The 72089-nt window shown below is 39.9% G+C and overlaps 1 protein-coding gene across 2 annotated transcripts; it reads left to right on the forward strand.

Annotated features, from left to right (window-relative positions):
* Positions 1 to 18688: 18688 nt before the first annotated feature.
* LOC131242470 (autophagy-related protein 2) lies at positions 18689 to 55020 on the forward strand. 2 transcript variants are annotated; one of them, XR_009169643.1, is made up of 8 exons: positions 18689 to 19072; positions 20847 to 21931; positions 23488 to 23636; positions 40673 to 40962; positions 41065 to 44409; positions 44524 to 44636; positions 46546 to 46659; positions 54913 to 55020. XR_009169643.1 is itself a non-coding variant. In XM_058241121.1 (7 exons), exons 1-7 carry the CDS (start codon positions 18869 to 18871, stop codon positions 46235 to 46237), a joined length of 5436 nt encoding a protein of 1811 aa, XP_058097104.1. In that variant the 5' UTR covers positions 18690 to 18868; the 3' UTR covers position 46238. The 2 variants fall into 2 exon arrangements, 1 of the variants encoding a protein (XP_058097104.1); XM_058241121.1 differs by lacking the exons at positions 46546 to 46659; positions 54913 to 55020 and adding an exon at positions 45988 to 46238 and having other exon boundaries at positions 18690 to 19072.
* The last annotated feature ends 17069 nt before the right edge of the window (positions 55021 to 72089 follow it).

Here is a 72089-nt window from a genome sequence, read left to right on the forward strand (position 1 = left end):
CGGGTGGGCCACACTCATTTCTAGCAAACTTATTGGACGGCGGGGTTAGTTCCCACAAAAAATGAGTTGTTCTTGATTTTTATTTTATTTTTTAACAACAATCTAGTGGTTAAGATCAGATTAATCTCAGTGCACAGTCAATAGTTGATGTTGGTTAGATTTAGATTAGTTAATAATTAAACACGTGGTCTTAAGTATATGAGTTGAGAGAGTGCATTATAAATAAACTTATATATATATTCTATCAAAATCATGTAATCATTAATGACATTAATTAATAGTTCACACTAAGCAAAACGATCATATATCAACGGTCACAATTTACATGAGCCGATAGATGCATGTGTGCATGGGTGTGTGGATGTATGCATGGGTCTATGTGTGTATACTCCAATGAAGGCAATTGTACATACATGTATGTATACGCACGTGTACCAAAATTCTGGGTCATTACAGGGTGGACATCAAAGGCAGGTCCCACATAATGTATGGCTCGATCTAATGTGGCCTCGCATAGACTTTTCACATCAAGTGGGCCCCACATGATAGATGGTCCACAGTAAATGTGGGACCCGCATGATGGATGGTAAACATAAAAGGTTGGCTCATCACGATGAACAACCTATATTGAACGTGGGGCCCCCCATAATGTATGGTTCACATCAAAAGTGGGCCCTACACAATGTACGGCCCGCATCAAAGTGTGGCCCAGCATGACAAAACATTCGCATCAAGTGGGCCCCATTTAATGGGCGGTCACATCAAAGGCGGGACCTATGTGATGGATGATGGGCATTGAAGGTGGCCCCACGTGATGGATGGTTGACATCAAAGGTGGGCCCACATGATGAATGGCCCATATTGAAGGTGGGACCCCACACAAGAATGGTCCACATCAAGGTGGGCCCACATAATGGATGAATTAGGCTTCGCATGATGGATGACCCACATGAAAATGTAACCCCTCATATCCAAAGTGGGCCACATGATGGATGATCCACAGAAGGTGCGCCCCACAAGATGAATGGTGGATATCAAAAGTGGGCACCACATGGTGGACAACCCACTTCAAAGGCAATGCTCATAGTATGGACATATCAAACGTGGACTCCATGTGATAGGTAATGGGTAGTGGACATTGAGGGGCTCCACATAAAAGACAATGGACATTGATAGTAGGCCCCACATAATAGATGACTTATATTACGGTGAGACCCTAACGATGAATGGTCCCCATTCAAGATGGACCTTTCATGATAGACGACCCACTTTGAAGGTTTGGCTTACACAGCTATTCACATCCAATATCAAATACAATGGATGGCTCAAATGTCTTAAAATATGAATATGTATATCACCGTTCAGTCTTTTACCATTTGGGGCACAATTCATCCATACATTATGAGATCCACCCAAACAACCATTTGGATTGATACGATGACGGAGGTTTTGTAATTTTTTAAAATAATATTAGCTACTTCTACAAAAAGCTCTAATTTAAAAGTTTTGCAAAGTATACTTATTTGAAATAATAGCTTTTTTTAATTTTAAAAAATAATTACTAATTATATGATTTAAAATAAGAAATATAACAAAAAGAGCTTATTATCATAAGTCTGATTGAAAAAACTAGCAGCAATGCCAAACGAGCACTCAATACATTTTTAGAAAGCTGAAGGTATGCATTCTGCATTCAGAAATCAAAATGGAGCACTCTCAAAAGAAAAATGCTCCGCCGATGAAGGGTGGGCCATCTAAGAATCAAGGCCGTGTACAATATATTTGTACGGTCTCTTAACTTCTTTTATGGTTGAGCCCAACACGTACATTCTCTGGTCCAAACCAAGGCTGGTCGGGACACAATTACACAGGAACTGACATCTTAACACGTGTTGTTGAGTTGACAGTACTCCTGCGGCCTACCCAACGATCAAATCAACCAGCTTTAGGTGCAAAGAACTTAAACGGCCAGGGCCATCTTATAAACTGCTTGGACATGACATTGTGGTACGTGGGATATATATCTAATGCCATCAGCCAACAGTAGAAAAAGTGTCCACGGTTAGGATTCAATGAGCCCAATGCATGAATGGTTCGGATTCACACCCTACACTGCCACGTGGCGAAAAGGGGCACAATCACGTCATATACATGTTGCACGAGGAATGGTAAATGTAGTCGCTCGTGTGGATTGGAAGGTAGGACATGGCAGCACAATGACGGAAACGAACTGATGTATGATATCTGGACATTCATGAAGTAGGGCCCTCTGTGAGAGTTTCCGTGTAAGAAAATCAGGCTATTTATAGTGAAGCAGTTTGCATGCTTAAGTGAATGTGGACCGTCTTTTATTTCTAACTATGAAAAATTTTGCATATACATCTTCCCCTGATGAGTTGATCAATCTCGTTCTCGGGTCAGACCAATTTGTGTCCCACCTCATCAATGGCTTAGATCTTTCCACACATGCTAGTAGCACAACTTTACAATCTCGGGTTGCATGCCTAACAGTGGAGTGTGTGTACTAACATTCTAACAAGCTAACTCAAAAAATAAATTAAAATTTTTTTTTAAAAAAATGCCATCCATCCATTTTTCCACATCATCCTAAAATAGATGGACGGTGTGGATACAGAATACATACATCAAGGTGGCCCCACAGAAAGGGCCGTCTTGGGTGAGTCCGGGGTCTCACCTTATCCGATTGCTTGGCATTCTATGTTAAGAAAAAACATTACGTGCGGTAGAAAAGTAAAGATTCCTTGCACGAAAGGGCGAATAGTTTTTTTTTTTTTTGATTTTTCATTATGGGTCTTACGCATCGCAGGTCCAACGCATTGGATGCAATCAGCATCCCTTTGGATTTTTGTCTTTGTTTTTATTCTTTCAAAGAGACTAAAGGAAACTATACCAAATGATAAAAGTACCCTTGTTTGAGGAGTTTGTTTTGTATAATTATTACCCATGGCAGGGATTGTTCCCTGATACCGTGGGATAAGCTTAATTCCCAGCTTTGTTTGTAATCCATGGTACATTGAAAGGATATACCCACCATCATTCGAAACTATTGAGAATAACACATGTGTTATATCTAAACCGTTCATATGTTTTGTAACCTCATTTTATGGCTTGGGCCTAAAAATGAGGTAGATCTAAAACTTATGTGGCCCCAAAGAAGTTTTCAATGATAAGTATTCAATCCCCGTTGCTTTCTATGGTTGGGTCCACTTGACCTTTAGATCTACCTGATTTTTTGGCCCATGCTCTAAAATGATCTCAAAAAATGGGTGGACGGTGTGGATATAACCCACACATCATGGTGGGACCTACACAACTTGCTAACATTAAGTGAAATTGGCACCGGACCAATACGATTCTTTCTACCCTACTTCCAAGCTTTTCCACTCTTCCCAAACATGGAGGGGAATTGGCACACGACCAGATGCAATTCCATCCCACCTAAGCCCATCTAATCCAGCCGGCCAAACAGGCCCTAAAGGAAACTATACCAAATGATAAAAGTACCCTTGTTTGGGGAGTTTGTTTTGTATGCATGTCAGACATTGTTATTATAAAATGTCATTTGGCCCACCTAACAAAGTTAGATAAGTAAAATGAATGGGTAATATTGTCATCATGAGCACTACACCATATACAGTAATAGACAACCATTTAAAAATCTACAAATTCATGTGGTGGGCCATATCGTGGTTGGATCAATTTGATTTGTGGGGTGTCTTATTTTCACAGTGGAGAGACTATTTTGTACAGGTGTGGATGACATTCATGCACTAGTGAGCCCACGTATTTGCAAATAGCTGCATATGAGATAGGGGTAAAATGATCAAAGATAAGGGAATTGGTTGATGGTAGGAAGGATGGGCGACCAGTCTTTACACGGAGGTGCAGTATATTTAATTATTTAATTATCCAAAAGAAAGGGGGGCGTTTCCAATTATCAGAAACGTGAGGGCTGCTGTTGGTAGTTGTGCGTTTAAAAATGTGATTTTTGGTACATGACCCATCTACGATCGGCCAGCTGGTGTCTGTAGTTGTGCGTTTAAAAATGTGATTTTCGGTACATGACCTATCCACGATCGGCCATGCGTATAGATCGGTTCTGATTTGACTTGCATGAGATGTATGGAGGTAGTACAAAAACCACTCGTAGGTCAACTGATAGTGGCCAGAGTACAGAGACACTTTGTATACACAATCATAATTCATATCCGCTCAATTGATGGCTAACAGATGAGCACCAAATACAAAAATCAGCTATGGATCAGATACAATGGAAAAAAGGTCCATTTATCATATGATTAGGATAGTCGAATCAAATCAATTTTGATTAACTACCAAACTAAACAGTGGGCCCCGGATGATGCCTCGATCATTACACTAGTTGCCACTGGTAGGGTACACCGTAGAAGATCCATAGACATGGAATTGCCCGACAGAGTTGTACACGAACCAAGATGGTTTAAAAAGCTCGCTCAACTTGACTCGATGTAATTTGGTTTAACTCGGCCTGAAAATAACTCAAGGTGAGCCGAGTGTCATATGACCTAGCTCATTTGAAAGTAAGCCAGGAGTTGAGTAGAGCGGAGCTTGACTTAGCTCGGCTCGACTCGAAGGTTGATTCCATACTTAGTTAAGCTTGGTTGGCCCGAGCTCAGCTTGGCTTAAACACACACACACACACACACATGCATGTGTGATAGATCAAGCTCATGTGAACTTCCCTTGAGGTCGAGCTGTGTGGGCCCCATCGTGATGTGTGTCAAACATCAATATCGTGCATTTGATGGGTCCCCTTTAAATTATGGGATATCCCAAAAATCAACTATATACATAACTAAGGTGGGCCATACCATCGATAATCATGTGAAGACATGCCTAAAACATATAAAATCACTTGGTGGGGCCCACCTAAAATTTAGATGCATCTGAAACTTGGTTTGACCCCTCATCCAAGTGGGACGCACATAATGGATGGGTTGGATTTGTGAAACACATCTCGGTGGGCCCAACAAATGATTATGAATGTTTTAATGGAGGGTAACCCCTCTCAACTTTTGTTTGTGGTGTGGCTCACACAAGTCAGGGATTGACTTGATTTTTAAGCTCTATGCCCACCATGGAATGGTGCATCTGACCAATGGGGTAGATGTTCGACATGCATCACAGTGGGCCCCACACAACTCGACCTCATGGGAAGTTCCCATGAGCTAGACCGCATAGAAATGCTTCCTATGTGTGTGTGTGTGTGTGTGTGTGTGTGTGTGTATAAATTTTAAAACCAAAAGCTTTTACTCTACTCGTTTATTTATTTACATTTTCCTTTATAAACCCAACTCATATGCTCGTTTAAGCTCCTCTCTCTCTCTCTCCCCTATTCAGTCACCCGCCTGTGCTCGACTCAGCATCTCAATCGCATGACCTGCACCCACCATACTCACTTTTTTTTCTCTCAACAGCAATGTACCTCAAAATCTAATTTTTTATTTTTTATATAATTGTTTGAAAATATAATGAATCTAAAATCCCAAAATTGAGATTTTGGATTTTCAAATTATGACTGCAGATTAAAAGGTTTGGGGTCAGGTCGAGTTGGGGTTAGGGCTGAGAGCTATAATGGTAAGTTGAGGAGGAGCTCGAGCTCGAGCTCAAGGAGAGCACGAATGAGTCAAGCCAAGCTTCAATGGTAAGCTCGAGAGCGAGCTTAAGCTTAAGGAGAGCACAAACGAGTCAAGCCAAGCTTGGCCCATCTCTACTCGGCTTAGCTTGATGTACAACCCTATTGCCTACACGGGTTTTTAAGACAATGGACTCAAGGTATGACGTATCTACGGCTTTAACCTCCCTTTTATAAAACTCAGTTTATTTGGCCTTAGTGGCACTTTTTACTTTTTTTTTTAAAGGACAAAAATGTCTATTTACTAGTTACTCCCTCATATGACAATAGCTTACCTCGATGAAAGAGCTTTTTGAAAGGAGGGATTGTGTGTCCCACTAAAACATGAATGGGCTCACCTCTTGATCGATATGAACCATTCATTTTAAATAAATAGTAGTGAATCATAAAAGAGTGATTTTTCGTTTTCGAAGTAAAATTCTTTATGGCCCGTGGTGGTACGAGTTGGATTTGATTTAGAACAAGCTAGTGGACCCTGCGTAAGATGTGGGATGGGTTCTTGTGGTGGGGCCCTTGACATAGGAATGTTATTTGACTGTTTTTTTATTTTCTTCTTCATTTTTTTTTTTTCACGAGAGGGGACCCTTTGGTCGTTAGGACCGTTGCCACCTCAATGGGACCCACTCCGACAAGCTTCTGGCATCATTCCCTCCATTATGGTGAGCTTCTAAGTGTTTTTTTATATAAAAATTTATGATCACACTCTCCAATGTAGAGACTACGACGACTAGATGTAGATTTAGGTTAGGATAATATTGACTTTTATGTGCTGCTTTTGTTTTGTTTTATTTTTTGTATCGATTGTGGAAGTTTGTAAAAGAGAGAGGGGTGCGCTGGTTTCCTTTTTAGATTTTTTTTTGGGTATGAATGATGGGAGTTTGTGAAATAGAGAATAGTGTAGCGATCCCCTTTATATGTTTTTTATTGGGTATTAATGTTGAGAGTTTGTGAAAATGATTAATTTGTAATGGATGAATATTGCAATACATGAAATTTGAAATGAAATAATGTTATAATTAATGAATGCAAATGTTATAATGGATGATTGTTGCAATGGATGAATTTTGTAATAAAAGAATGTTGAAATTGAATGATGTTGTAAATGGATAAATATTGAGATGAAAGAATATTGTAATTGATAAATTTTGTATTGTGGATTGACGATATTCACCATGGAACATTGATATTTATCATGGATAGTCAATATTCATTGTGGATCGTAGATATTCACTATGAGTTAGTTGTTGATCCTATGAAATCGACTATAATCCCTCGTTACATATTCAATTAGGATGATATTGTACTCGTTGGAAAGATAATTTGATGAACTTAAAATGATTTTGGAACTGTGTTATTTCGACACCATTTGATTGCCCAAATGTGGGTCAACAGTTCAAAATGGTAAGAATCACATATATTCACTATGGGTCATTGATCCCATGAAAACATCATAGCTCTCTCATTATATGTCTGATTTATGTGATCTTGTACTTGTTGAAAAGATAATTATATAACTTTCAAATGTTATTGGAATCATTTCATTTGGACACCATTTGATTACCCAAAAGTGAGTCTAAAGTTTATTATGGCAAGAATCACAGATATTCACTATGGGTCGTTGATCCCACGAAACCTATAGTTAACTCCTTCGCTACATGTATAATTTAGGTGATCTTATATTCATTGGAAATATAATTCGATTAGGATGATATTGTACTCGTTGGAAAGATAATTTGATGAACTTAAAATGACTTTGGAACTGTGTTATTTCGACACCATTTGATTGCCCAAATGTGGGTCAACAGTTCAAAATGGTAAGAATCACATATATTCACTATGGGTCATTGATCCCATGAAAACATCATAGCTCCCTCATTATATGTCTGATTTATGTGATCTTGTACTTGTTGAAAAGATAATTATATAACTTTCAAATGTCATTGGAATCATCTCATTTGAACACCATTTGATTACCCAAAAGTAGGTCTAAAGTTTATCATGGCAAGGATCACAGATATTCACTATGGGTCGTTGATCCTACGAAACCTATAGTTAACTCCTTCGCTACATGTATAATTTAGGTGATCTTGTATTCATTGAAAATATAATTTGATAATATTTTAAATGGCTTTAGAATAATCTCATTTGAACATCGTTTGATTAATAAAAGAGGGCCTTAAGTTCATAATGGAAAGGATTGTAGATATTCACCACAAGTCACTAATCCCACATAAATGGTTATAACTCCCTCATTACATGTCCAATTTAGGTGGTCTTGTACTCTCCAGGAAGATAAAATGATTAAATATCAAATGAATTTAGAATCACCTCATTTAGACGTATAATGAGGGAGTTATGACCATTTATGTGGGATTGATGACCTACACTAAGTGAACTTTGGGCCCACTTTTATGAGGGAGTTCTATTTACCTTCTCTTTAAGTATAGTTTAAAACTCCCTCGGTGATCCACGCCATGATGAACTTTGGGCCCACTTTTAGATAATCAAGTAATATCTAAATTAGATTATTCCAAATCCATTTGAAAGTTCATTAAATTATCTCTTGTTAACAAACATAAAATCACTTGAATCGAACATGTAACGAGGGAGTTTTTACTATTTTTGTGGGATCAATGACCTGTAGTGAATACTTGTTATCTTTGCCATTATGAACACTAGGCCCACTTTTTATACATTCAAATAATGTATAAATGAGATAATTTCAAAGTTCATTAAATTATCTTTCCAATAAATATATGATCGCCTGAATCAAACGTGTAACGAATGAGTTATGACAATTTTCCAATATGAACTTTGGGACCACTTTTTTGGGCAATCAAATGGTGTACAAATTAGATGTTTCCAAAGTTATTTAAAAGTTCATCAAATTATTTATTCGACGAGTACAATATCACCCCAATCGAACATGTAAGGAGGAAGTTATGATCATTTTTGTGGGATTGACGAATATTTGTGATTCATGTCATGATGAATATTGGGCCCACTTTTAGGTAATCAAATTATGTCCAAATGATATTATTTCAAAGACTCTTGAAAGTTTATCAAATTATCTTTTCAATAATTAAACGATCATCACAATTAGATATGTCAGGAGGGAGTTATGGCCGTTTTCATGGGATCAATAACTTATATTAAATATTTGTAATCCAAGGTGAATACCGGTAACCCACGGTGATTATCGGTGATCCACAGTGAATATTTGGGATCCTCGACGAATATTAGTGATATGCAGTGAGCATCGGTGATCCATATTGAATATTGACAATTTCAATACAACATTCTTTCATATCAAAATTCATTCATTACAATATTGTTTCATTTTAGCATTATTCCACTACAATATTCTTCCATCATAACATTCATACACTACGACAGTCGTTTATTATAACATTTATCAATTTCAACATTCATCACATTCATCCATTATAATATTTTTTAATTCAAAATTCATCTATTACATCATTATTCTATCATAAAATATATCTATTTTAAAATCTCCCACCATTTATAAAAGAAATAATAATCATAAAAGAATAATTATAAAAGGAACCATCCCACCCTCCCCCATTGAGAAACTCCGATCATTGATGCCCACTAAAAAAATAAAAACAATAGACAAAAGCTATTATTATCATAATATAAATCTACTTGTGATTATCATAGCTTTTATGTCGAATAATGTAGCTAAAGATCTTTAAAAAAAAAGGAAGCTAGAAGCTTGCTAGAATGAAGGGAATGATGTCTAATGCACACTGGAAGTTCGTTGTAGTGGGTCCTATAGACGTGATAACAGTCCTAATGGACAAATGTCCCCTCTCGTGAAAAAAAAAAGGAAGAAGAAGGAAACGGCCAAATGCCCTTCCTGCGACAAGGGCCCCACCATAAGAACTCATCCCACATCTTATGTGACGCCCACTAGCTTGTCGTGAAGCAAATCTAACCCGTCCACCTGAGATGAATTTTAATTTCGTGTCATTGGCTTAAAATTGAAGGAAAATATAATAATAAATGGACTATATCGGAGGAAACAATTCAGAAATAACACACAACTTTGATGCCACTATGGGCTATAGAGAGCTTCTCTTCAAAAACTAAAAAGCATCATTATGTGATTCACGACCGTCCGATTAAAATGAACGGCTCAAATCAGCTAAGGGGGTGGACCCATTCATTGTTCAGTAGGTGCACAATTTTCCATTTTAAAAAGACATTTTTCCTTCCAATACAAGAGCCCACCATACGAATGAGCAGTTGGCATGAGAGTATTTTTGTCTTTCAAGAAAGCAGAAAGTATCCTAAAGGCAAAAAAGAACTCGAGTTACGATAGGGGAGGTTAACATCAAGATGAGGGCAATTTCAGATAGCATAGTCTTTGTTTCTATCAAACCTAAGGTTAGCCACTAGAAGTAACAAATGCAGAAAAACCAACCCCTCACTCACAGGAGTGGAGGCTAAAGCTCAAACCACATTATACCATGACGTCATTGCCCTAGAAAAACCATGTATAAAAAAACCGGGAGCTTATTAGGCGTTACTCAGGTAATACGTTAGTGGGTGTTGCTCTCGCTGTGGGGTCCACCTTGATCTATGTATTGCATACCCACCATCCATTTTGGCAATTCAGTTTATGATATAACCTAAAAATTTATAATATAATCTAAAAAATGAAGCAGATTTAAATACCAAGTGAACCCACCATAAGAAAGTTATTGGGTGCCACAAAAGTAGGGGTGTACATTGAGTCGAGCTGGCCTCAGCTCGACTCGGCTTGGCCATTAGTTGACCCCAACTCGAACTTGGCTCGGCCACTAGCTGACCCCAGCTCAAACTCGACTCGGCCACTAGCTGACCCTAGCTTGAACTCGACTTGGCTGAGTCCTCGAGCCTGATTGGCCAGCTCGGCTCGGTTTAGTCAGCAGCTTAGGCCAGTTCGAGCCGAGTTTGTTTGTGCAACATTTTCACAAATACAGGGACTGCACCTTCAAAATCTCACTGTATGTAAAACAGCAGCAGTGGTTTCACAGGTATTTTATCAAACACCTTCTAAGCAACAAAAAAAATCAAGAAAAAAAATGGTATTTGTTTCATATACATACCTTCATTGCCACCGGCCACACTTTGTTGAGTCATTTCATTAACACTTGGTGAGCACTATCAATATCAAAGTAACCGAATTATCGAACTGGTTTGATCCGAGTTGAGCCGGGGCCAGCTCGAGCTCGCCTCAAACTCATTCTAGAGCTCAAAAAATCTGCTCGGCTCAGCTCCACCGTGGCTTCATAGCTTTTTCGAGTTAAGTCGAGCGAGCTAACCAAGCTAGTTGGATCAAGCTTATATTCGCATGGTCCCTTCATCTAGGTCTGTGTGAATTTGTCAACAAGTTGGGTGACAAATAAGCATGACGGTGGGCCCTGGAGATATTCAACGGTAGGCATTTAATGGCCACCGTTTCCTTTGTCCGGTCTGCATGAGATTTGGATCTGATTCATTTTCGGAACCCTACTCTAAGATGAGGTGAAAAAACTGATGGACGGCATGGATAAACAACATACAAGAAAAGTTGACCCCACGGCCAGGGAAACACCCGCTAATTTCTTACCTGGGGAACAACTGATCTGCTCCCGAGCAACAGATACCGTTCGTTGACCTCTGCTTGACTACAGACAAACCAGCTATGTCACGATGGACGCAGGCTGCGTAAGACACCCTGTTACACGGAACCTCTAGTAGAAAAGATGTAGTATTTGCGGAGATGTCTATTGTTACATCCACTCAGTTCATCAGTTTCTCCCTGTTATACAAGGACGTGACTCCAAAAACGAGTCACATCTAAAATTCAGGTAGGACACATCAGAGGAAAACGGGAGGATTAATTGAACGCCTACCATTGAAATGCTATTGAGGCAGGCCCACCGTGGTGTTTTATGTTACCTGACTCATTCATTAGGTTATTTCCATATGGATGCAAGAAAAAGCACACATTTTGGCCTGATCCACAACTTAAGTGGGCCTAAGCTTTCAATCCCCACTATTTGCGTGTGGGTGGCCACACTGTCCATCCATTTGTCATGTCGTTTTCAGATATAGGTCTAAAAGCGGGAAACGGATTGGCTACTCCGCCTACACCAGCCAATGGCTGGTGGTCGGTGCTATGTGGGCCCCACCATGATGTTTGTGTTTCATCCATGCTGTCCATCTATTTTTATAGATCATTTTACGTTATGAGTCCAAAAATGAGGTATATCCAAATCTCAAGTGGACCACATTACAGGAAATAGTGTTGAATGAGGGTCGACCATTAAAAACATTTTGGGGGCCATAAAAGTTTTGGATCAAGCTGATCTTTGTTTTTTCTCTTCATCTGGGACTGTATGACCTAATCAACAGATTGGATGTCAAATAAACAGTATAGTGGGCCTTAGGAGGATTTTAATGGTTGATATCCAATTGCTATTGTTTTCATGTGGTGTGGTCCACCTGAGATTTATATTCTTCTCATTTTTGGGATCAAGCCTATCTTTAAAAATGGATGAAACACATACATCATGGTGGGGCTCACAGAGCACCGACCACCAGCCACGGAGTTGGTGGAAGTGGGAGTAGCCAATCCGCTCCCCCTAAAAGCGAGGGAAATCCAAGGCACAGGTGGACCACACCATCAGAAGTAAGGTTAACAATAACACCTACAGTTTAAACTTTCCTAAAGCTTACTACGAGAAACTATACATATCAACCTGGTTCGGTACTTTTGTAATCCCAAGTTTTCAAGTGATTGTGCTTAATTGCCAATGTATAGTTCAAGCCTTGCGTCTGCTTCATTTTTGGGCTTAGACTGAAAATCAGACACAATTGCTTCCTACTCTTGCTAGGGTGGACTCAATGTTGGCCGGAGCTATGTGGAGTTACTGTAATACATATGTTTTAACTACACTGTCTATATATATATATAGTTTTATAAAAAAATACCATAGGCATTAAATTCCCACTGTTTTTTATAATATGGTAAACTTGAGCTTTCTATTTACCTTCTCTTTAAGTATAGTTTAAAATAATTTTATATATATATATATATATATATATATATATATATATATATATAAACTATACTTAAAGAGAAGGTAAATAGAAAGCTCAAGTTTACCGCATTATAAAAAACAGTGGGAATTTAATGCCTATGATATTTTTTTATAAAGCTAATATTCGTGTTTCCCTTCAATCATGTTTGTGACCTCGTGAGTAAATTAGATCACAAATAAACATCGCGGTGGGCTCAAAAATGTTTCAATGGTTTCATCATTATCACACTAACTTATTGTTGTGTGACACACTTGAACCTTAGATTGGCTTCTTTTTCGGGCTCATGCCTTAAAATAACATGTTAAAATGGATGTATGAAACATATACATCATGGTGGGCCCATGGAGCCCTACCCGAGGGGTAGGATGCAATCTGCTACCCTTAAAATAATATGACACAACCGATTAATGGTGTAGATAAAATCTATACATCATAGCATCATGGAAGAATCTAATCAATCCATCAAATCAAACAGTGCACAATTCAATTTTAGCCACGGAACTTCAAGAAGCAAAGGTCCATCTCATCACAGATCTGTGGAGCTGGCATGCATCGAGCTCCTGCCCAGCTTGGGACCCATCACAAATATATCATACGGCACAAGCAACGCTACTACAACTTATATTGGTGCCGTACCATCTTTTTTCCGCCAACGTTCCATGAAAACTGTAGGTCCCACGTTGCCACAGCTGCATCTCAATTCAAACCGTTCATTTTGACTCTAATGGTGTGGTCTACCCGATAACAAGTAGAATGGCATGCCTTTTGTTCCACGTGATCTTCTTGGTGGGGCCTACAGTTTTAACGTTACTGATTTCGAACACGTGGCATGTTGGTGGGAGATGGTAAGGTACCGTACCTCCCAATCCAATCCACTGCTTTACCCCAAAATCCTCCCGGGGGGGAGGTTTGATACATTACATCCCCAAGTACTGTAGTATGATATATTTAGGACTTTAGTTATCGTATCGGGTCTGATAATGAAACTCGTCTTAGGATACTTTCATTTGACTATTAATCTTTTTCATTGCGTATGGACCGTATGCTTAACCCTTGTGCTGTGGTTGCGTTGTGGGCCATTGACTAGGAAGACTTGGATTCCAGTATTAAACACTTTATAAAGCAGCCGCCTTCATCATTCCAGTATTAAACACTTCGTAAAGCAGCCGCCTTCATCATTCCATGTGGGCCTGGACTGCCTGGTGCGCGCTGCTTCCACCAGGACCTGGTTCGAGACGGACAATCCAGGTAGGGGGTCTATGGATCCTACAATGAGGTATGTGTTTTATTCAGGCTGTCCATCCATTTGTACTAATCATTTTAGAGTATGAGCCCCAAAAGGAGGTAGATTGGAGGCTTATGCCGACCACGCTATAGGAAATAATAGGGAGCGAACACCTACCATTGAAAACTTCTTGGGACCCACATGTTTTGTATCATGTTAATAGTTGTCTTCCCTTCACTTAGTACATGTGACCCCACGAATAGACTAGATGGCAAATAAACATCACGTTGGGCATAAAAAGGTTTCATCATTAGGTGTCATTTGTCACTAGTGCTTCTTATTGTGCGGTCCACTTTAGCCTTTGATCTACCTCCTTTTTGGGCAATGCTCTAAAATGACCTACTGAGATTTAGCTAGGTCCCAGTGGGGTAGTACCCAATACACATATTTGCCCGGGAGCCAACACCACCTACATAGAGGGATTTGATTAGACCGCATGCCATGGGGTTAAGATCAACAACTTTCCCTTCTCACAGTAGCAAGAAGCCCAATTAAATCCCTCACATTCCAACATCACTTGGTTAACAGATGTTGATTAGCAGTGAGGATTTCATCGTCCTCAATGGTATGTAGAGTTGTGCTTGGGCCTTTTTAAAGTTTTTTTAGTTGAGCGTGTACTCCGCCCAGCTTTAATAGTGCATAGACCATCAATCAAATCTTGCCATGTCACCACATCGCTGAGGATGTTGAGGGCCTCACTGCTTACTCTACCTCCCGAGGTGGGCTGGGGTCATTCCAACAATAGTAAATGAAGGTAAACAGGTGTAATTGAGAGTAAATTAATGTAAATAGTAATTGAGATGTGTCTGAATTGGAGTAAATGCATGTAGATGAAATGAGAGTAAATGTGCATATAAATGAAACCCTTTGTAAGAGAGGATTTAAAAGTAAACAAGGGTGGAATGACTTTTTGAGGTCCAATAGAGAGCTGCACTTGTGAGCAAAGGTGCCACGATGCACATGTCTATCACACCTGTTATAACAATGATACTTAAAAACAATCCAATGGATAGGCTACAACACTAAAATTATACCAAGAGCATAATCTAAACCATCCAAATGATGGGCATATAAATGGATAGTTAAAAAAGTTGGCAAATTGCTTATTTGTGATCCCTACATTTGTAGCTTACTTGATGCTTGATGTTTCTTAATTTTTTGCTAGAGCATATATTTCAACAAACTTATTACGGTCAGTCTATTAAATATCACACATATACACTAAGTTTGGAATATTAAAGCTGATTTTGGATGTCGTATATATTAGTGAATAAATTGAAAATTTTAAATGCATTCAAATTCCTCTTATTTACTCTCATCTAAACAAAATATTTTTAGATTCCATATGTATTTCATTTACTTTTATCAAAGCACAACTATATAAGCCATTTACTACATATTCATTTGCCTTTAATTACATTTCTCATTTACCTCCAATTATAAGCTCCCCAACGAGCACTTGAAGGTAATCAGAAGCTAGGTAGGGCCCACATGATGTTTGTAAGAAATTCAACTTATCCATCCATTTTGCCTCATTTTATGCCATAAGCAAGAAAGAAAAGATAAGCAAATCCAAAACTAAAGTGGGCCACACAACAAAAAATGTGAGGAGGGAAATGACAACCATTAAAACCTTTACGGGTCCACCATATTGTTTATATGCCATCCAATCGTTCATAAGGTCATTCTCATTGGGAAGAATAAAAAACACAAAAATATTAATCTCGTCCGAAACTCATGTTGCCCCACAAATGTTTTAATGGTGAGCATTCAATCCCCACTATTTTTTATAGTGTGCTCCACTTGAGTTTTAGATCTACTTCATTTTTTGGCCTATTACTTAAAATGAGCCAGCCAAGTGGATGCATGGGGTGGATTTCTCACAAATGTCATGGTGGGTCCCACCTAGTTTTATGCAATTGGATCTAGTGGTGGGGAGTTGGTCGGCAATTCACATATCGTCGTGTTAGGGTTACCATGAATTCCATTACATATCATCAGATCAACAGATCCACCTGGTGATGTAACTTTGTGCGACTGGGTGCTCGATGGGCCCCACTATGACATTTGTGAGAATTATGCCCTGTCAATTAGGTTTTTTTTTTTTTTTTTTCGAATCATGTTAGGATGCAGGCCTAAATATGAGGTGGATCCAAAACTCAAGTGGGCCATGCGACAAGAAGACAATGGGGATTGAGTGTCCATTGTTGAAACATTCACTAGGCTATTGAAATTTTAGATCGGGTTAATATTCTTGTGCTTGAGTTCCTGAAAGTGAGAATGACCTTATGAACGATATAGATGGCAACATCACGATAGACCTTGAGGAGGTTTCAATGATAAACATTTTCCTGCCCACATTTTCTTGTCATACTACCCACTTAAAGTTTTGGATCGATCTCATTTTTTTGCCTGTCTTAGCATGTGATGGAAAAAATTGTATGGACACGATGGATTCCTCCTGAACATCACTACAATTCTCACCTAACTATCGCATGAAGATCTTACGTAAGGTTGTCATAGGCAATTCATGTCCTTCAGCGGCTACTGCCCCAATGCATCCATTACAATAGATTCGGATGTCGTCTAACAAACCTCGATTGTATTTTTACGATAAAAACAAAGTTTTTTTTTAAAATATTTTTACTGAGTAAATAAGTATATTGATTATTATAACTTTTCATAAAAAGAGTGCAAAGCTAGTTGGTAAGAGAATGAATATTCGCTTCTTCAACTAGGGTTTAATTCTCATTAAGGACAATTTCGCACCGCCTGCGCGACATGTGTTGTAAAATTGTTTGGGTGCTTTATGGTGCAACTTGAATTGAACTAAGGTGTCCCCTAGAGTATTATTAACCTTAGTGTTGATTGGGAGTGGCTATGACATGGTTGTACAGTGACACCTATGCCACGTGGTACTCATGTGGATAATATTTAGGATGATTATAACACATGGCTATAGCTTTATACCATTTGATAACTGTTTTTCTATAAAAAAAGGTACATAAATAAATGGACAAAGGGTCATATTCATTCATAAAAGAATATCGTTTGTTGTAAATAGCTGTAGATGTCTTGAAAAAACACATAAGTATCTCTTTAGGAAGAACTCAGTTACTATAAACCGTAGATACCATAACCCGTAAAAAATATATTCTCTTAATTTTCCAAATAAACCATTAATTATACAGTACTCTCGAATATAACTTATTGCTTTGTTTTTCCTGCACATTAAGTATATTGGTATCAAAACTAGATATTTGTTTAATACTTAAATGTATAATTTTTTGTATTGGAATTTAGATTGAGAATTCATTATATCATGAAGGCAAATTGCATATTTCTTTTATTTGTATTTTATAAAATTACTAGACAAAGGACAACAAATCGGTCTTCAAAAATTGACTATTCAAGTAAAACTTTGAATTCCATGAATTTGATTGTCTCGTCATTTTTTCCTCGTCTCCTATTATATGCTAGATTAAATCTTTTCCAACAACATGCATTTTGCCTGCTACCATTACTTAGAGGCCATTAATTAGATGACATCACTAGCAATTCGGAGTCTGAGCTATTTATCATTGGCAGCATGGAAGAAAGGACAACAAGGTGTATAATCCCAAGTCATGCCACGTGACGCGAAAAGATAGCTAATCATGCTTGTTTTTTAGGCCGGTGCCTCAGCTTATTATAAAAACTCTATATGCTGCACCATGATGTATTTGCTTTTTGCCTGTGGTTCATTTATTTTGACAGTTCATATGCGGGTACATACAAAATTCAAGTGGACCACATCATTGGAAAACAACAGGAATGTTTGCCCCTGAAAACTTAAAGTCACGCAACATTGATGATGAAAAATACAAATATCAACTTTATACAAAACTTCAACCGGGCCTAAGAAAGTTTTCAACGGTAGGTGTTCAATACCTACTATTTCCTACGATGTTGTACACTTGAAGGTTGGATCTGCCTTACTTTTGAGCTGATCGCCTAAAATAAGCTTTCAAAATGGATGGACGGCATGGATGAAACGTATTCACCATGATGGAGCCTACACTTGACTTTTCCACCAGCTACCAGTCCGCTGCAAAAATTGCTTAAATCTTAGCCGTGAAACATTGCGCGACAAAAACAAAAACACCGTACAATAGCACAGTACTCTCTACAGTGTCCGCGCGAGACACGCTTTCCATCTTTTCATTCCCACGTAAATGAAACGGCTAACGAAGAAGTGGGAGACATTTCTGGCAATCACCCCACAAACGTAAAAGAGTCACACATGTGAAAGATCCTAGCCGCTCATCAAGCTCTCCCACGTAATATCAAGTAACATATCTAGAAGAAAAGAGTCCAATCTCGTCACCAGCGGGCCAAACGTGCACAAAAGTGGGCCAATGGTCAATTTCACCCAACCGTTGAATTGTTATGCACTTTTGCATCCAACTGATGCTAACATCTAAATCTATTTTGTGACAGAATCTTCAAAGCGGGGATCGGCTGATGAACGGTTCAGATCTATCACAGGTGGGCCCAGTTGCTAAGTCGAGGAGAGAGTGTAGTGCACTTTAGCAGCTCCCACGCAAAACAGTCCGGTTGGATGCGTATGCGAAACAAACTCCTCCCTTTCCCTTCTGCTTCTCAAATCATGTCATCTGTTTCCTCTCTGCCATCCCTTCCTTCTTCGATGGGAGCTTCGAAAAACCTTAGAAACCTGGTTCGGAAACGATCTCCAAACCCTGATTTCAAATCCTAATCCTAGAATTCGGGATTTTGCAGGCCCTGGGGCCATGTTTCGGTGGAACATCGCCAGGTCGGCGGAGGCGATGTTCTCCAGGTGGGCTATCAAGCGCGTATGCAAATTCCTGTTGAAGAAGAAGCTGGGGAAGTTCATACTCGGAGATATTGATCTTGAACAGCTCGACGTCCAGCTTGGCAACGGCACCATCCAGCTCACGGACCTCGCCCTCAACGTCGATTATCTCAACCAGAAGGTAGGCTCCGCAGCATCTACAGCCATCCTCATCCGAATCTCCGTTTGGGATGGTTTATCTTGGTGTTTGGGATTTTGTGAGAATTTTAGCGAATTTCACCAGGGGAGATTTTTTTTTTTTTTTTTCGAAAATTTAATGATTATTCTGGAATTAGAGGAATGCATGTATGACAGAACGTAGAATTTGAAATAAGGAAGACAAGAATGAGAGTTGGATATTAGTTAGATTGGCCTGAATTGCAGCTACATGCGTGTCTTGAGATATGATATTATGTCCCCTAATTTGTGGAAGTTTCATGATGCGTGGTCCACGAGTGTATGATGATGGGAACTGTTGATTAATTTCCGGTCTTTAGTTGGATGGTGGCGATGATCTAACGGCCTTGTTTTTATTATTATTACTATTTTTGAGCATGGCCCATCAAAAATGAAGCAATAATAATCATCATTATATACAAGTGCTATGCGTGCAGTAGAGATCTTTTGGTGCGCTCTTCATAGAACTCCACAAAGTGTTAGCTTCTGTCACCCGTCAAGCACGTCCCAAAAGCCAGGTGGATTCTGTTTTGAACCATGATGATATAATTGACACTAGAGGCTGGTGTTTCTGGACCATTGAATCATGGCTGTAAATACCAATTTCGGAGTGTGACTCTCCTGGGGACTTAAACTACCACAAGACGTTCTGGCCTACATGTGACTGTTTTTTGGACGGTGAATTGTTTCTTTCTGGCCTACATGTGACTGTTTTTTGGACGGTGAATTGTTTCTTTCTCCATCAGGGTATCGGATGATATATAGAATGACAATCCAGATGGGTTTATTTCAATGAAGTAGAATTGAAGTGGCATGGTGGAAGTTGAAGAATTTTATGGAGGGTCCACTCCTGAGGTTGACTCTATAAAGTATTAAAGTTATTACCTGGGTGATAATCATCTTTCCGAATTGTGGTGAATTGGCATTTGCTTTTGCCGAGATCAATGCTCGAGCTTTTGAGTTAGAACAATTTGTCTGGCCATGTTGGTAGAGAAGACCTTCTGATGCAGGACAATTAACCACTTGTTCTAAAAGCTCTAATTGATAGAGCATAGTGAATTAATCCCTTTATCTCATTAGCCCAGGCCCCACATCGCATGGGTTAGGACCTTGGCCAAACCCTTTTCATGGTCCCCATTTCACATGGGTTCTGCTTCACAAGAGCCACCCGCTTCACATGGATGGGGCCCGCCTCACACAAGCCACTCGCCTCACACAGGCTGCCCACCCCGAGTGTGCCCTTGGATCCCACAGGCAACCCGACTCCGAGCCCAGTGTGAAAATGCCCTTGCATTACCTTGCCGACACCTTGGCCAAAGAAGGTGCTAGTGGGTCTCTCTCTCTCTCTCTCTCTCTCTCTAAGGGAATATCCTCGCATCCACAACTTTGATGCATCCATTGTCCTCATAATGTACTTTATGTTTGTTAGAAAAAAACCATTCCCCACCCGTCTTTCTTTTGTCCCCCTCCCCCTTTCCTCCCCGTTTCCCATGCTGTTTGTCTTCTCCTGGAAATCCATTTACTCGATTGAGTTGGAAACTTAAAGAGAGACTAATTCTGTTATTTAAGCATGGCTCTATATCTTTCATCTCCTGTTTTCAAATGGACCTAGTATTATTGTTTATCTACTGACAATTAAGGTCATTATATTCCAACAGATTTTGTGGCATATTCTCTAGCTTCTTTTTAACCACAATTTCTGAAACTAAACAGCTTATAACTATTTCTTTATTTTCCAGTTAGGAGAGACACCAGTCACCGTGAAAGAGGGATCCATTGGCTCCATACTAGCTATAATTCCTTGGAAGGTTAGTAATTGTCAGATTGAAGTGGACGAACTTGAGCTTGTTCTTGCTCCTTGTGCAGGGAGCGATTTACAAGCAGACACAGATAAACTTATTTCGGGTCAAGATGGTAAACAATCTGTGAGGGGCAGTTTAGAAAAGGTAGAGTCTGAAGCGTTTCATGGCAGTGATGGATCCATTTCTCTGGATGTTCACGAAGGAGTCAAGACAATTGCCAAGATGGTTAAATGGTTGCTAACAAGCTTCAATGTAAAAATTAAAAATCTGATTGTTGCTTTTGATCCCTGTTTGGAGAAGGATGATAAGCAATTGGATTCTCATCGAATTCTGGTTCTCCGTATTTCGGAAACAGAATATGGAACGTGTGTGTCTGAAGATTCTAGCACAATTTCTGATTCAAGAGATGACAACTTTCTAGGGATGACTAGATTAACGAACTTTGTTAAGTTCCAAGGAGCAATACTTGAGCTTCTTCAAACCAATTGTGATGGTAATCAGTCACCGATTTCAAGTGCTTCGGGAACAACCTTCAGTGATAGATATACTGGAAGCTCACCTTCAGGTACTACAACTCCAGTTTTGAACGGGGAAATTGGTGGGTTCTCAGGGATGCTGAAATTGAGTATACCTTGGAAAAAAGGTTCTTTGGACATTCGCAAGGTGGATGCAGATCTTACTATCAATCCTGTGGTATTAAGGCTTCAGCCCAGCACCATAAATTGGATCATATTCTCATGGGAATATCTCAAGCATGTGGGTATTGATGGAAGAAGTGATATGCATCACCAAGCTACGGAGTCTGTCTGCCTTAATTCTGCATCTTGCTACCATTCTTTTACCTTGGATTCTGATGTAACAGTGACATCAAGCAGTGAGAAATTGACAGCAGGCATATGTTCTCTCAGTCAGGAAACAACGGTAGATGCTTCATTGCCAGGCCCACATGTGATCTCTAACTGGGTGCCACTATTGATCAGCAAAAACCATGGAGCTGAGGCAGAAACAGAATACTCTGCAAGGTTCGTTTCTTGTTCTATGCTTTACTTCATCAATCTATGCGCCTGGGATCAACTCTGTTTCTGTAATTACCAAAACCCTCAAGGGAGTGAAGTTCTATGGGACCAACTCCTGCTGGTTATTCTTGTGCAGGTTTTGATCTGCCTGAGCAAATCTCACCTAAACACATAATAAGAAATAAAAATACATGCAGTTTCTATTGTAGTTGTATTATGGCTTACTTTCTTTGTACCATAGTAGATCACAACAGGTTCATGAGCTGGCCTCTCTTGTGATTCAAACCCTTGAAATATATCCCTTTCTTTAAGGAAGGGAGGATTTATTAGAAGAGAAATAGAAGAGATTACAATAGAGGGAGGGAATTCCCAATCAACAAAGATTGGAGATGGGATCCTTACCTTGCCAAGCCATCAACTATATCATTTCCTTCCCTAGCGGAATGCATGAAAGAAGCCATTAGATACCCTTTCATTTCCCTAATCTCTTCCATCCATCTTGCCAATCTTTGGGGTTAATCATCCGTAGATTAGGCCCATTTGATACTTTAAAAGACATGCAGACTGGATGGGAAAGAAAATAAGAGGAAAAGAATGGATTTTTTTGCATGCCCCACACGGTTCAAAGGTTGATTTTAATAAGGTTCTCTCTGCAAGAGATGCTTTCTCCCAAAACTCATACACTTTATTTTTTAATTCCAATTTTCCTTGCCGTAAGGCATGTACAAAGAAATATATAATAACTCAATCGTTCTAAATTAAGAAAAGAACTAGAAATGTAAGAATTAGAAATATCATGTATATGTGGTCTTAAATCTCTGATTTCCTTTTATTCTCCCCTATTTATCTATTTCCTATCATATTTCGATCTTCCAAGATATTAATAGATCTTATTAAAGATTCACCAAGATATTAATGTATCCTATTAAAGATCATCTAAGACACAAATATCTAAGAATAGAAAACCATTTATGACATAAATCCCTTGAAAGTATCCCTTGAGAACGTTTATTAAATAAAGACTTCAAAGAATCAAAGCTAGGATCACACAAACGATCCGTGTCTCTTGAAAATCTCTAAGAACAACTCAACATATGAGGCCCATTGGATGGGCCGTAGGACTTGCAAATTGGGCTTTTGGGGCCCAAATCTTCATAAAGTCAAACAGAGCCACAAACTCCTCATCTCGACCCTGACAGGGCCTGTGATAGCATGCCAAACCTTGCCTTGATTATCCTGAATGTTTCCCTATCCCTGCCGGCCTCCAATTTTCTCTAGAACTATCACCAATATTAAGCTTCTACATACCATTAAGCCATATTCTGATTTGAAAATTGAAGTTTCAATATCCGGCATGTATGGTTTCTGCTGATTTTATTGGTCAGGCCTTGAGGAATTTAGGGTGTTCACTATTTACATCACCTATGAAAGGAAAGAAAGCTTTGACTTTTTTTGAAAGTGATCAAAGAATGCCTATTTTTTCAAATCTTCATATCGTCAATGACTTCTCCTGAACCTGTAGAAGGTTTCTGTTCAACGCATTGAACTGTTTTCTTTTGCAGCATTGATCAATTTTTTGAATGCTTTGATGGAATGAGGAGTTCCCAAGCAGCTTTAGCCAACACTGGTATATGGAACTGGAGCTGTTCCGTTTTCAGTGCAATAACAGCTGCATCCAGCTTGGCTTCTGGGTCTGTGCATATCCCATCTGGTAAGTACTTATTATTGTTTGTATTCATTCTTCCCGTATGCTGTAAGTATTACTAATTGAATTATATCAGTTGCATACATCATCAATTGCCTCTGTTGTTTTTGGCCCTAGCTGTACACATTTCTCTTTCATTTATATACTTATGGTACCTTTGGACTACTGAATTGTGTCCCTCTACGATCAGTTAGCTCATGTGTACTTTTTTCTTCATTTTGTTGAAAGATAACTGGAATTTTATTAAAAAGAAAACCAAAAACAAATTACAAACAAACCGAGCCAAGCCGCAGAGATAGTGGCCCAGCTGATCGCAAGAAAAAGAAGATTACAACCCTTCAAGTTTATCAATTGTGGAGGCCCACTCTATAATTAACAGCCTCACCCTTTGGGAAATAGCCTCTGCCAACTTGCTCTCATTATGCAAGCATCTACCATTTCTTTCTTCCCACATGGACCACCATGCAGCGAGTAAGGACATTCTCCATATCAGTGTCCTTTGTTTACCCAAATTCACTCCGTGCCAAGCTTTTAAGAGATTGCCTGCTGTTGAAGGAAAAGACCACAATACTCTGAATTGAGACAAAATATCTGTCCAAATCAGATTAACGAAATGACAGTGAACATATAAGTGGTCCACTGTTTCCTTGTTTCCCATGCAGCAAAGGCAAATATTCGGAATAATCGTCACTCTCTTTCGATTTTTGAAGGTTATCCACTGTCAATACCTTCTTTTTGCCCACTAACCAACCAAATGCCTTAATCTTGGGGGGAACCTGATAATGCTGAACATGCTTTGTCAGCGCCTCCTCTCCGGATGCAGGATCCTTGCTAAGAAAAGCATAGAAAGACCGGACCGAGAAAACACTTGACTTGTCAAGTCTCCAAAGCATACTATCCGAGGATGAAGGATCCCGGCGACAAATATGAATACGATTCAAGAGAGCCACAAATTCCTCAACCTCCTTATCCTGAAGGTATCTTCTACAAGGTGGTTCCCAAACTACCTCTCCCCCAACTAAGGAGAAACCCTCGGAAACAACAATGGATGGATTCGGAGGAAGGCGATAAATCCGAGGGAAGTCAACTTTCAACGGAGCATCTCCCTCCCAAACCTCTTCTCAAAAATGAATTCTCTCACCGTTTCCAAGAGAAAATCCGACTCCTTCAAGAAACGCCGACTTTATGGATATCACACCTTTCCATGAGGCTGACGATTTATAAATGGAGTATCTAGTCCATTACCCTTCCTCCGAACATCCATACTTTTGATAATCTTATTCCAAAGCGCCTCGTCCTCCTTCCCAAGCCTCCAAAGGCACTCACCTTGCCAAATTCATATTTTTGAGGTCTTTTATGCCAGCCCCACCGTCTTGGAAAGGCTTGCAAACCTCGTTCTAACCAACGTGGTGAAATTTCTTTTTGTCTTCCATCCTGTGCCATAGGAAGTCACGTCGCAACTTCTCAAGCCTTGTCAAAACCAAAGCTGGACATTTAAATGCTGACATGAAGTAAAGTGGGTGATTCGAAAGAGTCGCCTTGGTAAAAGTGTTGCGATCGCCAAGAGAGAGATACCTGCTTTTCCATCTAGTTAAGTACATCTTGAACTTATCAATCACCTTATCGCAATTCGCATGGATATTTTGGGGGCTTACCTATACAAGGAGGAAGGCCCACAAAAGAGATCAGAAGTACACCTGCCACACACCCAAAGGTCTCCTCTTCCTCTATATGCACCCCGAACATCTTACTTTTTGACATATTGACCTTTAACTCCTCTTCCTCTATATGCACCCCGAACATCTTACTTTTTGACATATTGACCTTAAGACCTGAAGTTGCCTCAAAACACCAAACAATAGTTCTCAAATTACCCACTTTTACCATATCGGCGTTGCAAAACAAAAGAGTATCATCCGCAAATTGAATATGGGATATCGGGATTACCATTCCTTCCACCTTAAATATGCTAATTATACATTCCTCTTGACCTTTATTCAACATCCTTGACAAAGCTTCACCAACTATGACAAAAAGGAAAGGAGATAGTGGGTTGCCTTGCGAAAGACCTCTCGAGCTACTAAGGAAATCTTTGGGAGATCCGTTGAGCAATATTGAAACTAGCGCCAAACCCACACATTCCCTTTCCACTTCCTCCATTTGTCTCTGAACCCAAGCCATTGTAGCATATGCTCCAAGTAGCCCCAATCTACATGTTCATAAGCCTTTTCTAGGTCCAACTTGCAAATAATGCCTTTTGACCTCGATCTATTCCTTGAGTCCAAGATTTGTGAACAATTAGAGTGCTATGAAGAATTTGCCTATCGGAGATGAAAGCACTTAGATTTTTAGAAATAATATTTCCTAAGACCCACCTACAAATGAGATAACAGAACTTCACCCAAAATTTTATGCATGCCACCAATGAAGCTAATAGGCCTAAAGTCCTTCAAAGTTTCTGCGCCTGAAACCTTCGGGATTAAAGCCATAAAGAAGGCACCAAGATCTTTGGAGAGTCGACCTCTATCAAAAAATTCTACTGTGAAATTCATAACATCTGCTTTAATTGTCTCCCAAAAGTTTTGGTAAAACACCATTGGGTACCCGTATGAACCAGGGACTTTTATCTCCTCCTAAGGAATTCACCGCATTTTTCACTTCTTCTGAAGAGAAGAGTGTCTCAAGGGCATTATCTTCGTCAGCCAATAAACGCTCTTAAACTGCAGAAGATTCAACCTCGGCCTAGTCCAATCTTCACCCTTGAGAAGATGATTGAAGAATTGAGTAACCTTGTCAGTAATGTGATCTTTATCTTTGATCTAGATCCCATTAACCATAATACTACTGATCTTGTTGACCCTTGCACGTGCACGAGCCACACTACGGAAAAATTTGGTGTTTTTATCTCCTTCTTTGATCCATACGTTCTGCGATCTTTGTTGCTATTTAATTGATCTTCCAAAACCTTGGCCGAATAAATTTGGGTTAGTTGCGATTTCTTAACCTTATCTTCCAACAAAAGGGTGCCTTCCTCCGCTTTCCCGTCGATGGCTTGAAGATCCGAAAGAATGCTAGCTATTTCCATCTCCCTCTTACTGAGTTCAACCCTCTTCTAGGTCTTGATTTTTTTTAATCTTTGAGTAATTTTAGCTTGCAGTAAAGCCTAAAAACCGCATACCCTTCGACGTCAAAACCTGACCACCAATCCTTAATTAATTGGGAAAATCTCTCGATCTTTAGCCAAGAGGTTTCAAACTTGAACGGTTTTAGACCCTAGTGTTCTTCGTCTATTACAAGTAGCACCAGATAGTGATCAAAAGTTGGTTTTGGGAGGGCACGCGACAAAACTAAAGGAAACTTTTCGATCCATTCTTGCGAGATAAGAAATCTATCCAATCTTGACATTATCGGATTTGATTGCCCATTCAACCCGGTAAATTTACCACCTTGTAGCAGTAGATCAATTAATTTGTGCTGGTCAATCCAATATGAAAAAGCATGCATACCAGCAGTGACGCTACCTCCATTCGAACTCTCCTCGGAGTAGCGAGTGATGTTAAAGTCACCCCCGATACACCACGAACCACTGAATTTTAATTTGCTTGCATTTAACTCCTCTTAGAACTCGCTTCTTCTAGCTTCCAAATTCGGACTATAAACGGACGTGAGAAGCCAACAAAATCTTGATGAAACCTCTTTTAAAATCACTGAAATGGAGAATGCACCTCTCCAGCAATCCATCTTGGACCAGGCTAACATATTCCATGCCACCACCCCTCCCCCTGATTTGCCCATTGCATTGAGAGCAACCCAATTGATGGCCTTAATCTTCCACAGAGTGCCCAAAAGCTTGTTTATGAAAATTTGGACCTTCAATTGAACGTTTCCTGAAAGCAGATCACCTTTTCTTTGCTTCTCCCACAAACATCTTTTATTAACCTTCTCTTGTGCTTGGACCCCACTCCCTTGACATTCCATGATAATATCTTCATCTAGGAATAAATTTGCCCCTTTTCCCCTGCCTTACACCCTCCGCTCTCTCCCCAGTAGAGAAAGGAGGACTCGATGCAAGGCTTACCGGTTCCTTGTTGCTCACAAATGATTTGAGGGCCTTCTTAAGGGATCTAGATCCAACCAAAACTCGCTTGCCTGCTTCCACACACTGGAATATGAAAGTGCCCTGGTTTGTCAATTAGTGTGATCATTGAGTCAGCCAGACAGAGGAGCCCCATAGGAAGAATGATCAAGCGTCTGCCTCAACTGGATGTGTGCCCGAACTCGTCACAGTTAAATCTTAGCCTCACATCTCATGTCCCAAAACACTAGGTACTTAAATCCCTTAAAATTGAATAGAACACCCTAAGGTTTTGTGGTTAGAAAACTTTTCCAAACTTCAGGAAAAATCTTTAAGTTTTCTACCCTTTGTCGATTTATCGATACATGGATCGATGAAATCGAACCTTGTTATCGATGTCCTCGAAGCTCACTCGACATTATTGAAATGAGGACATAAGATGTCTAGCAACCACAAAGATCTCTGGATGGAATTATCAATGTATCAATAGATGGTTCGATATCATCGAAATTCGAAACTCGAGTCCATCGAGTAGACTCGATAAAATCGACATCAGGTCTGTTGTGTCCAAAATGCTACTAAGGCAAATCATGTAATCCTCGATATATCGAAGAGCTTCTCGATATCCTCAGAATTCAAATCTCGATGATATCGGAAGCCCTTCGATGATATCGGATTGGGACACATATCTATCCAACAAGTTTTTTCAGATTGTTTTTCTTGGATTGAGGGTCACTTGATAAAATCGATATTCAAATATTGATCATATCGAGGCATGGTCGATGTCATCGAAAGTGGACAAAAACTGTCCAGCAAGCTTATAAGAAAATTCCTTGGAATTATTGATGAATCGACACTGCCCTCGATATCATCGATATTCAAATTCCGATGATATCGAGTGATGTTCGATCATATCATATACCTGAAATATTTCAAAGGCAAGTGCTCTTACATTTTTAAATGTCGAGGAATCGAACCTCATGTTGATGAAATCGGAGTTCGAAATCCGATGACATCGACGCACGATCGATTTCCTCGACCAATTGGCAAAAGATTTCAAAAGCGTTTGACAGTTGAGTTCGTGTCATCGAGTGGCCAGTCGATGCTATTGAGAGTATACACTCGATGATATCGACCCTGCTCGATGATATTGAACTCTGTAAAAAATGTGACTATTTTATATCTGTTGGAACCTTTTGCTTATTTAACGAGAGCTTGCCCTTGGTTGTTGGTAGAGAAAATAGAGATTGCTTTTGTATGTTTTACCCTAGATCATATACCCTAAGCCTTTTCTCTCATGGAAGTTCATCCTCCAATCCACCCTCATCATTGACATTCAATAGAGTGGATTGGGGAATGAACTTCCGCATTCAAGGATCCTGCAGCTACTACCTTAATGACAAATCATTAAGCTGGGATGCCTTGAATGCATAGATGATTGGAATCGCTCTATCTCACATAGATGATTGGAATCGCTCTATCTCCCTTATAGGAAAACATTTAATAGAGTAGGATTTCATCATAACCTTGACCCAACTCGTCGCCATATATTGGTACATCTTCTGAGTTGTGGTTCAAGGGAGCTGAAGATTCTTCGTCATCAAAGGAGGAGATCTTCATCAACGCGCTGAATGAGGCTCATCTACTTATCTGTAAGTCATTAGAGTCCAGAGGACCCTTGTGATCATTCCTTCTGTAGGATTGGGTCTAAGGGGTTTCTCACCCCTTGCAAATCCTCATAGGAGGCCTCCGGCAGGAGTGTACATGGGGGTGCTTTGTGTTGACCCTTGTTCTATGGAGAACATAAACTCTTAGGTCCTTGCGTAGGTCTTTGACTTGTGTGGTCTAAAACTTGGGTGCTTTGTGTTGACCCTTGCTCATGGGAGCATAAACTGGTGAGGTTCCTTGTGTGAATCCTTGGCCTATGTGGCCTAAAAGTCGGGTGCTGTGTGTTGACCCTTGCTCATGGGAGCATAAAGTGTGTCGTGTAGACACGTTGTGTCAGCCTAAGTGTAGGTTGTACTGGTTAGAGGTGAACCTGATTTAAAACCTTCGGTTTGAGGTGAACCTGTTGTGAAACCTCCGTTAATGAGATCCGGTACACTCAAGGGTTGAGTGCGTCCGCTGGAAGTGGAGTAGACAAGTAGTCGAACCATTATAAAAATGACTGTGTTTGATATTGCTATTACCTTCCATTACTTGTGTGATTTCCTTAAATGCTTTCATATTTGATTATCTGAGATCACATCTCACACACAGTCACATCCATCATAAACTATGATTTGCATCTTGTTTATCTTTCAAATAGTTTTATGACTGGATCCTCTATTTGGCTTGGAAGCCATTAGAGTTACTCTGAAGAAATCCTGATGCATGCATATTTACTCAGGATAAGATTGATAGGATTTTAAATAACCATAAAATATTAAAAAGTCCTATTCACCCCCCTCTAGGACATATTGGCATATTCCTACTTCAACTAAAGCGGTCATTACCGCAATTTCAATTGGTATCAGAGCGGGTCTCTCTTAAGGGCTTCACCGCACAGAGAGTGATCTTAACCGAAGTTGGTAATATGGCCAAAGGAGAGGGCTCATCGGTCACTAGACCTCCAGTATTTGATGGATCAAATTATGCATACTGGAAGGCTAGAATGCATTACTTTCTGAGATCTTTTGATCATGATGTTTGGGATATAGTTGAAAGAGGATATGTGCCAACTGATCAAATCGTACTTGAAAATGACACAACTATCACCAAACCAAAAGCCAAAGAGATGTGGATAGTATTCGATAAAGAAAAGCAAACCTCTGAAGCTAAAGCTATGAATGCTATCTACCGTGTTGTGTCCCAAGAAGTTTTCAATCAAATCAGTATGTGTGGGACAGCCAAAGAAGCATAGGACTTGTTGCAAACAACCCATGAAGGAACAAGCACTATGAAGAGATCCAAACTGTAACTCCTAACATCATAGTTTGAAAGTCTCAAAATGGAAGAGCATGAGACCTTCATGGAGTTTTTCACAAAACTGAACATCATTTGCAACTCCATAGGTGGATTAGGTGAAAAAGTTCCGGTTCCAAAAATCTGTAGGAAAATACTAAGATCATTACCGAAACGGTTTAATCCTAAAGTAACAACCATTGAAGAGTGTAGAAACATAGATGAAATAAAAGTAGAAGAACTAGTAGGTTCCCTAGAAACATTTGAACTACACTTCAAACAAACCCCTAAATCCAAAACTACTGTCTTCAAAACTTCAAAGAATACAACAAATGAGGACATTGAAAGTGAAAGAGAGAACGAAGATGAAGAAGTGGCCTTGTTGGCACAACGTTTCAGAAAGTTCTTTCAGAAAAATCGTGGCCGTCTATTTAAAAGAAGACAGGTGGACAACAAACATTTCACAGGTAAATATGGTAAAAAGTCCAAGGAACCATAATGTTATACCTGTCAAAAGTTTGGACACCTGTCCACCGAATGCCCGAATAGGAAAACCAAAGGAAAAGCGATGGCAGCTACATGGGATGATATGAAAGAGTCAAACTCAGAATGTAGTGACTCAGAGAGCGATGGAGACAAGAAATCTCTAAAAATTCTTATGGTCTCCACTGGCCCAACCATTCCCATTGAAACCGAGAATGTTGAAGAACCGCAAGCCACTAAATCATTTCCATCAGATGATGAAGAAACTGAGAAGGAAGAAGAGGAACAGGATAAACTACAGGATGCTTACAATCAACTCGACATTCATACCATCAATATCCTTAAAAGACTTGGAATAACTGAAAATAAAAATGAATTGCTGCAAAAAGATCTGGATAAAACATTGGTAATCAATACACACCTAATTAATGATTTACAGCAATACCACTCAGATAATGATAGACTAGAAAGAATCAATATCTTCCTTAAATCCGAGTCTGAAAAACTAAACAAACAGGTTGAGCTCTTAAAAGATAAGAACATGCTCCTTCAAAATGAAAATCACACACTCCTGTTTAATTTAGAAGAATCCAGAAAATCAGCTAAGCTAAACTATAAATTTTCCCAGAGTGGTGAGAAATTAGAAAAACTCTTAGGTATGGGAAGACCCGGAAAAGACAAGAGTGGCTTAGGATTTGATAAGTTTAAAACAAAATATGGAAATGCAGCACAAATGGCTGAAAAATCTGCTGCTTTAGGAAGTAAAGCAAGAACTACTGTTTGTCATTCATGTGGTGATTTTGGTCATTATAAGTTTGAATGCATATTACTTGGGAGGACTCAACATAATTCTGGTCAAAATCATATAGGTAAACACAGACCAACCAGAAGAACGATACAAAATGTTAGGAGTCCACCTAGGAATATGGATAGAAGAAATACAGATCCATCACCACCCAGAATGACTAACAGAATGAAGGAGTTATTGAATCAAGTGGCAGAATTAAACAAGAAAACAAATGAATGTGTGAGACAAGGAAAGACGATTCAGTTGCGCAACTTGATTAAAGAAACTAAAACTATCACAATTAAAAATCCTGTCACAAAATGGGTAGTGAAAGAAAAGAAAAATTGCCTTGTTACTCACTCAAATCATATAATAGGCAATGATACTGAGTGGTACCTGGATGGCGGATGCTCAAGACATGTCACAGGTGACAAATCCCTTTTTCAAATTATGTAGATCTTAATGATGGGATAGTCACCTATGGAGACGGAAGCACTGCCAAGGTAATTGGTCAGGGAATTATCAAAGGAATAAACTCGCTCAAAAATGAGAATGCCTTTTGCATAAAAGGATTGACACAATCTTCTGAGCATTTCTCAAATATGTGACAGTGAGCATGTGATTACATTCAACAAACAAGAATGCGAAATCCTAGATCTATCAGGTAAACCAGTAATGAAGGGTTGTCGCACAAATAACCACTGCTATGTCATTAAAAGCAAAGGAAGGACTGATCCATATGCTTAGAAACATTTGAGCATGAAAAAACATGTCCAGGTCTTGCATCTGGATCTGGATAGATGTTGAAAAGATGCAATTTTGATGAACTTTTAACGATACATCTGAGGTTCCTCACCTCAATCTTTTTGTATATAAACATCCTGATGTTTGTAATTTTTGGATTGTACAATGCTTGTACAAAATTTTGCTGTGTATACTGGTTGATTCAAGATATACTATATTATACATGAAAGTTTGTCGAAATGTGGAACAATGAAAAATATTCACCTTCGATATGTTTGTCGATAAATCATGTGGACTCTCGATTAAATTGACCAAGAATCGATATCATCGACGCCTCTTTGGATTGGGAAAAGTCACATGATCGAGAATGTTATCGAAGACAGCCTTAATAACATTGAATGGGGTCCATCGATATCATCGAAACAATGTTCGATAATATCAAAGTGTGCCCCCGATAAAAGACGCTCGAGCGGGAAAATGGCATTTCACTTCCAAAAATCAATTTTTTTTCTTTCCCTGCTCGTTCCTTACAGCCCGTCTGCACGAAGCTTCACCAGGGAGTCCTAGACGTCATTCAAATCCAGTAATACCTCTTTCATTCCCTCCTCACGTCAAGATTTCATCTTGCTCTTTTTGGGTATTTCTTGATTTTCAAGAGAAGTTCTGTCCGTTCATCTTCAAATTCATCAAACCCTTCTCTGTGAGTATCGGCAAATGGGAAAGGACAAAGGGAAATTGTCCGGTCCTGGAGAATCTTCGAGATCCTCTAGGCAAAAGGTTCTTGCTCCAAGGGAAAGGGCAAGGGCACCTGAACGTGGGACTCCTACTCGCCAGCGCACAAGGCAGACATCGCGCGGCAGGTCCCAATCTGAAGCATTGGCCCCTCCTCCTGCTAGAGTCAATCCGGCGTTGGCCAGATATACTGGAAGGAAGTTAGTTCTTGAAGGGAGGGTAGATAGGGAATGTCTAAAACCCTATAATCTGGAACCCCTATTAGCCGAAATTGGCTGGCTACCTCTCCTTGATTTTGGCGGTCCATATCACTATGAACGGACCTACAACTTCTTTGCATCCAATCACTCTCCCGTGCTTGAACCTCCGTCCATCACTGTTTCTGTTGATAGTGATGATGTAGAAATTACTCCTGCATCCGTTGCAAACATTTTTGGCCTTACTCTGTCACTTGTCGGTCTCCCAAACATGGACCTTGAGAATGTTGAAACCCGGTTCATGGTTACAAAATTTCTCTGTCATGGTCGTGATATTCCCTGGTACCAAGGCAATGCGCTAAAAGCAAAATTCATGGAACCACGGTATCGTGTTCTACATGGCATCTTTGCCTCCAACATCTATCCTCGTGGTACCAATCGTGCCGACCTCACTGGATTCATGGCCATGATAGTCTATTCTGTAGCCATAGGGATCAAAATCTGCCTTCTTTCCTTGATTGTTCATCAGCTAGTATATGCGATTCATACCTCTTGGGATGTGCATTTGCCCTATCCTTGGATCATTCACACTGTGTGCAATGCGATCGGTCTTCCAACAACAAACGATCCGGAACTTCCACTTCAACACTTCAACAAGAACAACATTAGAAGAATGGATTTAAAGTTCCACAATTTTCCGAAGACCTACCCGAGGAAAGCATTCACGAAGAAGAAGATCGTGGTGAAGGGGATGCTCTAGCTAAAAGCGCTGGTATAGCTGAAGGTGACCCTCTTGCGCCCCAACAAACTCCGTCCTCATTCGAACCCGGGCATGCAAAAAGGTTCAAGCTCCATCAGGATTTGGAGCAGCACTGCGAGAAGTTACCCAGCTAAAGGAGTCCGTGAATGCAAGGTTCACTGTCTTGGAAAGATTGGTGAATGGGGTGCAGCAGTTGGTGCAACAATTGGTGAATCTGATCACCTGCAGACGCGATGATACAACACCGTCCTCCTCCGCACCTCCGCCATAGTATAGACAATCTGTGTGCCGTCACATACACCCTACTCTCATCTCAACGTATGGGCATGAGTATCTTTTTGAATGCCCTACGATCACATGAGTGTATGTGATGGCTTACTAACTTGCATAGTCTGACAAGTTTTTTGCTTTTGGATATGTATATGACCATGGATGGGCTAGATACTTGTGTTTGTCTTTGGGTGCCCATGGATGGGCTTGGTTTTTTTTTTTTTGTTTGGGATGGAGGTTATTCTACTGCCAACCTAGGGTAGTACATGTTTTGGATGATGTGTTCTATGTTGTTTATAATTCATTATATTTATTGCCATGTTTATATTTTGCGATCCCCTGTGTTATCTGGTTTATATCGATTGTGGTGTGTGATGCGTGTGATGCTTGATCTTTATCTCCATATTTTCTGCTTACTACATTGCTCTTCTTTGCTCTTATATGCATACATGTTTTCTGTAATGAGATGTTCTTGTACATCTATCTATTATGCTTATGCTATTTGACTTTTGGTTCTCCCATATGCTTCAACTTCAGTCAATATCCATTATTACATTATCCTTTGCCAATGATTGAGAAAAAGGGGGAGAACAAATCCACACCCCGAAGGAAAATTGTGTGTGTATCTGTATGTATGGATGGTGGTGCAGGTGGTAGGGGGAGCAGCTGCAAGGAGACGAGGAGATTACTGTTAGGGGGAGCAACTACTGAATAACTACTGAATGTGTGTGTGCTCACTAGATAACTTTGTAAAATTGTGTAAAGATCATGTACACACAATTTAGGGTGTTTGTCTAGACGTTCTAGGGTGTTTTGGTGTTTTGTCACGTAATTGACAAAGGGGGAGATTGAAAGTGCCCTGGTTTGTCAATTACTGTGATCGTTGAGTCAGTCAGACAGAGGAGCCCCATAGGAAGAATGATCAAGCGTCCGCCTCAATTGGATGTGTGCCCGAACTCGTCACAGGTAAATCTTAGCCTCACATCCCATGTCCCAAAACACCAAGTACTTAAATCCCTTAAAATTGAATAGAACACCGTAAGGTTTTGTGGTTAGAAAACTTTTCCAAACTTCAGGAAAAATCTTTAAGTTTTCTACCCTTTGTCGATTTATCGGTACATGGATCGATGAAATCGAACCTTGTTATTGATGTCCTCGAAGCTCACTCAACATTATCGAAATGAGGAGAAAAGATGTCCAGCAACCACAAAGATCTCTGGATGGAATTATCGATGTATCGATAGACGGTTTGATATCATCGAAATTTGAAACTCGAGTCCATCGAGTAGACTCGGTAAAATCGACATCAGGTCTGTTGTGTCCAAAATGCTACTAAGGCAAATCATGTAATCCTCGATATATCGAATAGCTCCTTGATATCTTCGGAATTCAAATCTCGATGATATCGGATTAGGACACATCTATCCAGCAAGTTTTTTCAGGTTATTTTTCTTGGATCGAGGGTCACTCGATAAAATTGATATTCAAATATCGATCATATCGAAGCATAGTCGATGTCATCGAAAGTGGATAAAAACTGTCCAGCAAGCTTATAGGAAAATTCCTTGGAATTACGATGAATCGACACTGCCCTTGATGTCATCGATATTCAAATTCCGATGATATCGAGTGATGTTCGATCATATCATATACCTGAAATATTTTAAAGGCAAGTGCTCTCACATTTTCAAATGTCGAGGAATCGAACCTTGTGTCGATGAAATCGGAGTTCGAAATCCAATGACATCGACGCACGATCGCTTTCCTCGACCAGTTGACAGAAGATTTCAAAAGTGTTTGACAGTTGAGTTCGTGTCATCGAGCGGCCAGTCGATGCTATCGAGAGTATACGCTCGATGATATCGATCTTGCTCGATGATATCAAACTTTGTTAAAAATGTGACCGTTTTATATCCGTTGGAACCTTTTGCCTATTTAATGAGAGCTTACCCTTGGTTGTTGGTAAGGAAAATAGAGAGTGCTTTTGTGTGTTTAACCTTAGATCATATACCTTAAGCCTTTTCTCTCATGGAAGTTCATCCTCCAATCCACCCTCATCATTGACATTCAATAGAGTGGATTGGGGAATGAACTTCCGCATCAAGGATCCTGTAGCTACTACCTTAATGGCAAATCATTAAGCTGGGATGCCTTGAATGCATAGATGATTGAAATCGCTCTATCTCCCTTATAGGAAAACATTTAATAGAGTAGGATTCCATCATAACCTTGACCCAACCCGTCGCCATGTATTGGTACATCTTCTGAGTTGCGGTTCAAGGGAGCTGAAGATTCTTCGTCATCAAAGGAGGAGATTTTCATCAATGCGCTGAATGAGGCTCATCTACTTATCTGTAAGTCATTAGAGTCCAGAGGACCCTTGTGATCATTCCTTCTGTAGGATTGGGTCTAAGATGTTTCTCACCCCTTGCAAGTCCTCATAGGAGGCCTCCGGCGGGAGTGTACGTGGGGGTGCTTTGTGTTGACCCTTGCTCTGTGGAGAGCATAAACTCTTAGGTCCTTGTGTAGGTCCTTGACTTGTGTGGTCTAAAACTTGGGTTCTTTGTGTTGACCCTTGCTCATGGGAGCATAAATTGGTGAGGTTCCTTGTATGGATCCTTGGCCCGTGTGGCCTAAAAGTCGGGTGCTGTGTGTTGACCCTTGCTCATGGGAGCATAAAGTGTGTCGTGTAGACACGTTGTGTCAGCCTAAGTGTAGGTTGTACTGGTTAGAGGTGAACTTGATTTAAAACCTCCGGTTTGAGGTGAACCTGTTGTGAAACCTCCGTTAGTGAGATCCAGTACACTCAAGGGTTGAGTGTGTCCGCCGGAAGTGGAGTAGACAAGTAGTCGAACCACTATAAAAATGACTGTGTTTGAGATTGCTATTGTCTTCCATTACTTGTGTGATTTCCTTAAATGCTTTCATATTTGATTATCTGAGATCACATCTCACACACAGTCACATCCATCATAAACTATGATTTGCATCTTGTTTGTCTGTCAAATAGTTTTATGACTGGATCCTCTATTTTGGCTTGGAAGCTATTAGAGTTACTCTGAAGAAATCCTGATGCATGCATATTTACTCAAGATAAGATTGATAGGATTTTAAATAACCATAAAATATTAAAAAGTCCTATTCACCCCCCTCTAGGACATATTGGCATATTCCTACTTCAACTAAAGCGGTCATTACCGCAATTTCAGAATAGGGCAACATAGTCTTCCGGGCAATCACCGAATGAAAGCCCTATCAATCTTCCCGTGTGGCCCATAGCATCCTTGATCTATTTCTTCCTGCGAATAACCTCAATCAACTTGGCCATCTAAAGATCCGAGTCGTCCTTTAACACTTGTAAGCTTGACTCTTTGGTTGAATTCCTTTACTTGAAGCAGCTCCACCTCGAGGACTTCTTTACCTTTCTCTTTCGAGCTTGCCGAGCCTAGAGGCATCTGGAAAGAGAGCTACTAGAGCTTGCTCCGACACCGCTTCCCGACAGGTTCTGGAGTAAGGAGAATCACACTTGGATGATGCAAGGCAATTTGTAGGCCAGGATGAAAAATCTTCATTGCTTCGGCAAAATGTGTCCCCTTGAAGGATTTCTGGTAATAAAGTTAATTTTTTAGAGGAAAGGGTCTTATATTCTTTGCACGAGTGCAGTATAAGTATAGAAGTCACACGAGCCAAGGTGTGCATAAGATTCGCATGCTGGAAAACATCACACATGGATGGATTTATCGTCAGGCTGACACGTCTCTTCTACATTATTCTCCATGGCATGTGTCTTTAGGTCATAAGAGGGGTCATGAAATGCTATCGTAGATGTGGAATCCGACGCTCTAGCTTTGGAACCGAAGCCCGGGTTCGAAGTAGGCTCCAACACCAATGAAAGATCAAGGTTTAAAAGAGCCTGGCCTGGAGCTCCCAAAGCATTAGGTTTATTTTGAACCTGCACTTTGAAGCAAAAAAGGTACTTCACACCTCTGTTGTTGTGCCGCCACTCCCACTGAAGCTGCCGTGCATCATTGTCTGCATGTCCTGCTGGTTTGCGTCGGCTGCCCTTGCCTTGGCATTAACACCTTGTAGATGCGGAAGAATCTCCTCCTTCCACGCGGTTGATAGAGAGTGATTCCCTCGCTTCAGAAGGCATGTGTCCTCCCTCCATTTAGAGTCTCGCAGGACCATGGAATCGGAACTCCTTCGGCAAGCAACGTCTTCACAAACTTCGCTGGGGATGACGCTCTAGCATCTGCTATCTCTTCATCGCCAAATTTGTATAACCTAATGTGAACTGAGACATCCCCCACAACTAATAGGATTTGCTCCAAAACTGGATTAAGCCACTTCTGTGAACTCGAATCCATTCCCATATGATCTCTGCTCCAGAAATGGTGCTCATTTCCATTGAGATGACTTCCTCCAAAATCTCTCCCATAGCCCTAAATGTTCCCTCAAACCAGAGATTGAGAGGAACTCCAACAATTTGAAACCAACTCTCCTCCACTCCAAAGGGCGAAAAGTCCGCCCATTTGCAGAGGTGAATCACCGGATCTATCCAAATCTTATCATCGAATCCATTCACCAAAGGGCGAAAAGTCCCCCCCCCCCCCGAAGGCCACATCAAGGGAGAGGAATCTCTCGATCTCTAACTATGACTAGAAATCAATCCAAATCTTATCATTTGCAAGGCCTTTCATCATCACCTGTTCTTCTTCGATCTCTCCTATTTCCAATAACCAACTGCCCACCTCTACAATTGAGAAATGGTTTTTCACTGAAGCAACCGCACTCTATCTGAGGGCTTCCCTCGCGTTATCCAAAACTAGAGGGTTGAACCGCACCGTCGGGCTTTTATTGGATTCCTCCTTCCAAAGCCAGGAAATCTTCGGTGTCTCCGTTGGGATGTCCGCACCGCCCCCATATTCCTTTTCTTCTCCTTTTCTATCCCCTTCCCTGGACACAACTTCTTTGTAGGATTTAACAGCAACTATCGAACTGATCTGGTTGCTAATGTCGTTCCCTGCAACTTCATCCCTTTTACCAGGTGCAATTTCCAGATTAGGTCCGCAAGTTGCAGCCTTCGAACTTTTTGTGAGTGATTCCTCCACTCCCTTTCTACTTCCCCTTTCCTGGTTTCCTTCGAGTCTTGAAGAAACTAGCTGAATCCCCTGGTGGCTAGAACCCATCTCTCGATTCACCCTATCAAGGCCAAGTCTTGCTCTCTGCACCACTTACTACATACCTTCAAACCTTCTCCCACTCAACTCTTCCACTGCGTCATCTATCTCTTCTTCAATTTTGACATGGACGGAAGCAAACCCTCGGGTGAATCCCGATTCCTTGGATCTTTGAATGACCACTTCCTTGACATTCACAATCCTACCAAATATGCTGCGAAAATTCACCTGTCCAATCCGTAGGAAATTGTTCCACGAACAAGGTTGGGAGTTCAACCATATTAGAAAGCATGTGTGGTGTTTAATAGCTCATGATTTATTAGGTCACATCTCATTGTAACAGCAATAGAACCTATGTTTAATTCATTTAGTATTGTTAACAACTTACTGGTTATTATTGCAATTGCAAATGTCAAAGGTATTTCAGCTCCATTTAGTTTATGTGGGAGTGGGACCCAAAGTTCCTTTTGCTTGCTCAAGAAAGTCAACAACCTAGATCTTATTTTGCGAAAATTGACCAAGGGAGCCATTTTCTACACCCACTCCTTTTGATGGATGCACCCTTTACTTTTATTTTTTCTTTTACTTTGTATTGTATTCCTAAAAGTAGAACAGGGTTTCTGTTGAACAAAATGGGTGTGAATATAACTCCCTAAACTGTTGCTTCTCACTGCTATGTATTCTGTGAATCTGCGATAGAACCTCTTCGTGATGAGCTGAATGGTCTAGTCATTATCAGATCTTTTTGTGGAAGAAAATAGAGTTGGTTAACCCATATTTAATTCTTACCTCAGCATTTATTTTGAAAATCATAATGGCGTTGGAGAATGTTTTGCATAAGAATTGTTATTACTGCTGCTTGCTTGTGCAGAGCAACAGCACGTGGAGACAAACCTTCGGGCAACTGTTGTTGGTATTTCTGTTGTTCTGTCATTACATGATGAGGACCAGGATCATCCACGTGTTTCAAGAAGCTGTTATGGAAATACTGGGGACCTTAATGAAATTAGATCTAGCGGCTGCTCAACCAACTGTGTCTCTGCGACACCTACCATTTCTTCCATGAACCTCGAGCAGTCAAACTTTTCTGCAGTTAATCACATTGGTCAAAATGTACACTATCTGGAAGCAAAGTGCCAAGACCTAGTTTTTACTCTGCAGGTAATAATTGTGTTCAGTGATTGTTGCTAATTTAGTTGGATGACTCCTTTTATTACATGATTGGCTCTTAGACTAATTTCAGACTTCTGACAAAGTCAACAGATTTGTTCTAAAAAGTTGACATTTGAAGCCATGATAAAGCACATCAATGTCGATGATTACTTCGGTAGTGGAAGCAAGGTTGTGGATTCCAGCATCTCAAACCATGAACAAGGCATTTATGGCCAGAAGCTTTCAGTCCAACAGTTGCAGGCAATTGTTCAAGGTGTTCTGCCACCATTTACTGATTCAGAAGAAACAGAAAATGGGTCTGGCACCGTAGATGATTCTTTATGTATTAGTTCCATGAACGGGAACCTGCAAGGAGCCAATCATAGGACTGTTTGTAAGGGTGAACTAATCCAGGTTAATTTGTTAAAATCTCTGAGTGCACATGGTTGCCAATTTGCTGTCAGTCAAACCTATTCAGATGACAGGTCAAGTACATCAACATCTTTATCTGTTAAGCTGCCTCCATTTATTTTATGGGTGGACTTCAATTTGGTAAATATGCTGTTAGGTTTCTGTAACAACTTGGGTGACTCTTCTGAAATAAGCCACAGCAAGAATTTCAGGTCCAATGTTTCGGGGGAGAAGCTTGATTCCTCATGTCGTGCAGATGCGGTAAGAGGAACTTGCAAATTTGGTACGACTGCTTCTCTAAAAGGAAGTTTCCAAGGGAATATCTTCATTCCCCATGGGAAAATCATATTGTGTTTCCCTTCTGAGAATCATGGAGACTTCAGGCACTGTTACTGGGATAAGTTTATCGGTCTTGATTTTTCTCCATCACTGACTATGGAAAAAGATACACAGACTTCTCCAATTCCAAATGCAAGTCCTCAGAAGGGATATTCTTGTCCCCCCAATTCCATCGGTTTGAATTTCGGGGACCTAAACATCTACTTGATCACTTCTGCATGTAAAATCAGTGTAGGAAATGATCTGTTTACCACTGACCAGCCGACCTTTTCTGCTGAGAAGATTCTTTCTGCTACCAGGGGAACAGATGGTCATCATTCTGCCATCAGTATGATTTGGCAGGGTGGTCCTGTGACAGGGCCTTGGATAGCAAGGAGAGCTTGGTGCCTGGCTACTTCACAAGATTCAGGGAGAACCAGAAATAAAATGACAGGAAAAGGTTATGAGTTTGCATCTGCAACAACTGCAAAAGATACAGAGCAGACAAATTCTTGTGTACGACAGGAGATGATTCTGAGCTCTGCCTTTGTCCTGCACATCTGTCTTTCCTTCGTCTGGATCAATCTTGGCAGTTCTGAATATATACTGCTCCATCGTCTTCTAAATCAGGTCGTTGATGATTTTACACGGGCAGCCCATGCAACGGAAGCTACTCTAGATGATAGGCTTAAGAAGGAACATGCATTTCCCAGTGATGGCAAGTCATCTCAAGTGTCGGTTCTTGTGGAATGTGCTGTCGTGGATCTTTCCATTAACATGGAGAAAGGGGTACAATGTAGAAGTTCAATACAGAAGGAACTCTCTGGTTCATGGGACAGCCTAAGGCTGACAGTTGATAATTTTGAGTTGCTATCTGTGTCAAATACTGGAGGCATTAGTAGTGCTAGTTTCTTTTGGGTGAGCCATGATGAAGGTGAGTTGTGGGGTTGCCTTAATGGGATTGACGACGAAGCTTCTGTAAAAATGCAAGATCTTCTGTTAATCTCCTGTAAAAACTCTATCATGCGGCGGGGAAATGGAGGAGGTACAAATGTGTTATCTTCTGGTTCTGCTGGTACCGCTATTGTGCACCTGTGGGATCCAAAAGCATTCCGAAGTTTCACATCCATAACTGTCAGATGTGGCACAATCATTGCCCCTGGTGGCCGTTTGGATTGGTTCAGTGAAATATGCAGCTTCTTCAGTTTGCCTTCTTGTGATAGTGAGCAAGCAGACAGCAGTCAGAGAATGCACAAAGATTTTTCTGAGAATAACACAGCTGGTGGTGCATCATTCTTTCTTGAGTTGGTGGATGTTGCTTTGAGTTATGAGCCCCATTGTAAAAATTCAGTCGTCAATGATGGCGTTGTAGAATCCGAGCGCAGTAGCCATGCTAAACCCATTGGAGAATCTGGTAAACAGCACGTGGCATGCCTTTTAGCTGCAGCTTCATTGAATCTCTCTAATGAAACTGTTGCAAATTTTGCTGCCAATGACTACAGAATAAGATTACAAGACCTTGGGCTTCTTCTTTGTTCATTAGCTGGGTCTGCAGATGACATAGGCACATATGATGCAGAGTATCTTTGCAAGAGTGGCTTTGTTAAAGTTGCTGAGGAGGCACTTGTGGAAGCTGTTCTGAGAACTAACTGCAACAATGGCTTGTTATGGGAATTAGAGTGTTTGGAGTCTCATGTGAATCTTGATACATGCCATGACACCACTGCTGGTCTTATTCATCTGGTTGATCAAATTCAGCAGCTTTTTGCACCTGATATCGAGGAATCTGTAGTGCACTTGGAGACTAGGCGGAATACAGTTCAGCAGGCATATGATGGGCATGATACTACGAACGTTACAAGCAGTTCTTCTGCCTCTGCAGATGTCTATGGACAGTCCTCTAGTAGAGATGCAGAGAGCAGATCTGTTGTGGTTGGCCTGATGGATGGGATTCTTGAAGATGCTTTTTACTTGAATGGAAGCCCGGCTGTTCTATCTGATTCTTGCGAACTGCAGTCTCATATTTCGTTAGATGGAGGTCTGCCTGGAGATGCATCTGATCTGAAGATCACCACCCCTACAGCTGATGACGTTTTCCCTCTAAATGTGTCCTTCAACAGGTTAATGCCTGGGTTCGGACTGGATAATATTCAGGCTTCAGCATCTCTACAGAAAGCATGCAGTCCTGAATTTATTGAAGGATATTACATATCTGAGTTTCTGCCTATGCCAAAAATACCTGCAAACAGTGATTCATTGAATGAAGTAGATCTTGAATTCAAATCCAAGCATGTTGCTTGTGTAGATGTTGAAAGTGGAACATGTGGATGGTATGAGGACAGTTCATTGAGAATAATAGAGAATCATGTTTCAAGAGTAAGTGGTCAGCCTGCAGGAAAACAAATACATGAAAAAGGTGAGCTTCCTTCAGATAATTCTATTAGACCTTCTGAGTCCTGCAAGCCAAGAGGACGGATACTTCTTCAGAACATTGATGTTAGATGGAAAATGTATGCTGGATCTGACTGGCCTAACGACAGGAAGAATGTTCCACTCGCTCAGAACACAGGTGGAAGGGATGCAACAGTATGTTTAGAGCTTATGTTATCTGGGATGAGTATTCAGTATGACATGTTTCCTGATGGAAATGTATATGTGTCGAAGCTTGTGCTCTCAGTCCAGGATTTTCATCTATATGATAGAAGCAGGGATGCCCCTTGGAAGATGGTATGGCTCTGCAACTTCTGGGACTTCTTAATTGACTTCTTACAAGTCTAATGACAGTCACAGACATTGTTTATATCACACATCATTAAAAAACTAATCTGATTTGTTTTGAAGGTGCTGGGTTACTACCAATCAAAGGATCATCCGAGAGAATCCTGTGCAAAAGCATTCAAGTTGGACTTAGAAGCTGTCAGGCCAGATCCTCTGACCCCCCTGGAGGAGTACAGGTAAACGTGAAGCCTGTTTTATTTTTTGAGTCTTACAATTTTCCGATTGCTTCAATCCCATTGGAACTTGATGTGAATATTAGCCCCAATTCAATGTATTTAATGGTGTTCTCAAGTCAATGGATAACTATGAAGTCATTGTGAGATGCTTCTTGTATGGATATTGTAAGGTTGATCTAGAGTATTCACCTGATTATCCATTCCTTTTTCTGATATATTCTTGTCAGTAATCGAGGAGTTACATTTTTGTTTGGTGCTAATAAATTTTTGAGTTACCATTCAAAGGAAAAAAACATCGTGGAGTTCCACTACTGAAAAAAATGGAAATTGCTGAGTTGACCAAATTGCATGAGAGGTTTTTTAGGCATGACATGGAGTTGTCTTGTTGCTACATTATTCTATACCTTTATGGTCTGTTTGAATCAACCCAAGAAGGCAGAGTCGAAAGCACAGAAGTGGATCTGTCTGTCACATCTTGCGAAATGTGGATAGGGAACGTGCTAAGCACTCCCATCTGCAAAAAAAAAACCCCCCAAAACCATGATGTGTTGCTAATGGGTCAAACCTGTTGTTGTTCCATGGCCACTTGGTTCAGTGGACACACTCTCCCATCTATAGTTTGCCTGCCATCCAAACTGGCTGGTAGTTTACTTGGTGTCAGTGTTTTAAATAGTGAATAACATGTAGCATGGTGTACACTCCTCTGAAGGGTGAGGCGTAAGCTACACTCTACTTCTAGATTTTTAAGGCTGCACTTGGTTGCTCCGATTTCATGGTATTTTGCACCAAATTAGACCGATTAATAATGAAATTTAACAAAATTTCATGTTATTTGGTGCAACGAATCGCAATAGAAAGTAATGGGAAAGGGCAATGATTAAGTGTAAAGGTTAAGAAAGAGCAACGAAACTGATTTAAAATTGTTACTAAAAGCGTTGAAAAGATTAGCTAATTTTTATTGAAAATAGAAAAATGTAACAAAACATTGAAAGCATCAATTGATTTTAATGTTGTAGTGAAAAATATCTTGTAATGTGAGCTACGTAGCGTAGTTTATGTAACGTGTAGCATATGCAATTTATCATGTAGTGTAGGGTACACATGACTTAAGCTATTTTCATGAGCTATATAGTGTTAAGGCTAAGCTACGGTACCTAGTGTGAGCTACACACTACATAGAGTAGCTATTTAAAACACTGCTTGGTGTTCACGTTCCTATCCTGTGGTTAATGTGGGGACAGATTTAAAATTAGTTCAAGGAATTGGTTTACTATGCAAGTGCTTTCCTTCTGACATAAAAGAGTGGGGTGCATTAATGTTTTTCAAGTGCTGAATTTTCGGTTCTCCTCAGGTTACGTCTCGCATTTCTCCCTATGCGATTTAACCTCGAGCAAGGCCAACTTGATTTTCTCATCAGCTTCTTTGCTCGCAACGATTCGTCCTTCGATCAGTCTTCCAATCTTTCTACTGATTTGGGTGGGACAAGAACTTTGCCTTCAAATGGGGTGCAAACTATCGTAGAGGAGGCAGTGCTTCCCTTTTTCCAGGCAAGTCTCTATATATACCCATTATTTGTTGTGTGCCTATCTGTTCTTGTTTAAGTTATTATTAAAATCATCCCCCCCACCTCTTTTTGTCTGTGCATATTTGATTATTTTCACATACAAGCAGTTGGTCCATTCAAAGTGTTCAAGCCCCTCTGCTTTTTGATTGTGTTGCTTTTTTACCATCGACCTTTCTAAATTATTTTATCATTTTTTCATGCGGTATTACTTGGGTCACTTTTTCGGTTTAGGAGTAACCTGTGACATGTAGAGCTACAAGATGATCTTTGATATGAATTCCTTGAGTACTTAGAATGTGGATTTTGCAAATGTCATGTAATGATATTCTTCTATTTTTGTTCCAGAAATTTGACATTTGGCCTGTAATTGTGCGGGTGGATTATATCCCTCGTTGTATCAATCTAGCTGCACTGCGAGGAGGCAACTATGCTGAGCTTCTTAACCTAGTTCCGTGGAAGGTGAACTGCTCATCTCTGGTCGCTTCTTTCATGATTGCTGTTGTTCTACATTGTTACTAATTGCTGAAAACTTCAATGGTCATAAAAATGAAGAAGTTATAAGTTGGGAACTGAAATCAACATTAAAGGCACATTTGTTTCCATGCCAATTACACATGTAAATTGATTTCTGTGTGTTTGTTTGTGCCGATTTACATGCGTCAATGTTTTTAAACACTTTCCTATGTAATTTACCTCTTTTGGTTTTACCACCTCAATATGGAGTGTCCATTTCCCAAACCGTTAACCGGATGGTTATATCATCAGATCAAAGTGATTTGAGAGGGATAGGAAATCAAAGGTGGGCTCCAAATAATAGATGGTCCAGTCAATGCTTAGACCTCCCTAGTATACTCAACATGGACTGTTCATTTCCCAACCCACTAATCCAGTGGTTAGGCTCATCCCATCAAAGTGATTTATGAGGAACATGCAATCAAAGGTGGGCCCCACATGATGGACAGTCTGCAACCATTTTAGACCTCTCTAGTATACTCGATATGGACAGTCCATTTCGCCAAACCACTAATTGGATAGTTGGGATCATATGATAAAATTGATTTAAGTGGGATGGGTGATCAAAGGTGGGCTTCACATGATGAACAGTCCACATCAATGCATAGAGCTCTCTAGTATACTCAGTATGGACCACCTATTTTCAAAGTCACTAATCTAATGGTTAAGGTCATCCGTTCAAAATGATTTGGGAGGATGTGCAATCAAAGGTTCAAGGTAGTAGGCGAGGAGTTCTGGTTCCGGTACAGAGGCAATGCATCAAATGGTTGCTCCCTCTGCTAAGAGGTTCTCATCTCGAAATCCAATCTATGACTCTCCCTATGGTCAAGCTTTCAATCCCTGCTTTGGGCACTTCTGCCTTTGACCTTTGAAAGCAAAAGAGTGCCCTTCTGTCCCTTAGTCTCACTCAATGTTTTAAATAGCGAATAGGTGTAGCGTATTGTTCACCCCTCTAAGTTGTGTGGCATAAGCTACATAGTTTGTGAAGCGTAAGCACGCTATTTCTAGATTTTTAATGAAGGTTGCTCTTGGTTGCACCAATTTCATGATATCCTACACCAAATTAGACCGATTAATGATAAAATTTAACAAAATTTCATGATATTTGGTACAACTAAACGCAACCTAATGTAATAGGAAAGGGTAATGATTAATTATAAAGGTAAAGAAAGAGCGAGGAAACTGATTTAATATTGTTACTTATATTATTTTTACTAAAAGCATTGAAAAGTTAACTAATTTTTTAATTGAAAATAGAAAAATTTAACAAATCCTTGAAAACATTAATTGATTTTAATATTGTAGTGAGAAAGAACTTGTAATGTGAGTCATGTAGTATGTAGCGTATTCTATGTGCATGTAGCGTATGCAAATTATCATGTAGCGTAGGCTACACACGACTTAAGCTATTTTCATGAGCTACATAGCATTAAGGGTAAGCTACACTACATAGTGTAAGCTACATGCTACACATCGTAGCTATTTAAAACAATGGTTTGCCTATGTTCAACGAAGCACTTCATCCATTACGGCATGTTTGGATTGCAAATTACTATTCTAATGTTACGTAAAACAGGTCATCATGACCTTTTATCATAGTTTGGATAGAAGCAGCTTTAGCAGTAAAGGAGCCACCATTTTACTACCCTGTCCTGTCACCGTATTTCTAAGTCCTGTAGCTGAATCGAGGGGAAATTATGCCTGCATATGGGAAGTGACCGTTGAGAATATCGTTGTCTGCATGTAAACCATGACGATTCGTACTCCATGATAATTTTATTAAAGCCTCAGCAAACATTCACATCCATTCTCATAGAGAGTCTACCAGAGGTCGAGAGAACTTCTTCATTGGATACGTGGGAGATAACTTTGCAAGTGGATGATCCCTGGCATCATGGTGCTTTACGACCAATTCCCATTTTCTAGCCCTCAAAAGGGGTCATTGTACAAGAAGGACTGGAGCCTATTAACTTTGCGCCTTCCAACCAACTTTCCAGCGATAAACATCCCTCACCATTTTCGATTACCTATTTCAAGCTCAATACTTAGGCTTTCCATGTTTTGTTCCATGAAGATGACGTCCCTCTCTATAAGCTTCTGGTGATGAGCTCTCAAATGGTGACACCTGGCCTTATTTTGCGCCATTTACCTTTTCAGCCTTCCGATAAGTGTATTACTGGTTGGGTGGGTGCCAGTGAAGACTGTACAGGGAATTGTTGAGGGTGTCTGCATATAATCCGGCCTAATATGGGTTTCACTTGAGTACAAGAACCGTGGTCAGTTGCCACGGCAAATGTAGTAATATGCTTCCATTCTGTATCCTGCATTGACAGAGAGTCCACTTTTCGTATGAAGTTTTCTAGATTCACGTTAATGCTTGATCCGAGTACAAGGGCTGCTTCTTTTGCGGATTGTCTATCTGGAAGAAATGTTTCATTATGATTGATGTACGAAGGTCTGAACTGCAGCAGTGTACTTGAAACCCATTGAATGGTGGGGTCCCATCTTTCCTTGATCTTATCCGCTCACCTTGTATGTGACATTGAATGTGGGTGTCAATGGACACCCTACATGCGGTTAGGGGGCATTTGGCGTAGGGTATTAGATGGGATGGAATTGCATTTGGTCCCGTGCAAATTCCATCCAGCATTTTGGGAGGATGAGAAAGGTTGGGATTAGGTGCGATGGAATTGCATTTGGTCCCAAGTGGGATTTCTGTGGATTTTGAAATCCCCTACACATGTGGGCCCCACATTGATGCATGTGTTTATCCATGCGGTCCATCCATATACACCGTTTACACGTGACATTTTGGTTATATATGTGTACAAGTGAACGATATCTGATGTGAATTTGGTCCGTTGATTACAATTCCATGGTCCACCAAACAGGATTTTACTTAATCCAGTGTTTTCCCGTAGCAAGAATTTTATCCCAAACATGGAATTGGATGGCTAAAATACCATGGTATTTCCACACATGCAATCATTGTGCAATAACAATGTTAATCCCATCTAATACAATTCGATACCATTTTATTCCACGGAGCAAACACGCCCTTAGATGATCAGTTGGCGAGCCTATGGGGACATATATTGGTTGCAGACGTTGAGGTAATAATGGATATAATGTCATCCTAGTGTCCAGTTTCTCGTGTCCGGAGCCAATTGACGGCATTTGAATTGGTATCCAAACAGCATCTTTGATATAAGTTGAATGCATGGTGGTAACTGACATTTTTTTGACTGTATTCCGGCTTAATATGATATCCAAATGCGCTTTTTCAGCTGCCACCAGATTACACCAAGATGATTAGCGTTATCCAAACGGCGGACTGTGGCGGCTGTGGTCAGACAGAATACAGGGGACATGGATTGTAATTCGTGATGATTGTGGTTTTACAGCACATTACAATGGTAATCAGTAATCTGAACATGCTCCTAACCTTTGAAAACAAAAGAGCTCACACTCAATCAGTCGAAGGTATAATGGGAAAGCACTCTTCCGGGCAATCGGAAACAATCACTCTATTTTTTCATTGCCTTACTATCTCTACTAGTTGATAGGTAGCAACCTAAAGAAGGAAGCGGATGAAGAACAAGGAAAAGCACTCTATTAGAGCCTGATGTGACTTTGAGGGTTGATTAAAGACAGGAATAAGCCAATAAACATGGCTTTGTTGCTTCTGTGTTACTTATAAAGAGCTAATTCCTGACAAGCATACATGATGGATGTCCACATCAATCCTTAGAGCTCTCTAGTATGCACAATATGGACTGTCCATTTTACCAAACCACTAATCGGATGGTTAGGATTACCCAATAAAAGTTATTTAAAAGGTATGGGCAATCAAAAGTGGGTCCCACGTGATCGACAACATATATCAGTGATCAATTTTTTTCTAATTTAATGAATATGAATTGTCCATTTCAATATACATTGATCGGATGGCTAGGAACATTTGACCAAATTGATTTGATATGGATGGACCATTTATGGTGGGCCCCAACGTGATGGATGACTTATATGATGGATGTGCACATAGATTATATCCATTTTTCGGGCACATAGTTCGAGCATTGTTAATGTGCGGAATATGGGCCATACAATTGTACGATCCATCTAAGGATGTCTGGATGTGGGCCTCAAGCCGTATTGCCCACTTGGATGGTGGATGTGGCCCTAGTCCTTTTATCCCATTATTTAGGGTTTTAGATTGATTCATTATTTATGTTTGACTTGGATTCTTGTTTAGGATGTGGAATTTTTGCTTTTGTTATTAGGGCTATTTTTGTTTTTTTCTCTTTCCCCCTTTCTTCTGAAAAACTCTCCTCCTCTTTCTTCTTTCTTTTAATATTCTACATTGTATTCTAGTTGTCTTAATCCTAATCCATCTTCTCTTGATTCCTTTTCTTCCCTCAGCCCCTTTTCCTTTTGTTTTTTCTTTTAATAAATTTCTATAAGTCTTATGTTGAAATTACCTTAAGAAACCCAGGGTTTCTTCATGTGTCATGGCTTGTGTGTGAGGGTGTTTGATATTTATGTGATCATTATTACCCCTCGTGTGGCGTGATGATGTGTGGAGTGATCTCTCCAAGGTGTGGTGTTCACTCTATGGTAAGCATGCCAATAAAGTATTTGTGACTTGTGCTAGGTCAGCCCGTGCTTGTGCAAGGCGTGTGGTACTCCTCTTTCCCTTGTTCCTAATGGAGGTGAGAAGTGATTTGAGAACTGGATTCTTAAATCCATTTGATTTTTTAGGAGTCCAAATAATCTCTATTAAATTGAATGGAACAAATTATCTCCAGTGGTCTAAGTTAATTCAAGTATTTTTAATTGCCAAAGGCAAATTAAATTATTTGACCATAGAGAAACCGGATGAGAGTGCTAGTACATATCATCAATGGATCGAGAATAATGCTCAAATTATGACCTGGTTGTGAAATGGCATGGAATCATAAATAAGTGCAACCGTAATGTTTCTGGATACTGCCAAAGAAATATGGGATGCATTGTAGGAGATGTGTTCGTCTGACAAAAAAATCTCTTGCAACTATATGAAGAGATATTTGGAATTCAATAGGGGGATAAAACCCTGGCTGAATATTACTTAAAACTTAAAGGGATGTGGGAGGAACTGAATGTCTATCAACATTTTGCTACGGATTTGGAGAGAACTTTAGCAACACGAAGAGTTTCGGGTAGCTTAATTTTTAGCTGGGTTAAAACTTGAGTATGAGTTAGTTTGTGCACAGATTTTGGGTGGTTAGGAGGTGCCATCCTTGCTGAGGTTTATGCATGTCTTTAACGTGTATCCCTGGGTCTACCGGTGAAACCAAGGGTAGCTTTGCTCTTGCATTTTTCTTTGAACAAGGCAGAGGCAGTGGCCACGGTGGTGGAGGTAATCAAGGAAGCCATGGTGAAGTGGGAGGAGGTCATGGAACTTGGAAATGCACATTGTGGTCTTATGAACCATTTCATTGATAAGTCTATGGATCTTCATGGAAAAGCCAACATGGGTGAATCGAACATCTCATATTGTAGGCAATGGGTCTTAACTCCAGTTCCACTTCTATGATGGAATCACCATGTGCCTTTGGAGAGATGATTACTCTTACACAAGAAGTATATTCAAAGTTGAAAAACCTATACAAGTAATGCACTCCTACGGCTTCTACTATGACTTTTGCCCCTACAACCACATTTGTGACCTTAAAGTATGACTGGGTTAGTATATAAGGGTTCTTCTTCTTGGGTTGTTGACTCTGGAGCATTATACCACATGACTTGTGACTCTAGTGTTTTTTTTTTGGCCATTAATACGGTGTTAACCGGTTCATCCATCACCTTGGCAGATGCTACCTAGTGCAAAGTGGGTACCATTAGTGATTCCTCACATGTGGTGCTCCATTAACGGAAGTGACGCCCTCTGCTTACCTATGCGAGATATGCTAGTGTGTTCCTTAAACACCTGTTGTTTCTTGCTAAGCAAGTTCGATAAAAAGGGAAACTTTCGACTGGTTGGAAAGACAAGAAAAGTAATCTGCTTAACTGTAGAGTTTCATGTGTCATGCATGTGCACAGATGAACAATTGACAAATGTGAGCAGTAGTACGCAAGCGTTAACATTGCTTAGGGTCTATAATATGATCAAACCACCTACGAGACCCACTAATGAAATTTGATCACAGGCAGGGCCTGTCAATCTGATTGTAGGTTGCAGATCGTTGGTGATTGGGGGCTTGGTTCATCAACTGCCATTTTAAATATGGTGATGACTCATCCACGTAATATGTGGCAGTCAATGTTTTAAATATTGACGATATCGGACGATATATCCCACGATATATCTTGTATCCCACCTGCGCGATATAGAACACACGTGTAGTTCCGATATATCCCGCGTGTTCGACCCATTGAGCATTTTCAATTTTCGATCCTTTTTTTTTTGTTGAAATTATATTAAATCAAAGTCAAATGGTTACAAATCTACTGGTTCTTCATGTTTTGCATGAAAAATTATGCAATTGGAGTTTTGATTTCGATATCCATCGGTTCTTTATGTTCTTCATAATTTTTTTTTTCAAAAATTTCCTTCAACCAACTGTCAATCAAGACTAATTTCAAAATTTGAGCATAGGTGGTTTGATTTGGGAAAAAAAATGATTTTTTTTTTCCAATTTTTGTTAAATTGCCTGCAATGTTGCACTCCAAACATGAAATCAAGCATGTATGAGAGTTGATCTACTGATTTGTTAAGCCCTTCTCAATTTCAGGAAATAAAAATCATTTTTTTAATAAAAAATTATTAAAGTTTTTTTTTTTTCGAAAATTTCCTTCAACTAGCTGTCAATTGAGGCTAATTTCGAAGTATTTAATGAAATGATAATTACATACACTCTAAATGTTATGTTTTCAATTTGAATATAGTTGCATTAGTTCAGTCAGACAACAGATGGCTTAGGACACAAAGGAAACCTATTATGTGCACTTATTATTTGAGATGTTATGATTTAAAAATGTATATTAAGTTATTTTTAAACAATCCTTGAAGTTTGATTGAAAAATTCTACCATTTTTTCAATGTTTCACCATGTTTTTAAAAATGTGCAATAAATTACACGATACAAACAATATATCCCGTGCGATACCCAATACGTATTTATATCTCAAGGATGCGATACGTAATGTAATATCGATATTTCGAACATTGGTGGCAGCAATGTTTTAAGTATTGACAATATCAGCCGATATAGCCTAAGATATATCTTGCATCCCACCTGTGCGATACGAAACACACAAGTAGTGAGATATATCCCACATGTTCGATCTGGTGTGCATTTTCGATTTTTAATCCTCTTTGTTTTTTTTTCTATAAATCATGTTAAATCAGTGTCAAATTGTTACAAATCTATGATTTTTCATGTTTTGCATGAAAAATCATGCATTGGGAGCTTCAATTTTGAGATTTGGAGGAGATTCGCTGAGTTACAGAAAATTGAAAAAAACCAAAATTTCTCAATTTCTAGCAAATTGGTTGCAATCTTTGTGTCCAAATATAAAATCAAACTGTATGTAACCTGATCTAGTGATTCTTCTTTTACTTTTGAATGTATTGCTTGTGTTTCCATACATCTTCTTACATTTATATATTACATAAATAGACTTTGAATATACTTACATCAATTCAGTTAGACAATGCATAGATTAGGACCTTATACAGAGAAAATGTATTATGTGCACTTGTTTTTTGTAATGTTTTGATTTATAAGTGTGTATTGATGTCTTTTTTAAGAATCATTGGAGTTTCATTGAAAAATTCAACCAATTTCCCAACATTTCCCGATGTTTCCAATAGCAGCAATACATTACGTGATACAACTGATATATCCCATGCGATAACCGATACGTATCTGTATCCCAAGGGTGCGATATGTAACGCGATACTGATATTACGAACATTGGGTGGCAGTCTTATGTCAATCCAGATGGATTGAATGTCGTGGATCCTCGGGCACTGATGGATATTGAGTGATCATGGCTTCTTTAGCGTTCTGTTACATAATGTTTTAATGCACTGTGCCACTGTATCAATTCTCCCATGGCTGGGAGATGTCAATGTGATGAACATTGGTAGAACTTTTATTGATTAACCATCAGGACTGGAGAATTCTGATGATATGTGTAATTCCAATGCAGGGAATTGAGTTACAACTCAAACATGTTCATGCAGTCGGTGTTTATGGCTGGGATGGTGTCTGTGAAACAATAATAGGAGAGTGGTTGGAAGATATTTCACGCAATCAGGTTTTGCTCGGTCTTTATTGACTTCTGGAAATGAGAAATATTCTATTTGTTTGCTGATATGCCAAGTATTGTGCACTTTATGTATTTATGCACCACATATTGCATGTTGTAGGTTCGTAAGTTATTGAAAGGGGTTTCTCCAATTCGGTCATTGTTTGCGGTTGGTTCTGGTGCTGCTAAGCTTGTTTCTTTGCCAGTTGAGAACTACAAGAAAGATCACAGGTTGCTGAAGGGGATGCAAAGAGGTATGAACATCTTGTGCTAAACCTTCTTCATAGCATGAATTGAAATGTATTGCACTAGCTGCTCTATATCTCAACTGTATATGACAAGAATTTCCAGGGGCAAAATATTACATGCAATTAGTTATTTAAAACAAATAAAACTCTTCAATTTGAAAGGATGTGAGAAGGGTTTTTTAAGCAATTGAAAGCGTATTTAGGTAATTTAGGATGAATTCGCATCATGGTTTTCTCCCCACCAAGAGATACATACTTCTTCCCTTTCTCCCATGACTTGCAAAACCACTCTCTCTGCATGCATTGCATGTGCCAGTTTTACTAATTATTGTTACACTGTATATCTTATGGACTTGCACACACACACACACACACACACACACACACAACGATCGATAGCAGCTGAAATAAAGCAAAGAATTTGGATTCTCGTATCGAATATAAACAACAGCATCGAAGAACTTTTGAGCTGTAGTCCTGATCAATGTAAGTCCATAACAGGTGTTGTCCTTAATATGCCAATGTCAACCAGATTACAGTTACCTGTTACTGTGACAGGCACTTCCCATCTCTCTATTAAAAGAAAAGGTTTTCGTCATTTAACGGCCTATCTTTTGGTGGAACTCCAAATAAGGACCTATCCTTCTACTATTTCTAAATAGGGGCACAACTTCTGCATTGTTAGTAAAAAAAGACCCCATCATTAGGTATTTATATGATAGGTTGATGTAGAACGTGTCACAGATACGTTCCCAGCATGGTTGACCCAAAAGAAGATGGACCGTGAATTGACCATAACTTTTGATCCGGGTATCGTTATGGGGTGTACAACCTATCAATCTTTACTGAAACGGGCCATCCGAGGTGAACCGACCCACTAAGTGGGTCGCATCTGTCCGTTTCGTCAGAAAACGTGCGCTTTCAGCTTAAAAACAAATTTTTGGAAAATTTTTACTATTTTTAGTAATTCCGATTTTTTAAATATTTTTAGAGTTTTAGATTTTCTTTCCTTTTAGAAATAACTTTTAGTTATTCTAGGACTCTTCTAGAGAAAGTTTATTTGCAATTTTTATTTTTAGAAATTAGGCCTTAGAAGAGTTTTATTAGAATTAGAATTTTTATTAGAGTAAGAATTTTGCTATTTTTGGTAATTACGAATTTTAGTTTTTTTTTTTCTATATTAATGGTGTAAGGAGACACATTAGACAATTATCAATGATCGATTAATCAATTTCGAATTTATTAGAATTTATTTCTATTTTTTGCTTTCTTTCCTCGTGGATTCGAGAAGTCTCTGTGAGGAGTCCAGAGAAGCTCCGTGGATTCGGAGTAGTTATCCTCATCACGTTCATCCCTGCGTCAATTGGTATCAGAGCGAGGATTCCCCTCGGGCCGATGACAAATAATGAAGGTATGAATCAAAATCTTGTGGACAATGATCCAGGGATTCGTTATCTTTCGGAAAGAATGAAAACTTTCCACCGGGAGAGTCAGTTGACCATGCAAGGGCTGCAGGCAACCCTCAACCGTATTGCGGATGCGCTAATTCCGCCCCGAGCTCAAAGTGATGCTCAACCGCCTGTGGCCGCTGTACGACACAACCCCAATTTCTACAAAGCACCATCAGATGATGGTAAATCACAGGCCACCACTTCGATTATGAGGAAGCCGTTATACATGCCAAAGGTAGAAATAGAATTACAGCGAGACAACATCTTTCGAACAAGGTGCACTGCATACAAAAAAGTTTGCAATGTGATCATCGATGTCAAGAGCGATGAGAATTTCGTGTCGAAAATAATGGTGGAAAAGCTACAACTGAAAACAGAAAGACACCCATCTCCATACATGATTGGATGGATCAAGGAGGTCAACAAAACAGAGGTAACTGAACGATGTCATATATCTTTTTCCATTGGTAAATATTATAAGGATGAAGTAATGTGTGACGTGGTCAACATGGAAGCTTGCCACATGTTACTTGGTCAACCCTGGCAAAATAATATTAATGCTAAACATGGGGATCGGGATGACCTATTTATCTTTATTAAAGATGGTAAAAATATTATCCTCGGCCCTATGGAAAGGGACAACCACCCCAAGACTTCTAAAGTTGAGGAACAGTCTCTCACAACTGAACAAGCTTTTGTCAAACAATATGAGGAAACAAGACATATATATCCATTAGTTGAAAAGAAATAATATATGGAGCCTGTGAATATTCCAGAAGATTTGAAGCCAATTTTGCAGGAGTTCAAGGAGATTGTATTCGATGAACCCCCCGATAAATTGTCTCCCATACGAGATATACAAAATCACGTTGATCCCGTCTCAGGGGCAAGTCCGCCTAATTGCCCGCATTATCAGAAAAAATATGAGATCTTGAAGACAAATGTGAAGGAACTGATCAATATTAGTCAAGTCAAGGAAAACATGAGTACATGTATTGTGTCAGCTCAAGAGCTTAATGCCAAGTACAAAAAAAGGGCTAATGAACATCGGCGTCAGAAGTTATCTCAGACTCATGTGCCAAGTCTCTTGCGTAACTCGAGGACGAGTTTTTTTCAAGTGGAGGGGTCTGATGTAGAACGTGTCACAGATACGTTCCCAGCATGGTTGAGCCAAAAGAAGATGGACCGTGAATTGACCATAACTTTTGATCCGGGTATCGTTATGGGGCGTACAACTTATCAATCTTTACTGAAACAGGCCATCCGAGGTGAACCGACCCGATAGGTGGGTCACATCTGTCCGTTTCGTCAGAAAACATGCACTTTCAGCTCAAAAACGAATTTTTAGAAAAATTTTACTATTTTTAGTAATTCCGATTTTTTAAATATTTTTAGAGTTTTAGATTTTCTTTCCTTTTAGAAATAACTTTTAGTTATACTAGGACTCTTCTAGAGAAAGTTTATTTGTAATTTTTATTTTTAGAAATTAGGCCTTAGAAGAGTTTTATTAGAATTAAGATTTTTATTAGAGTTGGAATTTTGCTATTTTTGGTAATTACGATTTTTTTTTTCTTTCTATATTAATGGTGTAAGGAGACACATTAGACAATTATCAATGATCGATTAATCAATTTTGAATTTATTAGAATTTATTTCTATTTTCTGCTTTCTTTCCTCGTGGATTCGAGAAGTCTCTGTGAGGAGTCCAGAGAAGCTCCGTGGATTCGGAGTAGTTATCCTCATCACACTCATCCCTGCGTCATAGGTGGGTGTATTTAATTAATTCCCAAATGGCCTTATACTCATTAAATGCATTTTAACGCTAACCCAACCACACACCTAACCCTAACTCGTTAACTTGACCTATTTCTTGACTGTTGCTTCGAAGCACAGTGAATATTCAACAGGTGGGATCTTTTCCATGTAAATCATCTCTACTGGAGAATTATAGGTGAATGCTCTGGATCATGATATGGAGGGCAGAAGGGCCGAGTAGATTGTGCGAACCTCAAGGAGGAAGTATATGATATTTGTGTTGTACATCTTTATACAGTGTATCAGTGGTCTGGATTCTGACAAGTGGGAACCAGGGTTTGGTCATCCATGCCATTGATGGATGGAGCTTCCCCAAAATATCAATAGATCCAAGAACAATATTACGATGCTTCAGTTGAATATAGTCTTCCTGTCAGATAGGAATGCATCAATCCTGTGAGTGCATCAGAACCTTACCAGCACATACTGTTTTGGAATTATTGGTGTCTACATCACTTATCCGAATCATCCATTAGGTCCAGCCTACCTGCCCTTCATAAGCAACCTTGAAAAAATCATAATGATAGGATGCTCCAAACTGTCTATTCACTAGCTTGCAGAAGTTGATGGACAATATTTTTCATTAAAGATGGGTTGAGTCATGGATGCTTAGGACCATTCGATTGCTGTAGTTTTTGCACAGTTATGAAGGAATATTAATCTAGATCTAATGGACGGACTCTATAGGTGATGTGAATGATGGCTAGTCCAAACATAAACCATCATGTTGCCATGTGTATGATCACAGATTCACAATGGATCACCTAATAAAGTTCCTAATACAGTGAGTGGTGTGGATCGCCTAATAAACCATGAACATTGTGGACCACAACATGAACCGTGAATGGTGTGGATCACAAAAGAACAGTGTGGATCACAACATTCACCTAAAAAGTTTCATGTGGCATGGTGTCTAATTGATGTGGATCACGTAATAAAGTTCCTAAAACAGTGGGCTCCACAGAGGGCCCCGCTTTTACACATTGTCTCCTTTCCAAAATGATGAGGGTAAATTTGCCGGGTTTGCTTGGCTGGTATGAAGGAGTATGATTCTCACGGTCCACAATTTACAGAAAAGGCAACATGATTATATCCAATGTCTGTATTTTCTATATGTGGGAGGAGGAATCTGTTGATCGCCTATTTATGCAATATGCCAAGGAAGTTTGGGCTTGCTTCCACGGTCTCTTTCAATATTGTTGGTTGATGCTTGAGTCATTTGGGGCTCCCATTTTTGCATGGCATGGGGGTGGCATGGGTCATAAAGGAAGCTGTGGAAGCTCTCTTCTTGCTGTTTTAGGCTATTTACGCTGATAGCAATGATAGATGTATTAGGAACTGGTATATGTTTCTTGATGAGGTGTTTAAAAGGGCAAAGTTGGATGTAATGGCTTGGGCCTCATCTATTAAATCCCTTGATAATTGTGCTTTAGCCTCATTGGCTTTGTGATTTAACATCTTGTAATTGGTGTATATATCTCTTCTATGCATTGTTTAATAAAAATTGTTACCTTTCAAAAAAAAATGGTTCCATCTCAAAAGTGCCCTAGACTTGTGTTGTCATATGTTGCCGCGATGCAAGTCCATTAATATTATATTGCCTTTTCATTTGAATCTGCATATGCATGTCAGAAACTTTTGTTTTCTGGGGCATATGTATCAATGGCAGTTGGTGAAAACCTGATTACTTTGTACTTGCTGTACTTTTAAAGAGGTCTCAAGTCCAACCAGCTGGACTGTAAGTTAACTGTCCAGTCAGTGCATACCTTCCAACCTTTCATGTGTGTGCAACATCCAACCTGTCCAATAGGTTGGACCCATCACGAGGATAGCTTTGTGCAAAAATCAGCCACAGCCACTCATCATGTGGATCATAATTGTATGATCTTATTTCTCAATGGCCAGACATTGTTTTCTATTGTGTGGCCCATATGAGATTGGATGTGGCTGATTTTTGCACAAGGTGATCCTCATGGTGGGGCCAACCTATTGGAGGGGTTGGATGTCACATCCAAATGATAGGTTGGAAGTTATTTTCTGGGTGGACCATAAATGTGGTCCAACCAGTTCCATGCTTGTGGAAATATTTTAATAGTCATAAAATCTTTTTTTAATAGGCTTAAAATCTATGCATGTGTTTATGCGCTGATTTTGCTGCATAACATATATGTTGGCATGCGAATATATCTATATGGACATGGCAACATATGATCTATGGCATTAATGGGTGGCTTTCTCCTTTGATGATAACATGTCCACCTCCAAGTTACATAGTTATAAAGCCTATCCTTTGATCAAATGCAAATGTAAGTCTCAATCTCCTCACTGGGAACTACGGCTCAGATTGCTGAGCCATGTTTTAAATAGTGTCCCTATGTAGCATAGCGTAGCCTGCACTCTATGTAGCATGCAAGAAAAGCACATTTTCCTTATAGCATGCACTATAGGGGGCTGTAGCATATGTTATAAGCTATGTAGTGTAGGCTACACAATACTTGGTGGGGTTTTTTTTTTTAATTTTTTAATTTTTTAATTTTATTTTAAATAAAATAATATTTTTCCTATTTTTAATTAAAAAAAGAAGTATCTTGTGGCTTATGCTACATGTGATGTAACTTACGCTACACGCTGTAGAGGCGGAACGCTATGCAATATGCTATGTACTATTTAAAACGCTGTTGTTGAGAGGGGCATCTTGGGAATGGATTATTACTAGAAGAATGGCATGTCTCATTCTCTAGCATGAGCAGGAGAAATGAAACTAAAAATGCAATTATGTTCATCTCGTTTTATTTATCTTGTTGCTGTCATTCAGTTTACTCATTTCTATGGATATTCTCTTTACTAATTTTCGTTAGTACTTGAAATGGAACTATGTATTCAATCTTCAAGGATAAGTTGCCGCTTTTTCTTCTAATCACATTTTTCAGGGGTTTTCTTTCACTGTTTGCCACAAAATTTTCAAGGCACCATCATATTTGCTGATTTGCTATAATTTTATGACTGTTTTCTCTTACTGTCCTTCTGGATTTCAGCAAATGAATGGAGAAACTCTTTTTTTTTTTTTTAAATAACTTCACCAGGTGCAATTGCATTTGTTAAAAGCATCTTACTTGAAGCTGTCGGTCTGGGGTTACATTTGGCATCTGGGGCTCATGAGATCCTACTAGAAACGGAATATATTCTAACAAGTACTGCACCTTCTGTACCATCATCTGCGAGAAGCAGAGTGAAGACTAGTGTAAGATCTAATCAGCCTAAAGATGCACAACAAGGAATCCGACAGGTATTGGGTTCTTTCTTTATTTGTTTGATTTGTTGTAGTCATAAACATCTATCATAATGCTTGAAATATGGATGTTAAAACAGTTGACGTGCTTAATTTTCAAGTCATTCTAATTTTCCTTCTGAACGTACCATGCTTTAATTGAATTTCATAGGTATCTTGTTGAATCTCCACTTCAACATGCGCATAGTTTTTATTTGTCAATAAACCCTACTTCCAATCAACCTTTGATAAATACAAGGTGTCCCATATCGGTTACGTATCGGCCATAACGGCCGATACATAATGGTAACGGTGGGGTCTGTTACGCGATACGGGGGCATAACGGGCGATGCCTCGATTTTGCTACCGTAACGGCCGTTACGGGCGTAATGGCCGTTACTGACCCGTAATGGCTGTTACGGGCTTTAAAAAATAGGAAAAAAAAAAAGGAAAAAAAAATACTTACCTTTTTTTCCTTCTTCTTCTTCTTCTTCTTCTTCTTCTCGGGAAGCTGCGGCTGCAGCCGCGGTGGCCTTCTTCTTCTTCTTCTTCTCTCTCTCTCTCTCTCTCTCTCTCTCTACTTTCCCTCTTTTTTCTTTTCTCTTCTTTCCTTCTTTTTTCTTTTTGGTTTCCCTCTCTCCTTTTTTTTTCGCAGGTGTACCGCGCACCAGCAAGTTGCTGGAGGTACGTGTCATGCTAAGACGAGTGCTGACACTCCTCGAGCTCCGAGTTGTACGAATGGTTCAAAGGAGATCAAAGTTACGTGGGCTCCACAGTGATGTATTTATTATATCTACACCGTTCATCTATTTTCAGAGATCATTTTAGAGCACCACCAAAAAAATGAATTATATCCAAAGATCGTTTGGACCACACCAAAAATAGCAGCAGAGATCATGATTTTCACCGTTAAACAATTCGTAGTGCCCACCGTAACGTTTATTTTCCATCCAATTTGTTCAAGCCTTAAGACGAGCTCGTCAAATGAATGGACGGTTTAGGTATAACACATGTCAGCTTGATCTAAAACTTTTGTACCCCCCAATAAATTTTTAATGGTGAACTTTTAATTATTGTTGTTTCTTATGGTGCAGTCCTCCTGAGCTTTGGATGTGCCTCATTTTTGGGCTCATCCCCTAAAATTATTTGGCAAATGGATGGACGGTGTGGATATAACACATTCATCACGGGTGGGGCCCCAAAAAACTTTGACATGTGTGCTACACTTCACAATCCGAGACCCGTCTAATTCGGGCCCTTAAAAAATTGTACATGAGACATATATTAACTTAAAATTTACCAATTAAATTATGGACTGCAATTGCTAACTCACAATGCCAAAATCAAATTGTTTGAATAATTTTAATTGTTAATTTGTGGACTTTTATTTTTTAAAATAGGGCCTTTTGATTTTTTTCATGATTCACTATCCAATAAATGTCCACCAATTCATAAGTGAGATAATGACAATAAATTGCATGAATTTGAGGCTAATTTGGGGCATAGATTGGTCCTCCAAGTCAGCCCCAAATTGGCAACGCCATCTTCTTGAATTTAATTTCATTTTTTTAAAGAACTTTTGGGAGAAATGATATCAAATTGTTAAGTATATAAATTAGATATTTAGAAAATTAAATATATGAATTTTGTAGTCAAATTCAGGTTACCTGGTTCAAAAATTAATTAGACGGTCTGATACAACTTCTCACCAAAGAGTGGACCGTTACACCACCATAAACATGTTCCAATTTATAAACGAATGCATATTTGGAATGTTTAGAATATTCCGGATTTAATTCATATTTTTTCATTTTTTTTGGCAAAAATAAAAATAAAAATTTGAACTGTTACGGGCCATTACGCCCCCGTATCGCCGTTACACCCCCATTTCCATATTGGTATCGGAGGGCACCGTTACGCCAACCGATACCGATACGGGATACCTTGGATAAATAGCATATACGATCTGCAGATGCTCATACTTTGTATAGTTATTGATGTCCATTATATTATCCATGTTGATCAAGGTTTACAAAGATATTTTCATTTCCCCAAAACTTTCTGGACATGGTAGCAGAGTCACACAAGTATGCATGTCTAGGGTGGCGCTACCACTTTCCAGTTTCCATATGATAAGTGTAATGTGTAGATGATTATTTGGAGATTCCGAACCATTCATTCATTTGGGGTGGCCATGAATGGGTTATATATTAAAAATCATAGTGGTCGGACTATCCTGATTGTTTCAAAATGAAGTGCAAAACCGAAAATCCGGAAGAAATTAAATGGAGGCAATGTTCTAGGGTGCTTTGGTTGAAGGTCGGGGACAAAAATACAAAGGGTTTTTTTCATGCCATGGCTAGTGTAGGGTTGAGGGCATGGTATTCAAATCTAGTTACGTAATGGCCGTTACGTAGTGGTAACGATCATACCTATTATGCGTTACAAGGCCGAAACGATCTTGTAACAATTTTTTCAAAAAAGAAAAAAAGGGCCCTAACGGTTGATACGGGGTCTGTAACGGCCATTATGGCCCGTATCACAACGGTTACAGTGGTGGCCATTATGGCCGCCGTTTTCATTATAGAACACCTTGGTTGAAGATAAAGCAAAGGTGTGTGCTTCAATAGTTTAGTTTTACAAGGAGCTATTGGCCTCGGAAGATTGCGATCGACCTTCTCTCGACAGCCTTCCTTTTGATACCATCTTTAGGGAGGCAGCCGGCTCTCTTGAGGCTTCTTTTTTGCAATCAAAGACAGTTAAAGTGGTTTTCAATTTGGGTAGTTATAAAGCCCCAGGCCTGGACGGGTATCTGATAGCATTCTATCAAAAGTTTTGGGAGCTAGTAAAGTCGGATGTAATTAACTTCGTAAACGAATTTCATGAGAAAGGTTTTTTAGCAGCAGAGTTAGGGGCTACTTTTGTTGCTTTGATTCTAAAAAAAGAAGTTGCAAAAGGTTTGGGGGGATTTCAGGCCAATCAGTCTTATGTTTTTTTTTTTGGTACCCAAGTTGAAGGGGCCTTCATAGATGGGAGGAAAATTTTGGATAGTGTGTTGATAGTGCACGAATGTATGAAGCTTGCAATGGGAAAGGCCTAAAGGGGATCGTGTGCTTTTGGTCATGCTGACTGGGGGTTCCTTGACTATACATTGCAGTGTATAAGGTGCAGGGACGGGTGAAGGTCTTGGATCAGCTTTGTGTTAAGTCGGTAAAAATTCTCAATGCTAGTCAATGGCTCTCCGAATGGCTATTACCAAGTGTGTAGAGGACTTCGGCAAGGGGATCACCTTCTCCATATCTATTTGTGGTGGTTATGGAGGCCCTAATCAAGATGATGGCTACAGGAGTAGAATTGGATTTAGTGAAAGGCTTTAGAGTTGATAATTCTCAGTTCCAAATCTCACATATACAGTAGGCAGACCACACATTACTTTTTTGTGAGGCCGAAGTATCAAAGGTTGATAATCTTTGAATGATTCTAGTCTGTTTTGAGGTGGTCTTGGGGATGAAGATAAATATGAGCAAAAGTGAACTATTGGGAGTGGGCTTATCAAAGGAAGAGGTATGAAGTTTTGCTTGGATCGTTGGATGTAAGGAGGTCTTTTTTCTGTCATCTTACCTCAGGTTACTACTACGTATAGGGAAGCCGGCTAAACACATTTGGATAAAGTAATAGAGGTTTGAAAGGAAATTATCATGTTGGAAAAGATGGCACTTGTCTATGGGTTGGAGGCTTACTCTAATCAAGGCAACTATGTCTAACCTACCAATCTACTTCATGTGTGGAAATATTGTGCTCCACAAAAGGAAGCTGTATTCGCTTCGTTAGTGGGTAGAAATAAAGTGCTGTTAGTGGGTAGAAATAAAGTGCTAATGGTTGATAATTTGCACAAGAGGAATATGATTCTACCGCATGTATGTCTTCTATGTTATCAAGATGAAGTATTGGTTAATCATCTCTTTATCCATTGTCTATAAGCAAGAAAGATTTGGGAATGCTTCTTTCTATTGTTTGGTGTTCAATTGGTTTTGCCAGGCTCCATTGAAGCCCTCTTGCTGGAATGGCAAGGTGGGGGCAAAGGAAACATAGGGAAGAAGATCTGGTATCTATGCCTGCTTGCTGGATTATGGATGCTTTGGTTGGAAATGAATCTTTGATGCTTCGAGAATCGGAAAAGAGATTGCGGAAGTATGTTATCTGGCCAAGGACCTTGTTAAAGAACGGGCTGCCGAATCTTTTGCTATGATGCCATCTCAATTTCCTCAAAGCTGGGCAGATCTGTAAATTATTTTTCTGTTTCTTTTAGCTTCGTTTTTGTAATTCTTCGGCTTCAGCCTTTTTGCAATAAAATCTTCATCGTTCAAAAAATAAATAAATAAAAAAATAAAATCTGGTTTTTGCTTTTGGTAGGATAGTTTTTTTACATGGTTAATATCGTCCAGTCATTATGATTTACTGTGTTTTGGTCAACGGTGCATTTATAGACCCTATGATAAATGAACATGTCTGATCATCATACATGTGCCACATGTATGGTTTAAACATTGGAGGACAAAAATTCCGTCCTTGCAGGTGGATGGGATCTCCTCCCATGGGTGTGTGCAGGTGTGTGTTCGTTATCAAGTACTCTTTATCTCTGTATGAATGACACACATTTTGGAGATCCATATTGTTCTTCACTTGCATCTGTTGGGCCTCGTGCATCAGCCATACACTGAAATCCACAATGGTTGGATGGCCCAAGCTGCTGGTTGGAGGATTTTTACCCATTGGATGTTGCTCATTGGTAGGAATCTAGTGCCAATTTGTAATCCTCAGAAGTCCGTAAATCATAGGCTAGGATCATCTGAATGATGTGATTCTTGGGTATGACCCAATAAATGAATGGCAGGATGTTTGCCATCTGTACAGAAATTGGGTGCTTGATAAGTAATTCCATGGTGTGCTGTAAAGGCTGTTACGAGGCCATATAGTCTGTTACATAAAGATAACGGTGGCAATTGGTAAATGTTACGGGGTCATAACGGCCATAACAGCTGTTATGAAAAAATGACCTGTAACCGCTGTTAACGGCCCGTTACTCCCATAAAGGCCGTAACAGCCCTGTAATGGTCTGTTACGGGGCGGATATAGGCTTTTCGAATTTTATTTTATTTTATTTCTTTCAATGTTACGTGGTAAATACAGGTTTTTCATTTTTTTTTTTTTTTCAAGGAAAAAAGAAGAAGAGAGACTGTAACGACTGTTACGGGGGCCGTAATAGCCGTTACGACTTGTATCGTAAAGGTAATGGTGGTGGCTGTTATGGCCATTGTTACCTTCATGGAATACCTTGAGTAATTCAGATACAAAAGAATGCACTGGATACTCCTGTACTGGACAAAGGCTAATATCATGAGAGGAAATCTGTCCATTTGGTTGGGTCCTGTGATCTAACCTTTTTAACTGTCGGTCCACAATCAATGCAGGTGTTAGAAATCTGCAATTTCATCTTGGTATCATGCTATGTGTGTGCATCTCTTTCCAAATAAGATTGCTGCAATTTTCTATTCTGCTTAACAGGCTTACGAGAGTCTGAGCGATGGGCTTGGTAAGACAGCTTCGGCTCTAGTCGGGAATCCCATCAAGACGTATCAGCGTGGTGTTGGTGCAGGATCAGCTTTAGCAAGTGCTGTGCGTGCAGCTCCTGCAGCTGCTATAGTACCCGCCTCTGCTGCTGCTTGTGCTGTACATTGCACCCTTCTTGGAGTAAGAAACAGGTCCGCTTCTTAGACCATTTGCAGTTCAGAAGCATTTACTTTCGATTGTTAAGCCACTATTAAGATACCAACATACCTTGCTAACATCGTGACCTTATCTGCAGCCTAGATCCCGAACATAAGAAAGAATCCATGGAGAAATATTTGGGCCCCACTTAACCTCGAGATTGCAGAAAATGGTGTGGCCTCTAGTTTCACCATAGCTTATTCGAAAACTATGTCAGTACTTTACGTTTTCTTACATATGTTTTGATGGTTTCTCCCATGCAGATAACTGTAAATCATACTGGTCACTGAACTTGTTCCTGCAGCTGGCAACAGCTTGTATCCTGTAAGTCAAAACTTCTTCCAGCATGGATTAGTTTGCTTTTTAGGGACATGATACGGTAGAGATGTTCAAATCGGAATATGGCTGAGCCTGTCTCAGAACATCTGGCTTGGGGTTGTATGAATCTGGACCATCCGTCATTCTTGGCCTTAACCTTGGATGTCCCACGGTTAAAAATTACTTCCCTACTGAACATCTCCTACCATCACTTCAAAGGCCACTGAACCATGGCCATCCATGGTAGACATTTGCTAGATGGACAGTCCTGATTCATACATTCTTCTTCCACAGGAGAGGGGGCACTCTAACACAATATCATCCAACCATCGATCATATCAATTCCATTTGTGAAATGCCCTTTTTCAGTTACAATGGCAATTTCGATTCGTAGTGGTCTGATATGGGGTCCGGTCTTGGATGCAGGTGTACAGTTATTTGAACAGATTCTTTACATATCACAATCAGCTTGTAAATGTGTACATACTGTAAATACCAGCATCACTCGTCCACAGTGTGATCAGGAGGAGCCGTGCTGCTGTTTTGAATGATTTGACAAAGCTCATATGATGTATGGCTGTAATATATGCCACTTATGAATTTTTATCCCCAAGTTTTACCCTTTTTTTTTTGTATCTTCTGTTTTTATCTTAGAAAAACATTGTGATCAAATTCACCACGCAAATGATGCGTGATTGACGACAGCGTTTGGTCACTCATATGCTGATGTGGTAATGTAGAAGCGACACGGCAAGTGTAGCATGTCAGTATCCATCTTTTTAGTATATTGAAAATGACGAGTTTGAAAGATTCTTATCTTTTAGGTGGGCCATCATCTCCCCACAAATTGTGGACTTCTGAATATTTACTCCCATCTGCGGAGGGGTTGCCCTGCCCGGGCGGCCCGTCTCTTCTGCTTCGCTACAGGATGATCCAGTCTGTTCATTCCCATGGATGGTACATATGGAAAGAAAGAAATTCACAGGTCTCAACTTGGTATGGAAGGTAAGGTTTTCTGGACGGTGAGATTTTTCCATGTGGGTCATAAACAATGGGACATTCTAGAACCACTATATCCACTGAGGTCAGAAGAAATCTGTCGTGGGTCGTTTGGATTCTAAGAAAGAGAGTTCCATGGACAGAGATATCTTTGCTTTTACCTGAAATAAACCTTCTCTATTTTAGGCATTCTCTGTTCTCAGAAATACCTTCCGACTTGCATGGAATTTGATTTAAGTGGAGAGCTCTTCGCATCTAAATGCATGAACTTAAAGAGTCCTCTTTTGTAGCAGAAAAGAAGTATTCTGTCAAGGATAAGAGCCAGATGCCATTCCAGATGTTTCATTTGATTGGTCCCCATTCAAACTATCATGACATTCAGGTCTGCCTATTAACTAAGTGGGCCACACTTGAGCCAGGCCTTTTAGGTACTGAATGAAGGATTGATGACCTAAGCTCAGGTTGGCTTGTTAGTAGACTTCATGGGCTCTGGGACCACTTACTTGGTCAGATTGACCTGGCCTGTTTGGCATTCACGCAAAGCTGGGTCCACCTATGTATTTCCTGACCTTTACGTGTCAGGTCTGGGCGTGATTTATGGAGCTATTTGCACGGTCCCTGGAAGCTTTTCTCATTCTTGGAGAAAAGTCACGGGTAGTTAGATGGGCCCCACATGAAGCCCTGGCTTTATGAGAGGAACCGTCCATCTTCTTGGCACCTATTTGGATGGGCCGTAATCTGAGAACGACTCTGGCCAGACATTTCAGGCCGCCCCATGTGAATGCTGCTAAATGATAGATAGCCTGGATCATCCTTTCGGTGTGATTTTTGGACTATGTCCCACCCCCACCGGATCTCTGTGGTTGTTGGATTGGATAGTTCCAACTAGCAACAGCTACTGCATGTGGGCCCACCCAATGCCGTGACGCATGCGGAACGAAATCTAAGCTAGCTGACATGGCGATGCAGCGATTTAGAAATCCTAGACAAAATCCAAACCGTTCTCCAAATCATCCTTTTCTTTCACGTGGTCATGGACTCATGGGTAGCCAAATGGCTGAAAGTTTTGTTTTATGCCATGTTCTCTTTTTCTTTCTTCTTTATATTTTATGCCATGTATTTTACCAGAAGTTGTAGAATTTTTAGTGGTTAGTAGCATTTTTAAGTGGGAACTGATCACCTACTGGCAACGGAACCACGACTTGTCCTGCCACATCACTTGCTTAGGATATCCCTACCGTGAAAATGGTAAGGCCCACCATGAAGATCATCTCCTGCAAAAATCAGGCCGGCAGATCTGCGACATGATTTGATCAATGGACAATCTATGGTATGAATCACCAGAGGTCAGGCCCATCTAGTGAGTGGATCAGCTTGATATTTTGAGAAGGGTGATATTCATGGTGGGGCCTGATGTTTTAATGGTATGGATGTTCTGTACAAGTGGCATGCTAGCGGAAAAGATGGTGCGGTACCATAAGTTGTGGTGACGCTGATGCAACTGCCAAGTAATGAGTTCGCTTTAAGTGGTTTCCAAGGAATTTTCCCACCAAATAATGTCTCTATGATTGTGATGTTGACCCCTACAAAACCAATATGCGAAAGAGGAAGTGGACCCCACCCACCACCTCTCGTAGGCTCACCCGCTCACTGGCCCCTTCTGCCCCACCACTCGATGATCTGAGCCGCTCATTTATATTATCCCACCATACATGGGTATGCATGAAAAGAATCCGGCTGATAATCGGTCTTTTCCGACCATGCAAAGGCGAGTCAAAAACAACAGTCCATATACCAACATGTACATATGGAAGATGGTGAGCTCTGATGGCTATGATTTTTTTTATGTGATGCATTTACAATGAGTCTTTCTAAATGAACAGTGTGGATGATCATATCCTGTATCCAAAATGGGCAATCAGGATGGAAGAGTCATGGCGTGCTGAGGTTGGTTAGGAAGTGGGCCAGAAGGCCATGTGGGTGGGCAATCTCAGCTGCTCTCATTTCAACATAACTCCAAATATTCCTAAAAGGATCTCCAGTGTAAAGGTTGTTTCTAGTTGATGGCCTCAGATGCCTTATCTTTTTGTACGTGACAAAAAGATGTGGTTTTCTTTGTCTCAGATGATGTCCTCTTCTCGTGTGGTCCACCTCTCTCTCTCCTCTCCCACAGCCACACCTTTTTTTTCCTCCACCTGCATCTCTCCCACCTACATGCAACTCGTCTAAGAAATCCGTACCATCGAAACAGTAGGAAGAACCATCGAGATCAAGTGGCACAAAAATCAGTGTGACCATATCATCAAGTTGGACACACCGTTGGATTTGATATTATATCTTAACGCATGAATGTGGCCCACCTACAGAGGTAACCGGCCTGATTTTTGTTCCAGGTGAATTTCATGGTGGGGTCTACCATTTCCATGGTGCGGATTTTCTACATAAGTGGTATGCTGGAGGAAATGACGTGGTTGGACGAAAAGTATTAGTACAACTGGCTGTATTGTGAACGGTAATCTCTTTTTCTAACTCAGTACGCAATCCGATTTCACAGAGGGGGGTGGCGTCTGTAAATTAGTGGTTGTGGCCAAGATATTCACGGCATTTGAAGTCGGAATGGTTGGAAATCACTCGTGTATCATGTTATGGTGCACACTGTGTGTATTGGCCACGTGGATGATCTGATCAACGATCCAGATCATCCATCTAATCCTGCACGTTCTTTCTGCACTACAATATTCACATTACACCGCGAAATGAATGGGGCTGATTCTTTAAAGCATAAAGGTGGGATCTTCCATCTAAACCGTTACTTCAGTGCTCATTTCTATCTAGAATAAATGAATTTGGTCGGATGATCCTAACCATCTTTACACTAAAAAGGAGTCGCTGGACGTGTTGGATGGTCTAGATCCACTTTTTTAGTCGTTCAATTGTCCGGTGCAGACGTAAAATGTCATACGTTGCATCTGAGTTGTAAAATATTATTTCTCATTACCAATGCGGTAGATAACTTTGTGGAAAAGAAGACGTCCGTTCCATTACAGGGACCCAGATTTGATAGTGACCCCACCAGTACCAACTTAGGTGCTGGTCGGTGCTGGAAAAGCTCTATGGGTCCACCTTGATGTATTTGTTTTAACCACGCCGACCATCCATTTTACCATCATCTTGGGTCATGAGTTCAGAAATGAGGCTGATCCAAATCTC

Source organism: Magnolia sinica, chromosome 4 (genome assembly GCF_029962835.1).
Source record: "Magnolia sinica isolate HGM2019 chromosome 4, MsV1, whole genome shotgun sequence".
Taxonomy (NCBI): Eukaryota; Viridiplantae; Streptophyta; class Magnoliopsida; order Magnoliales; family Magnoliaceae; genus Magnolia; species Magnolia sinica.

Coding starts and splice junctions, on each gene's coding strand:
- LOC131242470 (XM_058241121.1), top strand. CDS start 18,869: ATGTTTCGGTGGAACATCGCCAGGTCGGCGGAGGCGATGTTCTCCAGG. Junction 23,637..40,672: donor GTCTGTGCATATCCCATCTG/GTAAGTACTTAT, acceptor TTGCTTGTGCAG/AGCAACAGCACGTGGAGACA. Junction 40,963..41,064: donor ACCTAGTTTTTACTCTGCAG/GTAATAATTGTG, acceptor CAAAGTCAACAG/ATTTGTTCTAAAAAGTTGAC.